This window comes from Chlorocebus sabaeus, chromosome 11 (genome assembly GCF_047675955.1).
Source record: "Chlorocebus sabaeus isolate Y175 chromosome 11, mChlSab1.0.hap1, whole genome shotgun sequence".
NCBI lineage: Eukaryota > Metazoa > Chordata > Mammalia > Primates > Cercopithecidae > Chlorocebus > Chlorocebus sabaeus.
Window position 1 is genome coordinate 50,126,494 of NC_132914.1, and position 70,386 is coordinate 50,196,879.

General features: G+C 45.3%; 3 protein-coding genes across 3 annotated transcripts; all 3 read right to left on the reverse strand.

Annotated features, from left to right (window-relative positions):
• Positions 1–3,196: 3,196 nt before the first annotated feature.
• LOC103239492 (keratin, type II cytoskeletal 6A-like) lies at positions 3,197–8,999 on the reverse strand. The gene is made up of 9 exons (XM_073021337.1): positions 8,177–8,999; positions 7,035–7,249; positions 6,625–6,685; positions 6,370–6,465; positions 6,081–6,245; positions 5,454–5,579; positions 4,616–4,836; positions 4,357–4,391; positions 3,197–4,243 (listed from the first exon to the last, which is right to left on the reverse strand). Exons 1-9 carry the CDS (start codon positions 8,714–8,716, stop codon positions 4,008–4,010), a joined length of 1,695 nt encoding a protein of 564 aa, XP_072877438.1. The 5' UTR covers positions 8,717–8,999; the 3' UTR covers positions 3,197–4,007.
• A 14,337-nt stretch (positions 9,000–23,336) lies between these two features.
• Positions 23,337–29,669, reverse strand: LOC119619792 (keratin, type II cytoskeletal 6A). Its single transcript, XM_073021338.1, has 9 exons — positions 28,814–29,669; positions 27,704–27,918; positions 27,295–27,355; positions 27,041–27,136; positions 26,752–26,916; positions 26,125–26,250; positions 24,494–24,714; positions 24,235–24,269; positions 23,337–24,121 (listed from the first exon to the last, which is right to left on the reverse strand). Exons 1-9 carry the CDS (start codon positions 29,351–29,353, stop codon positions 23,886–23,888), a joined length of 1,695 nt encoding a protein of 564 aa, XP_072877439.1. The 5' UTR covers positions 29,354–29,669; the 3' UTR covers positions 23,337–23,885.
• An 18,623-nt stretch (positions 29,670–48,292) lies between these two features.
• Positions 48,293–54,351, reverse strand: KRT5 (keratin 5). The gene is made up of 9 exons (XM_008003337.3): positions 53,566–54,351; positions 52,770–52,984; positions 51,936–51,996; positions 51,736–51,831; positions 51,430–51,594; positions 50,949–51,074; positions 50,463–50,683; positions 49,681–49,715; positions 48,293–48,970 (listed from the first exon to the last, which is right to left on the reverse strand). The coding sequence occupies exons 1-9, from the start codon at positions 54,115–54,117 to the stop codon at positions 48,660–48,662; spliced, it is 1,782 nt and encodes a 593-aa protein (XP_008001528.2). The 5' UTR covers positions 54,118–54,351; the 3' UTR covers positions 48,293–48,659.
• Positions 54,352–70,386: the final 16,035 nt, after the last annotated feature.

Below are 70,386 nucleotides of genomic sequence, written 5' to 3' on the forward strand. Positions count from 1 at the left end.
ATATATATTACTTTTATTGCTTTTTCTCATCTGACTGCTGCAGTTAAACTTCCAGTACAATGCAAGTAACAGTGGAGAGAGGGGACATGTCTGCCTTGCTCTCGAACTATGCGAAAACGGCCTAGTCTCTCACTATTAAGTATGATGTTAACTATGGGATTTTTTATTTTTCTTATGTTCTTCACTAAGTTGAGGAAGTTGCCCTCCATTTCTTGTTTGCTGACAGGCTTGTTTTCTTTGAAACATGAATTGGTGTTGGGTTATATAATCAACTTTTTCTGCATCAATTGATATAGTTATATTATTTTTCTTTTTTAGTCCTCTGATATGGTAGATTTTATTGATGGCTTTTGAATGTTACACTAGCCTCACATATATATGATAAATCCTGGTTAGTTATGGTGTATAACTTTTAAGTACTTGGTAGGATTAAATTTGGTAATATTTTGTTGAGCAATTTTGCATCTATGTTTATAAAAGGTATTGGTCTATAGTTTTCTTTTCTCAAAATGTCTTTATCTAGTTTTGGTGTTAGAGTAATACCGACCTCTGTAGAATGAGTTATAAAGTGTTCTCTCTGCATCTGTTTCCCAGAAGATATTGTAGATAATCGGTATCACTTCATTTTTAAATGTTAATAGAATTAACCAATAAAAATATCTGGGCCCGGTACTTTCTTTTAGAGAGGCTATGAATTATTGATTCAACTTATTTAATAGGTATGTGAGTATTCCAATCTATTTCTCCCTGTGTGAATTTTGGTAACCTGTGTCTTTCAAGGATTTGGTGCATTTCATCGTAGTTTCAAGTTTTTTCATTTGTAGTTTTCCTTTATTATGCTTTGAATGTCCATATACTGTAAGATTTTATTTTTTATATGGATACACATATATACACATTGTTTTAAACCTCCTTTTGGTATACTTCTACATCCTAGATAATTTACCTTGTCAGTTATTTTCCTTTTCATTATACCTCATGAGTATATAACTGTATGTGTGGTCAGTGGGCTTGGGTCAGTTATGACATGCGTGCTGTTGGGGAGATCTGGAGGGCAATGAGGAGACATCAATGTCGGAAGCTGCCCATGTTGCTGAGGAAAAGCCTAAGGGTGAACACAGTGGGAATCTGACACAGCAGGATCCTGAAACACCTTCTGTGAATTTGCCAACCAAATAAAATGTCTCTAGTGATGTGGGAGCCAGAATGTTAGGGTGATAATTGTCACTCCTGAGGAAAACAGGAACTGAGGTGGCCCAAAGGCAACGCTAGCTGACCATCCGCTCATATCCTGAGACTTTCCTTAGCCATTCAGAGATGCCAGTCCAGTTCACAGACAGGCCAGTTCACTCCTGAGGGAGGAATATAACTGTCTCTTCTGATAAACAGACTTGGTTTCATGGAATCTCTGTGAGAGGCTTAGAGTACAAAAGGGAGGGAATTATACAGAAAATGTGGTATATATACAGATGAAATACTACTCAGCCATTGAAAGGAATGAAATAATATCTTTTACAGCAACTCGAATGAAACTGGAGGCCATTATTCTAAGTGAAGTAACACAGGAATGGAAAACTAAAAACCATATGTTATTACTTCTATGTATGAGCTAATCTATGAGTATGCAAAGGCACACAGAGTGACATAATAGACTTGAGAGACTCAGAAGGGGGAAAGTGGGAAGGTATCTCAGATTTAAAAAACTACATGTTAGGTACAAATGTACTCGAATGGGTGATGAATGCACTAAAATCTCAGAATTCACCACTACATAATTTATCCATGTAATAGAAAACCACTTGTACCACAAAAGCTATTGAAATAAAAATAAAAAGAAAAGAAAAGACTATGTCTAACTTTTCATTAGAAACAGTGGAATGAAGAATATGCTGGTATGGGATAGTCAAAGAACTAAAGAGGAAAAAGATGTAAACCAAAAATCCTACATCTAGCAAAGCAATCTTTCAAAAATGAAAGTGAAATAAATACATTCCCAGATTTAAACAAAACAAAAAGAAAGCAAAACAAACAAGCTCAAAGGAATGCATTGCTAGCCAACCCGACTTACAAAAAAAAAAAAATCTAAAAGAAGTGTTTTGTACTTAATGCAAGTAAATCCTGACGGAAATATAAATCTGCACCAAAAAAAAAAAAAAAAAAAAAAACGAAGAGCAAGAGTAAAGATGATTATAGACAATTATATAATTATTAAAAAGTATGAATTTATATTTTATTATGTCTTAGCTTAAATGGTTTAAAAAGCAATTTTATGAGCAATATATATAAAATCATATAGTTATTGTTGGTGCTATGACATATAGAAATGTAATGCATTTGACAACAATAGCACAAAGAATGTGAGAGGAAGCAGAGTTATACCGGAGTAAGAAAATGACACAGAGGGCAACCTAAACTCAAAGGCACAAACGAATAGACTAAATAAATGATAAATATGAATACAAAAAAAAAAAAAAAAGGGAGGGAATTTCCATTCTTGTTTTGCTTTCCCATTTCAAGGAATAAGCATGTGAGTTTTGTGCCTGGCTGTTTGTTTTTTTATTTTTTATTTTTCAATTTATTTTTTGAGACAGAGTCTTGCTCTGTTGCCTAGGCTGGAGTATAGCAGCGTGATCTCAGCTCATTGCAACCTCCCTCCTGCTCCCGGGTTCAACTGATTTTCCTGCCTCAGCCTTCCGAGTAGCTGGGATTGGCACCCACCACCATGCTCAACTAATTTTTATATTTTTAGTAGAGATGGGATTTCACCATGTTGGCTAGGCTGGTCTCAAACTCCTGACCTCAGGTGATCCACCCACCTCAGCTTCCCAAAGTGTGGGGATTACGGGTGTGAGCCACCGCCCCCAGCTGTTTGAATTTTAATTGTATCAGCTTTAATGTCCCATTTCCCTGTTGTGAAGATTACTGTGGTGCATATCCATGTGCGTATAGCTTTCTGCATTGGCACGTTCTCCTCAGGATACATTTCCAGAGGTGTAATTTCAGTTCTAAGTAGGCACATATTGATTGCTGTTGATACACCTTGTCAAATAATTTTCTTAGTCATGGGGCAATTCTAAGTATAAATAAAGTATCTTATTTTCTTCTCTAATGACTTTTATTCTATTTGGCCAAAAATGTTTCTCCACCTGGGCATTTAGGCCAAGCGCCGGTGTATAAGGAGGAGTAGTCTTAGAGACCAAGTCAGAGGCACTGGGCTGCAGTTCCTACGTACAGTAAAACGAGAGTGGACAATCATGGTGGACCAAATGCCTCCCACTCCACTTGCCAAACATTTAGGAGGAATTTGATCTGAGAAGAGACCTGAATATCAGGATACCATAGTGCTGTTAATTGAACCTCTCTAAAGGAGAAGGTTTAAGCACATGGGGATATGGATTATCAGTTAAAAATAAAAAGGCATTTGTCAACTGAAAAAGCTGAAGAAATATTGGTACCATGCATTACTTTAAAACCTGCTTTATTTAGAAATTACAAAGAGCAAAGAGCAGAGAATTCATCACAGGGAGACAGACTGTATACATCATACGACTAGTCACTTGGGCTTCCATGGATACTGCGGGGGGGGTTCACAATACTTTTAAGGTAGGGAGTTTGGGGGCCAATGGAAAATAAGTGGAAGTTGTTCTGATATAAGCCCCAGGCAGTTTTCAGTAATGAAAAGGAGCAGAGATCGTTTTCTTATCATGCTCAGCCTCAGAGATAGAACACTGGAGGCAAGAAATTAATAATTTAGTAACAAAGTGAAGCTCCAGTGGTGATTACATCATGATGTAAAATCAGAGGTTGATCTGATGGTGAGCAATGGGTGCTCAGGTGGGGCTGGTATAGACAGAGAAAAGAAGTGGGGGCACTAAGCATCCATCCCCAGCTCTACCTGGGAGAGCAGGGGAGACTGGAGGCCAGGAGAGGACAGGCAGCCTGAGGAGAGGGCTCTGCAGCCAGAGAGGGGCCTGAGAACTGTGGGACCGAGAGCTGGTGGCAGCAATTCAGTGCTTGTAGCTCTTCCTGCTGGAGGAGGAGGTGGTGGTGTACTTGATGGTGGAACTGCCGCCTCCAACAGAGCTGAGGCCACCCCCAATGGCTCTGCCGCTGCTGGAACTGAAGCCACCTCCAACGCCAAGACCACTGCCATAGGAGTAGCTGCTTCCTCCACCCAGGCCTAAGCCACTGCCGACACCGCTGGCACCGCCATAGCCACTGGAGACGGTGGATTGTACCACAGCTGTGGTGGGGAGGGGACAAGGACACAAGAAGCCACGGTGAGCTCATCCTGTCGGCCTGAGCCCAGTCAGAAGAGTGCAAGGGCAGGGGAGGAAGGCAAGCAAAGGTACTTACAGATGTTGACTTGTCCAACGCCTTCGCCATTCAGCCTGTGGAGAGGAACACAGGAAGGGTGAGACCTCAGAGAGCCCTTCTTTCCCTGGACCAGCGTGGGCAGCCTCGGTGTGTGAAAAAGTCCATGGGAAACAGCTCTTTTAGTTTTCTCTCAAGAAAAGCAATTATGGCCATGGGCAGTGCACCCTAGAGTTGTGCTCAGTGCAAGGCACCTTGAAGATGGACTCAACTGTTGGAGGAAGCCGCGTCAGTTACCCACCTGCACTCCTCGCCCTCCAACAGCTTGCGGTAGGTGGCGATCTCCACGTCCAGGGCCAGTTTCACGTTCATCAACTCCTGGTACTCCTTCAGCAGCCGGGCCAGGTCCTGCTTGGCCTTCTGCAGGGCATCCTCCAGCCCTTCCAGCTTGTTCTTGGCATCCTTGAGTGCCATCTCCCCACGCTGCTCAGCATCAGCAATGGCGGCCTGCAGGCTGGCACACTAGGAGGGGAAAGGAAGAGAAGGAACTTATTGCCTGCTCCTCCAGAGGAGGCTCGCTCTTGTTTAGTGAACAAGGGTCCTGTAACCCAAAATTGACAGAGAATGAGCTCTGACTCTTCCTGTCCAGTGTTTTTCCATTTGGCAATATTTTTCTAGTCTGGGAGTCAAGTGACAAAGTCCTATGCCCCTTGTATTAAGACCTGCATGAGAATGTGCTCTGTATCTGATGGGAGACAATACAATGGACCCAAAAACAAGGCATATGGAAGATGAAGGCCCAGATTTGTATTGAGTGCTGTTTTCAAAACTACAACAAGAAAAATTTTGAGGAATACATCTGGATGCCACATTAAAATATACAAAATTATGACTATCTGTAGGTGAGGTGATGACTTTTTACTTGACTGTTGAGACCTGGCCTTGCTCATGCCTCAGAGGCTCATCCTCTTGGGTGGGATTCACTTCTCTATTGAGTTCTCAATGAGGGCAAGAACTATATATGTTCCTCACCCTAGTGTTGGTTTACTTTTCAAGAATTATCTCAAATAATAGCTAATGACTGCCTAATGGGTCTAGCAAAAAATGATCCTTCTCTACTTCATTGCCCCTCACCATACCTGCTTCTTGACGTGGTCGATCTCAGATCTTAGCCTCTGGATCATGCGGTTGATCTCAGCAATCTCCTGCTTGGTGTTGCGCAGGTCGTCCCCATGTCTGCCCGCTGTGACCTGCAGCTCCTCGTACTGCAGTCCAGAGGTGGAGAGAGAGACAGTGTCTATAGGTTCTTACCTGGCTAACGATGACTTTCACTTGTGTATCATGCATGTCATGAAGTGAACCTAATGGCTTCTCCCCAAGGAACTTGAGGAAAAGCTGATGTTATGTGGTGGGTGGATACTAAACACTAGAGTCACAGACCATCCTCATTGTGGCACCACTATCTGCCTAATTTCCTTAGGGAGTACAAATGTTCTGTACCATTTTCTAAAAGTCAGCAATCAGGATGAAGCTAAGTGCAGAGATGACTATGTCATTGTCTATGGTAGTTTTCCTCCTGCGTTGGGTTCTTTTTCCTTCTTGACTTGGGCGTAAGTTCCGCAAATGTCTACTCTAATAGTGCAGGTGCACATCCTGTGAGAGGACCCTGGCTTCCTGTAAGGGGATGTCCCCAATGAAGTCTGCAGTTCTCTGGCATTCAGAGCTGGACACAGGGATTCCTCAGCGGCTACCCACACCCTGCTCACCTTGCTCTGGTACCAGGACTCGGCCTCAGCCCGGCTCCTCTGAGCAATCTCCTCGTATTGGGCCTTGACCTCAGCGATGATGCTGTCCAGGTCCAGGTTGCGGTTGTTGTCCATGGACAGCACCACGGATGTGTCTGAGATGTGGGTCTGCATCTGGGACAGCTCCTGCAGAACAGAAGGTCATAAGATCAACTTCACTTCTGACATTTACAGAGATACCCAGCCCTATACATCTTCTCCCCTTTGCAGACCCCATCAGAGTAAACAGAAGGATGGTGGAGACGCTTACTGCTTCATACAAGGCTCTCAGGAAGTTGATCTCGTCTGTGAGAGTGTCTGCCTTGGCTTGCAGTTCAACCTTGTTCATGTAGGCAGCATCCACGTCCTGGGGAAAGAGCCAACAACCTGGAGTTACCTGAGCGCAGCCTCCCAATCTACCCACCTTCTAGTCCCCCTACCGATTCCCCTCTCCCAGGTGAGTGACGACACAGAGCCACTTCTGTCCTTCTAAGTGAATTTGAACCTCACGGCTTCATCTGCTCACCTTCTTCAGAGTCACAAATTCATTCTCTGCTGCTGTGCGCTTGTTGATTTCATCCTCATATCTGCAGGAAGGAAGGCATGGGATATATTAGAGCCAGTGGGTAGGATGAAACAGAAAAGCAGCCTGGGATCCAACATTTTCCCAAATGGAATATATTCTAATTGAGCTTTCCTGCCACAGAGCGCCTAAGGGATGATTTTTGCTTCTCCTAAATTTGTCACTTCTTTAATCTCGCCATCCTCTCATAACCATTTGTGGTTCTTGCAGGTTTGCTCCTAGGGACTAATTTGTGCTTTCCGTTTCCATGGACATGGGTTGTTAGGAATCTTACCCCCATCTGGCCCTGGTCACCCAATAGTCTTGAAGCGTGTGCTGCAGGAAATTGAGTCCATTTCTCCTATTTAACTCACTTGTTCTTGAAGTCCTCCACCAGGTCCTGCATGCCTCTGAGCTCCGAGTCCAGGCGGCCCCGTTCCCCGACGATGCTGTCCAGCTGCCTCCTGAGGTTGTTGATGTACTGCTCGAACAACGGCTCCAGGTTCTGCCTCACGGTCTTGGTGCCCTGCTCCTGCAGCAGGGTCCACTTGGTGTCCAGAACCTTGTTCTGCTGCTCCAGGAACCGCACCTGGAGGGGAAGCAAGATGGTCATTTTCCAGGCCAAGGAAGGAAGAAAAAGTGTCTGATATCTGGTTTCCTGGCAGGTTCAGGAGGTCCCCATGGTGCTGGGCTACTACAGTGCAAGTAGAGAGGCTCAGGCTGGGCTCGCCTCCCCCAATCCCTTCTCCTTTGCACCCCACCAATCTCACTAGAGAAATTGTCCCACGGACCATTGAGATGTGTGTTCTCACGCTGTAAGCTATTGTTGGTATCAGTGAGTTTCAACATTTCTTCGTTTTCTTTTTCCAAGCACAGTCACAAATCTAGTTTAAAAATATTATTTACCTGATGTGTTGTACAGTTTTTATTACTGATAGGACCTCAGTTAAGAGGGATATTAGATGTTGCCTTATGATTAGATTCCAGTCTACTTTCCCATTTAGTGTGGTTTCTCCCCTCAAATATTCTGATGTTATGATCATTCTCTGTTTTTAAAATTAATTAGCATTTCTCTGTGTTTTATAGTTGTTTCTATGCCCATTTTTTCTTAATCCAGCCAGATTATCTTTTTCTTTTCTTTCTAAATTTTTTTCCTCTTACTCAGAACGCATAGTGTAATTTACCAGCCCATATACTCCTGGCATTTGCTTTGTAATCTCTTAGACACTTTAGAGGGAAGAGTTAACCTACTCCACTCTCTGATGGCCTCATCTGTGCTTCAGGGTTGTGAAAAGTTGTGGCTTTCCCTAGGCAGGAGTGAGAACCAATCCGGAGATCCCGTGTGGGAGTGATGCCCGTCCCTGCTGCCCGCTGTGCGCCGGAAGCCACGTGCACTCTCTGCAGAGCTGGGCTGAATCCCCTTCTCCCTCCCTCCGAGGTCTCCCTGGCAGGAATGTGTTGTTCCTCTGGTCTGGGGACCCTGAAGTGCCCCATGGAGGGCATGACCCTGGCTCACCTTGTCGATGAAGGAGGCGAACTTGTTGTTGAGGGTCTTGATCTGCTCGCGCTCCTCGGCCCGCACCCGCTGGATGGCGGGGTCGATTTGCAGGTTGAGGGGAGTCAGGAGACTCTGGTTGACGGTGACCTCTTGGATGCCTCCAGGGGGGCACACAGGGAAGCCAGGGCCCCCAAAGCCACCAGCAAGGCCGGCTCCACCACCCAGGCCAAAGCCAATGCCGGCTCCACCACCGAAACCAAATCCACTCCCGGCGCCACCAAAGCCATAGCTGCCTCCGGCTCTGCTGCCATAGCCGCCACTGATGGCACAGCTGCCCCCTCCAATGGAGATCCTCTTGGAGCCCCCCAGGCCATACAGGCTGCGGCTGCCAAAGCCAGCTCCTCCACATGCGCCACCCAGGCCACCACTGCCCCTGGAGCGGGACACGGAGACGCTGCTGAAGCCAGAGCGGCTGACCCCAGGGAGCCTGGCTGAGCCGGCACTGAAGCCCCTGCGGCTGCTGCTGTGGCTCCTGATGGTGGTGGATGTGCTGGCCATGGTTCCAGGAGATGAGAGGGCTGTGGAGAGCGTGAGAGGCTGGAGGTGAGAGGGAAGAGAAGCAGGACTAAGAATCAGGCTCCGGGCAGCAGCTTATATATGGAGAGCATGGGCTGGGCCCAGTCCTGGAAGGTGAGCTTGCAGGTTGGGAAGGGCTGGGCTTTACAAATAGTGAGATCACACCTGGATTAGAAAAGTTATGAAATGCCGAGATTGCATTTTTCACCTCCTTTAGTCAGGGAAAATGTTCCTGCCTCCAGCTTTGACTCGAGATCTCAGCACAATAAGAACATTCTCAGTTCATGAAGTTGGAGTTAGTCACTGTCTCTAGCAAAGGTTCTGCATGCTAGGCTCTTTATCAACATGCTCCGAGAGCTTTCCTCTTCCCAGTCTGACTTTCTTCCAGCAGAGATATTGGAGATCACACGCACTGTATTGCAAATTCCTTAACAGAAATATTACCGTTTTCCTTGTAATTATTTTTCCTTCTATGTGGAATTTCAAACATGTAGAGTAGCAGAACAACACAATGGGCCTGTATATACCTATTACCTGTTTCCATGATGATTACCTTATGGCGAGTCTTATTTCTTGTATATTTCCACCCAATTCCCTTATCAATGTTAAATTTTTTTAAATCCCCAAAATATTTGGGATTTAATTCAATATTAATGCAATATTAATCTCTAAATGATAGGTCTTTTAAAAATATAACTGAAATATTATTTTGTATTTTAAAAGTTTATGTATTTATTAAGTCTTCGCCCTCAAGGAGTTGACTCTAATAAAGATGACAAATAACACAAAAGGAGATAGAAGACATCGCCTCTAGTGGCATCACTGAGCTAGAAAGAAAGTAATGCTTGACTAGGAAGAAAAGAGCACAGAGAGGGGATGTAGAGGGGACAGTGGGGAAGGGTTTTGTTTTTTTTTTTTTTTTTTTTTGAGACAGAGTCTTGCTGTGTCACCCAGGCTGGAGTGCAGTGGTGCGATTCGGGCTCACTGCAACCTTCACCTCCCAGGTTCAAGAGATTCTCTCACCTCAGCCTCCTGGGTAGCTGAGATTACAGGCGCTCGCCACCAAGCACAGCTAATTTTTTGTATTTTTAGTAGAGATGGGGTTTTGCCATGTTGGCCAGGCTGGTCTCGAACTCCTGATCTCAAGTGATCCACCCGCCTCAGCCTCCAAAAGTGCTGGGATTACAGGCACGAGCCACCACACCCAGCCAATTTATGTATCTATTAACATCAATATGTCTATTCAATTCTCCAATGTCCTTGTTTATTTATTGCCTTATGGTTTACAATTCATTTGTTGATGAGACCAGATTAATTGTCCTGAGTAGTATTTCAGTCTTTGGGGTTTCTTCATTGCTTACTCACAGTGTTTCATTTAAGATGCTACTGTGTCCTCTATATTTCCTGCAAACTGATCATTAAAACTTGAAGCTTAATAAGACTCTCATATATTTAGACTTTCCAGATGTGGATGTAATAGAATGCCTATTTAAATATTGAAAATTGGCCGGGTGCCGTGGCTCACATCTGTAATCCCAGCACTTTCAGAGGCTGAGGCGGGTGAATCACCTGAAGTCAGGAGTTTGAGACCAGCCTGGCCAACATGGTGAAACCCATCTCCACTAAAAATACAAAAAATTAGCCAGTGTGGTGGTGTAAGTCTGTAATCCCAGCTACCACTCTGGAGGCTGAGGTGGGAGGATCCCTTGAACCTGGGAGGCAGAGGTTGCAGTGAGCTGAGATTGCACCGCTGCACTCTAGCCTGGGTGACAGAGCGAGATTCTGTCTCAAAAAAATAAATAAATTAACATGAAAAAAAAATACCGAAAATTATTTACACACTTATTTCTCTGTTTATAAATTGAATATGTAATAAATGTTTAAGGAGAAAATACATACTAAAGCCATTCCTCAGGCACACAAACATTTTATGTGGAAGTAAGCACTGTTACCAAGCCCCTGTGTATCCTTCTGGTAACTTTGCTTGGATACGTTTCTGAGCTTTTTCTGGGGAATATGTGAGATGTGTGTATTTGTGTGTGTGTGTGTGTGTGTGTGTATGAGAGAGAAGACAGAGGGTGAGAGAGGAGGGGGAGTTTTATATGTAAAGAGTAAGCCCCCTTGAAAGGTACATATAGGTGAATTATAGCTAAAGAGAGAGAGAGGTTTGTCTGTGTGTTTTATATATTAAATTTGCATACATATATAAAATATTTTAAAATTATATACATATTAAACAATACACATGTATTATCTTCCAATTAAGTTTGTGTTGTCTCTACTTTGCCTTCCAAATCTATTTTCTTCTCTTTATTCTTTTACCACTCTGTGATCCCTTTTTTTCTGTTTGCTTTTCTCCATCTTTTCCTATGTGTCAATTACTGTGCCTTCAGCAATATCTTTCTTTCCTCTTTGCGCTGCTTTCAGTTGGTCTTCGTTTCTATTGTTCTTTATTGTTTCAACATATTGTCCCTCAGTTCTCTTATTTTATGGAGGTGATCATTTCATTGAAATTTTTTTGCTAATATTTTATCGTGCCTTTTTTCTGTTGAACATTCTTTAAGTGCCTTTTTTTGTCTCACTCCTTTCAGTTTTAAATGCATAGATCTTTTGTGGATCCTGGAATGGTTCCTTTCCAACTGGTGCTCATTTTTAATGAGATGAGCATCCTCTGGGGCTGCCATTTGCAGGACATATTGTGGGAGAAGGGACCAGGGGCCTATTCAGGTGGGTTGGAGTTCTCATTATGACACAAGGCTGTGTGAATAATTCTTTTAAACATCAATTCAACCAAGCCAACAAAGATCACTGTAGAGTGGCTCACAAATCACAGGCTCTCTGCTTTTTTTTGCCTTACCAACAAAATGATGCCAATGGGCAACAAAATACTGTCAACATGACTGGGCCACAGGGTGCCCAGATATTTGCTCAAACACTATTCTGGATATGTCCCTTTGGATGCTTCTGTATGAGATTAAAATCTGAATCTGAATTGTTAGACTGGGTAAAGCAGGTTACCCTTCCTAACGTGGGCAGGCCTGTTTAGTCAGTTGAAGGCATAAATATAATACAAAGACTGAGTAAGTGGATAATCTTCTTGCGTGACTATCTTCGAACTGGAACATTGGATTTTTGTTTTTATACTGCCCTCAGACTTTATCTAAAATATCTCCTCGTTCTGGGTCTCAAGCCTGTAGTGTTTTGGATTGAAGCTACACCATCAAATCTTTGGAATCCTTGAGATTGAGTCTGGAACTGGAACATCGGCTCTCCAACTTGCCATCCTGGGACTTGTTAACCTCCAAGACAACAACAGCCGATTGTTAATAACAATAATTCTTTCTCTCTTATCTATTAATCAATCATCTATCTATCTATATATATGTGTGTGTGTGTATAACCAAAAGGATATCTCTTTATATATATATATATATAGTGTGTGTGTATAAGCTGAACTTCATTGAAATTTCAATACATGAGACTTTGCACAAAACACTGCCAAGAGAATGAGAAGTCAAGCCACAGAGTAAGAATATGTTGGCAAAAGACATATCTGATAAAGTACTGTTACCGAAACTATACAAAGAACTCTTAAAATTAACAATGAGAAAAAACCTGGTTGTAAAATGGGCCAGAGTGTTTAACAGATACATAACCAAAGCAGATATACAAATGACAAATAAGCATATGAAAGATGTTCAACATTATATGTCATCAGGTAAGTTAAAATTTAAAAAAACAATGAGATAACACTACACGCCTATTCGAATGTTTAAAATCCAGAACACTGAGAATACCACATACTGGTGAAGATGTGGAACAACAGGAACTCTCATTCATTGCTTGTGGAAATACAAAATGGCATGGCCACTTTGGGAGAGAGTTTGGCAGTTTCTCCCAAAACTAAACCTACTTTTACCATACAATTCATCTACTGAACTCATTAGTATTTACCCAAATGAATTGAAAGTATATGCCCATTTAGAAACCTGCACACAGATTGATGTGGTTTGGATTTGTGTCCCCACCCAAGTCTTATGTTGAATGGTAATCCCCAATGTTGGAGGAGGAACCTGGTGGTGATTAGATGATGGTAGCAAACTTCCCCCTTTCTGTTCTCATGATAGAGAGTGAGTTCTCATGAGGTCTGGTTGTATAAAAGTGTGTAACAGCTTCCCCTTCTCTCTCTCTTCCTTCTGCTGCAGTCACGTAAGACATGCCAGCTCCTCCTTCACCTTCTACCATGATTGTAAGTTTCCTGAGGCCTTCCCAGAAGCAGAGGCCTATAGAGCCTGCATAATTGTGAGCCAATTAAACCTTTTTTCTTTATAAATTATCCAGTTTCAGGTATTTCTTTATAGCAGTGAGAGAAAGGACTAACACACAGATATTTATAGTAGCTTTATTACCAATTGTCCAAACTAGTGTGAAAGGAAAATAAATCTTGGGATCCCCAAATCACTAAGCTAAAGGGAAAAGTCAAACTGGGAACTGCTTAGGGAACCTGCCTCCCATTCTATTCAGAGTCAACCATCTGTATTCACTGAGATAGACGCATATCTGATTGCTTCCTTTGGAAAGACCAATGAGAAACTCAAAAGAATGCAACTGTTTGTCTCTTAGCTACCTATAACCTGGAAGCCTCCCTCCCAGCTTAAAGTTGTCCCATATTTCAGACTGAACCAATGTACCGTCTTATATTGATTGATGTCTCGTGTCTCCCTAAAATGTATAAAACCAAGCTGTTCCCCAACCATCTTGGGCACATGTTGTCAGGACCTCCTGAGGCTCTGTCATGGTGCACATCCTTAACTTTGGCAAAAAAAAACTTCCTAGGTTGACTGAGACCCGTCTCAGATATTTGGGGTTCACACTAGGAAGCAATTAATATGTCTTTTAGTAGGCGGATAGTAAACAAACTGTGGCCTATCAAGACAATGGAATATTCAATGCTAAAAAGAAATGAGTTGTCAAGCCATGAAAAGACATGTAGGAAATTTAGATGCATGTTACCGAGTGAAAAAAGCCTATCTGAAAAGGCTACGTATTGTATGATTCCTGCTAGATGGCATACTTTAGGCACAACTATGAGGACAGTAAAAAGATTATTGGCTGTTAGTGGGGAAGGAAGAATGAATACGCTTAGAATAGAGGATTTTCAGGGTAGTGAAACTAACCTGTATGATACAATAATGGTAGCTAAATGTCATAATACATTGTTCAAAATCCATAAAATGTAAAACACTAAGATCAAAACTAATCTGTATGATATAATAATGGTAGATAAATGTCATAATACGTTGTTCAAAATCCATAAAATGTACAACACTAAGAATGAACCCTAATGTAAACTATGAACTTTGGATAATAATGGCATGCCAATGTAGATTCATTGGTTGCAAAAAATATACTTCTCTGTTTGGTGTTGTGAATGGGTGAAGCTCTGAATTTGTATGGGCAGGGGATATATGCTAAATCTTTGTATCTTCTGGACTATTTGATTGTGAACCTAAAACTGCTCTAAGAAATAAAGATAATATGGTGTGGCTGAGTCCCCAACCAACTCACATCTTGAATTGTAGTTTTCATAATCCCCATTTGTCATGGAAGGGAATCAGTGGGAAGTGATTGGATCATGGGAGTTGATGCTTCCCGGATGCTCTTCTCAAGATAGTGAGTGAGTCTCATGAGATCTGATGGTTTTATAAGCATCTAACATTTCCCCTGCTTGCACTCATTCACTCTCTCTGCCCTGTGAAGAGGTGTCTCTGATTGCAAGTTTCCTGAGAACCCCCAGCCATGCAGAGCTGTGAGTCAATTAAACCCCTTTTTTTTTTTTTTTATGAATTACCCAGTCTCAGATATTTCTTCATAGCAGCAAAAGAAAGGACTAATACAGTAAATTGTTACCACAGAAAGTGGGTTGCTGCTATAAAGATACCTGAAAATGTGGAAGTGATTTTGGAACTGGGTAACAGGCAGAGGTTGGAACAGTTTGGAGGGCTGAGAAGACACAAAAACGTGGGAAAGTTTGGAACTTTCTAGGGACTTGTTGAATGGCTTTAATCAAACTACTGACAGTGATATGAACGATTAAGTCCAGGCTGAGGTGGTCTCAGATAAAGATGAGGACCTTGTTGGGAACTAGAGTAAAGGTCCCTCTTGCTATGTTTCACAAAGAGACTGGAGGCATTTTGACCCTGCCCTAGAGATTTGTGGAGTGTTAAACTTGAGAGAGTTGATTTAGGGTATCTGGTGGAAGAAATTTTTAAGCAGCAAAGCATTCAAGAGGTGACAGAGAATAAAAGTTTGGAAATTTTGCAGCCTGATGATGCAGCAGAAAAGAAAAACCCATTTTATGGGGAGAAATTCAAGACCTCTACAGAAATTTGCACAAGTGACAAGAAGGTGAAAGTTAATCATCAAGACAATCGGGGAAATGTCTCCAGGGCATGACAGAGACCTTCACAGCAGCCCCTTACATTACAGGCCCAGAGGCCTAGGAGGGAAAAATGGTTTCCTGGACTGGTCCCAGGGCCCCCCTGGTCTATGCAGCCTTGGAACATGGTGCCCTGCATCCCAACTGCTTCAGCTCCAGCTGTGGTTAAAAAAGGTCAAGGTACAACTCAGGCCATTGCCTCAGAGGATGCAAGCACCAAGCCTTGGTGGCTTCCATGTGGTGTTGAGCCTGTGAGTTCACAGAAGTCAAAAATTAAGGTTTGGGAACCTCTGCCTAGATTTCAGAGGGTGTATGGAAACGCCTGGATGTCCAGGCAGAAATTAGCTGTAGGGGTGAAGCCCTCATGGAGAATCTCTGCCTGGGCAGTGTGGAAGGGAAATATGGGGTTGGAGCCCCAATACAGAGTCCCCACTGGGGCACTGCCTAGTGGGGCTGTCAGAAGCAGGCCACTGTCCTCCAGACCTGAGAATGATAGATCCACTGACAGCTTGTACTGTGTGCTTGGAAAAGCCACCGGCACTCAATGCTAGCCTGTGAAAGCAGCCAGGAGGAGGGGCTGTACCCTGCAAAGCCACAGGGGCAGAGCTTCCCAAGGCCATGGTAGCCCTCTTCTTGCATCAATGTGACGTGGATGTGAGACATGGAGTCAAAGGAGAACATCTTGGAACTTAAAAGTTTAATGACTGCCCTATTGGATTCTGGGCTTGCATGGGGCCTGTAGCCCCTTTGTTTTGGCCATTTTTTCCCACTTAGAATAGGTGTATTTACCCAATGCCTATACTCCCATTGTATCTTGGAAGGAACTAACTTGTGTTTGATTTTTACCAGCTCACAGGTGGAAGGGACTTGTCTTGTCTCAGATGAGACTTTGGACTTGTACTTTTGCATTAATGCTGGAATGAGTTTAGAATTTGGGGGATTTTTGGGAAGACATGATCGTGTTTTGAAATATGAGGACCTGAGATTTGGAAGGAACCAGGGGTGGAATTATATGGTTTGGTTGTGTCCCTACCCAAATCTCATCTTGAATTGTAGTTCCCATAATCCCCACGTATTGTGGGAGGTACTCAGTGGGAAGTGATTGGATCGTGGGGGCAGTTTCTCCCATACTGTTCTCATAACAGTGAGTGAGTTCTCATGAGATCTGATGGTTTTATAAGCATCTGGCATTTCCTCTGCTTGCACTCATTCTCTCTCCTGCTACTCTGTGAAAAGTTGCGTTACACCATGATTGTAAGTTTCCTGAGGCCTCCCCAGCCATGCAGAACTGTGAGTCAATTAAACCCCTTTTCTTTATGAATTTCTCAGTCTTGGATATTTCTCCAAAGCAGGATAAGAATGGACTAATACAAAAGACATGATGGAGGACATCATGGTAAATGAAAAAAGGCAGGTATAGGAATACCACATGACCACACTTACATGTGAAATCTTAAAAAGTCAAATTTCATGGAAATAGAGAACAGAATGATAATTACTAGAGACTGGGTCAAAGGTATAGAGAATAGGATGATGGTTACTGGAGACTGGGTCAAAGGGTACAAATGGTACAAGCTTTGTCAAAGGGTCAATTAGACAGGAGGAATAAGTCTTGAGATCTGTTTCACAGCAGGGTGACCATAGTAATAACATACTGCACATCTCAAAATAGCTAGAGGGGTAAATTTCAAATATTTCATCCTACAAAAAATGACATGAGATGTTAATTTGCCTGTTTTAATCACTCCACATTGTATGTGTGTGTGTGTGTATACACATATGTAAACATCATATTGAACTTCATAAATGTATATTATTACTTTTTCAATTAAAATAATATTAATTTTAAAACAAAAAATTTGTGGGTTTTGGCAAATGTATGTCATTATTTCATCACTACAGTTGTTTCACTTATTCACATTGCAAAGATCTATTTTCTTCACATACAATCTTTATTCAGTTTGTTGAAACTAGCCTGCTAGGATTTTTACTGAAATTATGTTGAATCTATACATCAAGTTAGAAAGCATTGACAGCTTAATAATATTGAGTCAATTCAATTAATAATATTGAATATGTAATACTCCTTCATTTATTTACCTCTTAGATTTCTTTAATCATTATTTAGTAGTTTCTACCTATAGCTTCTTTTCTATATATTTTGTCAGATTTATGCCTAAGTACTTAATCTAATTGTGCTATTGTGTGATTTTTAATTTCAAATTTCAGTTCTTTATTGCTGGTATATAAGAATGTACTTACTTTTTGGCCAGGTGTAGTGGCTCACACCTGTAATCCCAACACTTTCGGAGACTGAGGCAGGTATATTACTTGAGCCCCATAGTTCAAAACCAGCCTGGGCAATATGGTGAAATCCCATCTATACAATAAATACAAAAAATTAGCCATGCATGTTGGCATGCACCTGTAGTCCCAGCTACTTGTGTGGCTAAGGTGGGAGGCTCACTTGAACCAGGGAGGTCAAAGCTACAGTGAGCTGTGATCATGCCACTGCACTCTAGCTTGGATAATAGAACAAAACTCTGTCTCAAAACAAAAACAAAATTGAAACAAAACCAAAAAAGCAAAGAATGTACTTACTTTTTATAGTAACCTTTTTAAATGCAGTTTTGCCATCTTTGCTTATTATTTCCTGGAAGTTTTTGGCAGATTCTTTAGAATTTTCTACGTAGATTATAACGTCATATGAGAATAAAGACAGTTTTATTTCTTCGTTTCTGTCTAACTTTTATTTCTTTTTCACATCTTCTTGCTCTAGTCAGACTTCCAGTACACTACAAGTAACAGTGGGAGAGGACATGCTTGCCTTGTTCTTAGTCTAGGGGAAAAGGGTCCAGTCTCTCACCATTAAGTGTGATGTTATTAGCTGTGGAATTTCTCTAGACATTCTTTCCCAAGTTTAGGAAGTTGTCCCTATTCTTTACTTTCTGAGAGTTAATTTTTTTTAACTTGAATGAGTGTTAGGTTGTGTTTTATACCTTTTTTGCATCAATTGTTATAATCACTTGATTCTCCTTCTTTATTCCTCTGATGTAGTGAATTGCATTGATTGATTTTCAATGTTAAACTAGGCTTGCATACCTGAAATAAATCCCATTTGTTCGTATTATATAATTCTTTATATACTTGGTTGGATTCATTTTGGTAATATTTTCTTGAACATTTTTGTGTCCATGTTTATAATAGGTATTGATCTATAGGTTTTCTTTCTTGAAATGTCTTTATCTAGTTTTAATGTAAGTGTTATACCGGCCTCCATATAATGAATTAGAAAGTGCTGTCTTGCTTCTATTTTCTGAAAGAGATTGTAGAGTATTGTTGTCATCTCATTTTTTAAATGCTCCTAGAGTGAACCAATGAAAATATCCCAATCCTTTCTTTATTGAAAGGTTATATATTATTGTTTCAATTTATCTAGTAGGTATATGGATATTCTGATTGTCAGTTTATACTTGTGAGATATTTGGTATTTTGTGTCTTCAAGGTTTAGCCCATTTAATTTAAGTTTACAAGTTGTTTATAACATGAAAGTCCTTTAAAATTTTAATTTTAATAGATGAATAATAATTGTACATCTTCATGAGGTACATAGTGATGTTTCTATGCATATAATATATAGTGATCAGATCAGGTAATTAGCATATCTATTGTTTCAAACATTTAGCATTTCTTTGTGTTGAGAACTTTCAATATCCTCCTTCCAGCTGTTTGAAACTAGATACATTGTCAACTATAGTCATCCTACAGTGATATAGAACACTAGAACTTATTCCTCCAAAATAGCTGTAATTTTACCTCTTTTAACAAATCTGTCTCTATCCCACCCTTCCTCCTACCCTTCCTATCCTCTAGTATCCTCTGTCCTACTTTTCACTTCTCTAAGATCAAGTTTTTTAAGCTTCCACATATAAGCAAGAATGTGTGGTGTTTAACTTTCTGTCCCTGGCTTATTTCACTAACATAGTATCTTCCAGTTCCATTCATGTTGCCATGAATGACAAGATTTCACTCTTTATTATGGCTGGATAGTATTCCATAGTGTGTATACACCACATTTTCTTTATCCATTCATCTGTTGTTGGACACCTAGTTTGATTCTGTATCTTGACTATTGTGAATAGTGCTGCAATAAACATGAGGTTCAGATATCTCTTTGATATCATGATTTCCTTTCCTTTGGATAAATTCTCAGTAGTGAGATTCCTGGATCATATAGTAGTTCTATTCATAGTTGTTTTGGGAGCCTCCATACTGTTCTCCATAGTTGCTGTGGTAGTTTACATTCTCACCAGCAATGTATAAGAGTTTTCTTTTCTCTGCATCCTTCTCAGCTTTTGTTATTTTTTGTCTTTTTGATAATAACCATCCTAACTGGGGTGAGATGATAGCTCATTGTAGTTTTGATTTGCGTTTCCCTGATGATTAGTGATGTCGAGCATTTTTTCATATGTTTGTTCACCATTCGTATGTCTTCTTTAGATAAATGTCTGTTCAGATCACTTGCCAATTTTTAAATTGAATTGTTTGCTGTTTTGCTGTTGAGATGTTTGAGTTCCTTATATATTCTGGATACTGTTGGATGAAGACTCAACAAATATTTTAGTCTCATTCTGTAGGTTGTCTTTTCACTCTTTTGATGCAGTACAGAAGCTTTTCAGTTTTATACAATCCCATTTGTTTATTTTTGCTTTCATTGCCTGTGCCTTTGAGGTCTTATGTATAAAATATTTCCCAGACCAATGTTCTGAAGTGATTCCCTTATGTTTTCTTCTGTAGTTTTATCGTTTTCTGTCTTACATTTAGCTCTTTCATTCATTTTGAGATGATTTTTATATAAAATGAGAGGTAGGACTCTAGTTTCATTCTTTTGCATATGGATATTCAGTTTTCCCAGCACCATTTATTGAAAAGGTTGTTTTTATCCCTAACAAGTGTTGTTGAAAACTTAGTCGAAAATCCGTTGGCTATAGATATGTAGATTATTTCCTGGGTTCTCTATTCTGTTCCATTGGTCTCTGTTTTTATGCCAGTATCATGCTATTTTTTCTTACTACAGCTTTGTGATGTATTTTGACATCTTGTAGTGTAATAACTTCAGCTTTGCTCTTTTTAATCAGGATTGCTTTGGTTATTGGGCATGGGGTGGTGGTCTTTTGTGGTTCCATACAAATTTTAGAATTTCTTTTCTATTTCTGTAAAGAACTTCATTGATATTTTGACAGGGATTGCATTAATCTGTAGATTGCTTTGGGTAATATTGTCATTTTAACAATATTAATTTTTCCAATCCATGAGCATGGGATATCTTTCCATTTGTATGTATGTTCTTCAATTTATTTCATCAGAGTTTTGTGGTTTTCTTTGCAGAAGTTTCTCACCTTCCTGGTTAAATTTATTCCTGGAAATTTTATTTCATTTTTATAGTTATTGTAAATGGGATTGCCTTCTTGATTTTTTTAGCTAGTTTTGTTTTTGGGTTTAGAAATGCTACTGGTATTTGCTTATTAATTTTGTATCCTGCAACTTTACTGAATTTGTTTATCAATTCTAAGCATTTTTGTAGTCTTTACGTTTCTCTATATAATATATTATGTCATCTGCAAACAGGGAAAATTTGACTTCCTCCTTTCCAGTTTGGATGCCCTTTATTTCTTTTTGTTGCCTAATTGCTCTAGTTAGGACTTCCAATACTATGTTGCATGAAAGTGGTGAGAAGACATCCTTGTTTTGTTCCAGTTCTTAGAGGAAAAACGTTCAGCTTTTCCTTGTTTAGTAAAATGTTAGCTATGGGTTTGTCCTATATGGACTTTATTATATTGGGATACTTTCCTTCTATACCTAATTTATTAAGAGCTTTTATTGTGAAGGGATGTTGAATTTTATCAAAAGTTTCTCTGCATCTGTTGAGGTGATCATACGGCTTCTGTCCGTTCTATTAATGTGATGTATGACATTTAATCATATGTTGAACCATCTTTGCATTTCTGGGATAAATGCCACTTGATTATGGTGTATTCTCTTTTTGATGTGTTGTTGGATTTGGTATGCTAGTATTTTGTTGAGAACTTTTGCCTCTGTGCTCATCAGGGATATTGGCCTTTAATTTTCTTTTCCATGTTGTGTCCTTATCTGGTTTTGATATCAGGATTATACTGGCCTTGTAGAATGAGTTAGGAAGAATTTCCTCTGCTTCAATTTTTTTGGAATAGGTTGAGAAGAGTTAATATAGAGACAAGTTTATAACAATAAGTGCCTACATCAAAAAACTAGAAAGGTTTCCAATAAACAACATAATGTTGTACCTCGAGGAACCAGAAAAACAAGAATGAACCGAACCAAAAATTAGTAGAAGGAAATAAATAATAAAGATCAGAGCAGAAATAAACAAAAATGAGATTAAAAAATACCAAAGATCAAGGAAACAAAAAGCTGATAAACAAAACTGACAAACTATTAACTAGACTAAGAAAAAAGAGACGACGCAAATAAAATCGGAAATGAAAAAGGAGACGTCACAATGGATAACACAGAAATACAAAGGATCACTAGTGACTACTTACGAATGACTATATGCCAATAAATTTAAAAACCTAGAGGAAATGGGTAAATTCCTGGACACAAACATCTACCAAGATTGAACCAAGAAGAATTAGAAAACCTGAACGGATCAATAATAAGTAATGAGGTTGAATCAGTAATAAAAAGTGTTCTAACAAAGAAAAACCCAGGAGCAGATGGCCTTACTACTGAATTATACTGAACATTTAAAGAAGAATTAGTAACAATTCTTCTCAAACTAAACTATCAAATTTCCGATAGAGTTGTTTGTAGTATTTCTTTATTGCATTTTTAATGTCCATGCACCATAAGATTTTAATTTTATTTAAACCTATATGGATAGTTTGTAACTTCCTTTTGCTGTATTGCTATATTCTAGATAATTTTTCTTGTCAATTATTTTCTTTTTCATTATTTCTCAAGGATACATATATATGTGGTAAGAGTGCTTAGATTTTGGAAGTCAGTCTTCACCTTTCTGCTGTCAGGAAAGATCTGGAGAGAATGTGAGGAAGTGCCAGTGTGAGAAGCTTCCCATATTGCTGGGGGAACTTTTGGAGATGAACACAGTTGGATACCAATACAGCAGGATCCAGAAACACCAGTACAATCCAAGTAAATTTCTTCAGTGATATGAGAATCTTAGAGTTAGGAAGATAATTGTCACTCATGGAGGCAACAAGGACTGAAGTGGCCCTGAGACAGGACAAGTCAATAGACCAACCTTGAACCTCATTCTGAGTTTTCCCTTCCCCATTCATAGAAGTTAAACCAGGAGAGTTCACACCAAAGAGAGGAATAGGACCATCTCTTCTGAGCAACATGGACTTAGTTTCTTACGATCTCTATCAGAGCCTTAGGCCCAATATCTGTGGATCTCTATCAGAGCCTTTTCCTATGAGAAGAAGAAAATTTTCCTCTTCTACTGTCTTCACTCTTCAGGGAATAAGCAGCTGGGAGTTTTGGCCTGAGTCTTTGAGCTTGAATGTCTCCAACTTTTCCCTGTTGTGAAGATTCTTGTGATGCACATCCATGTGGGTACACCTTTCTGAATTTGTTCTATTTCCTCAGGATACATTTCTAGAAGTACAATTACAGTTCAGTGTGTGCACATTTTAATTATGCTTGATACATGTTGTCAGGCAAGTTTCTTGCTCATGAGGGCAATTATAATGATTAATCACATATCTGATTCTTTTGTCAAATGACTTGCTCTAGTTGGCCAAGAATATGTTTCTTAACTGGACAATTAGGCTGAGCCCTGGCATAAGGGGAAAAGTGATCCTGGAAACCAAGGCAGAGGGAATGGGATGCTAGTACCTGGTATGGACAGTTAAAACAGAGTGGATAATACTGGTGGACCAGATGCCTCCCACTCCATTTGCCAAAAGTCTAGATGGAATTTAATCTAGAAACACACTCCAAATGTCACGATACTAAGCTGAAGTTTGATGACCCTCTCTAAAGGAGGTGAGTTATGTATATAAAGAATGGATTATCTTTTACAAATAAATATTCATTTATATGATAAAAAAGTTTAAGCCCAAACTTGGGTCCCAAAGCAAGGCAAAGTAAAAGAATACATTGTATTCTAAATCTGCTTTATTTAGCGATTGCAAAGAGCGAAGAGCACAGAAATTATCACAGAGATACAGGCTTTGTACATCATAGGACTAGTCACTTGTGCTTTCATGGATACTGCAGGGGTGTGGGTTCACAAACTTGCAAGGAAGAAAGTTTGGGAGCCAGTGAAAAGTAAGTGGAAGTTGTTCTGAAATAAGCCCCAGGCAATTTTTTGCAATGAAAAGGATCAGATATCATTTTCTTATCATGCTCAGCCTCAGAGATAGAACACTGGAGGCAAGAAATTAATAATTTAGTAACAAAGTGAACCTCCAGTGGTGATTACATCATGATGTAAAATCAGAGGTTGATCTGATGGTGAGCAATGGGTGCTCAGATGGGGCTGGTATAGACAAAGAGAAGAAGTGAGGGCACTAAGCATCCATCCCCAGCTCTACCTGGGAGAGCAGGGGAGACTGGAGGCCAGGAGAGGACAGGCAGCCTGAGGAGAGGGCTCTGCAGCCAGAGAGGGGCCTGAGGACTGTGGGACCGAGAGCTGGTGGCAGCAATTCAGTGCTTGTAGCTCTTCCTGCTGGAGGAGGAGGTGGTGGTGTACTTGATGGTGGAACTGCCGCCTCCAACAGAGCTGAGGCCACCCCCAATGGCTCTGCCGCTGCTGGAACTGAAGCCACCTCCAACGCCAAGACCACTGCCATAGGAGTAGCTGCTTCCTCCACCCAGGCCTAAGCCACTGCCGACACCGCTGGCACCGCCATAGCCACTGGAGACGGTGGATTGTACCACAGCTGTGGTGGGGAGGGGACAAGGACACAAGAAGCCACGGTGAGCTCATCTTGTCAGCCTGAGCCCAGTCAGAAGAGTGCAAGGGCAGGGGAGGAAGGCAAGCAAAGGTACTTACAGATGTTGACTTGTCCAACGCCTTCGCCATTCAGCCTGTGGAGAGGAACACAGGGAGGGTGAGACCTCAGAGAGCCCTTCCTTCCCTGGACCAGTGTGGGCAGCCTCGGTGTGTGGAAGAGTCCATGGGAAACAGCTCTTTTAGTTTTCTCTCAAGAAAAGCAATTATGGCCATGGGCAGTGTACCCTAGAGTTGTGCTCAGTGCCAGGCACCTTGAAGATGGACTCAACTGTTGGAGGAAGCCGCGTCAGTTACCCACCTGCACTCCTCGCCCTCCAGCAGCTTGCGGTAGGTGGCGATCTCCACGTCCAGGGCCAGCTTGACATTCATCAGCTCCTGGTACTCCTTCAGCAGCCGGGCCAGGTCCTGCTTGGCCTTCTGCAGGGCATCCTCCAGCCCTTCCAGCTTGTTCTTGGCATCCTTGAGTGCCATCTCCCCACGCTGCTCAGCATCAGCAATGGCGGCCTGCAGGTTGGCACACTGTAAGAGGAAAGAAATAGAAGGAACTTATCATCCAGTCTTCCAGAGGAGACTAAACCTGGCTGGTTTTTTTCTAGTGAAGAAGGGGTCAGGGGCCCAGAATTGATGGTGAATGAGCTCTGACTCTTCCTGTCTATTGTTTTTTTATTTTATAGTTTTTGTCCAGTCTGGTTCATTTGAAAAAAAAAACAACTCATAACCCTTTTTGTGAACCACTCTGTGGGAGAATGTGGATATTTACTACTGGGAGACACTGCAGTGGACATAGACACTGGAAGAAATGGACCTGCTGGTTTGTTTGGATTGTTGTCTCCACAGTCAAATCAAGACCACTTATGATTACCTCATATAGATGCCACACTAACATACACGAAATTAACACCATCCTGAAGTGAGGTGATGAGTCTTCACATAAGACTGCTGAGACCTTGCCTTCCTCCCGCTCAGAATCTGTCATCTACTTGGGTAACACTTTTCTTTGTCCTTCGCCCTTCCTCTACTCTCTCTTTTATCTTGAGTCTCGAGCAGATTTGAAACAACATTCCTTGTGCTTTCTTACCTGCCCTATTCTTTTTCAATTTGTTCCTTTGCAGTTTCCAAGTCAGTCTTCCTATGGAAATACATCCAATTCCTTCCAAGCTTGTCCAACCTATAGCCCATGGGCCACATGCAGCCCAGGATGGTTTTAAATACAGCCCAACACAAATACTTAAACTTTCTTAATACATTATGAGAGTTTTTTTCTTTTTCTTTTTCTGTTTGAGACAGAGTTTTGCTCCGTCACCAAGGCTGGAGTGTAGTGGCGTGATACCGGCTCACTGCAACCTCCGCCTCTGCGGCTCAAGCGATTCTCCTGCCTCAGCCTCCTGAGTAGCTGGGACTACAGGCACGTTCCACCATGCCTGGCTAATTTTTTTGTATTTTGAATAGAGGCAGTGTTTCACCATGTTGGTCAGGCTTGTCTCTCACTCCTGACCTCATGATCCACTAGCCTCAGCCTCCCAAAGTGCTGGGATTACAGGCATGAGCCAACAGACAAGACTGTACATTTTTTGTTTTGTTTTGTTTTAGTTTATCAGCTATTGTTTGTATTAGTGTATTTTATGTGTGGCCCAAGATAGTTCTTCTTATTCCACTGTGACCCAGGGAAGCCAAAAGATTGGACGCTCCTGATCTAAACCATGTTTTTGCAGCTCTGAGCACCCTGACTGGTTCTCTCACCTGTTTGTGTCATGCCCTAGGTAGGATCCGTGTCTCCTAATCAGTGGGTACCCACTAAGGGTAGGAACTGATAGTCTCCTCTCCCTGGTTTTCATTAGTTCCAGGGGAATTTTCCCTAATATAATGGCTGATGACTGCCTGAGGAAATGACAAGAAAATGCTTCGGTCCTCCATTGCCCTTCACCTTACCTGCTTCTTGACGTGGTCGATCTCAGATCTCAGCCTCTGGATCATGCGGTTGATCTCAGCAATCTCCTGCTTGGTGTTGCGCAGGTCGTCCCCATGTCTGCCCGCTGTGACCTGCAGCTCCTCGTACTGCAGTCCAGAGGTGGAGAGAGAGACAGTGTCTACGGGTTCTTACCTGGCTAACGATGACTTTCACTTGTGTATCATGCATGTCATGAAGTGAACCTAATGGCTTCTCCCCAAGGAACTTGAGGAAAAGCTGATGTTATGTGGTGGGTGGATACTAAACACTAGAGTCACAGACCATCCTCATTATGGCACCGCTGCCTGCCTAGTTTCGTTAGGGAGTAGAAATGTTCTGTACCATTTTCTAAAAGTCAGCAATCAGGATGAAGCTAAATGCAGAGATGACTAGGTCCTTGCCTATGGTAGTTTTTCTCCTGCATCGGGCTCTTTTTCTTCCTTGACTTGGGCATAAGTTCCGCAAATGTCTACTCTAATAGTGCAGGTGCATGTCCTGTGAGAGGACCTTGGCTTCCTGTAAGGGGATGTCCCCAATGAAGTCTGCAGTTCTCTGGCATTCAGGGCTGGACACAGGGATTCCTCAGCGGCTGCCCACTCTCTGCTCACCTTGGTCTGGTACCAGGACTCGGCCTCAGCCCGGCTCCTCTGAGCAATCTCCTCGTATTGGGCCTTGACCTCAGCGATGATGCTGTCCAGGTCCAGGTTGCGGTTGTTGTCCATGGACAGCACCACGGATGTGTCTGAGATGTGGGTCTGCATCTGGGACAGCTCCTGCAGAACAGAAGGTCATAAGATTAACTTCACTTCTGACATTTACAGAGATACCCAGCCCTATACATCTTCTCCCCTTTGCAGACCCCATCAGAGTAAACAGAAGGATGGTGGAGACGCTTACTGCTTCATACAAGGCTCTCAGGAAGTTGATCTCGTCTGTGAGAGTGTCTGCCTTGGCTTGCAGTTCAACCTTGTTCATGTAGGCAGCATCCACATCCTGGGGAAAGAGCCAATAGCCTGGAGTTACCTGAGCGCAGCTTCCCAATCTACCCATCTTCTAGTCCCCCTACCGATTCTCCTCTCCCAGGTGAGTGACGACACAGAACCACTTCTGTCCTTCTAAGTGAATTTGAACCCCCGACTTCATCTGCTCACCTTCTTCAGAGTCACAAATTCATTCTCTGCTGCTGTGCGCTTGTTGATTTCATCCTCATATCTGCAGGAAGGAAGGCATGGGATATATTAGAGCCAGTGGGTAGGATGAAACAGAAAAGCAGCCTGGGATCCAACATTTTCCCAAATTGAATATATTCTAATTGAGCTTTCCTGCCACAGAGCACCTAAGGGACGATTTTTGCTTCTCCTAAATTTGTCACTTCTTTAATCTCGCCATCCTCTCATAACCATTTGTGGTTCTTGCAGGTTTGCTCCTAGGGACTAATTTGTGCTTTCCGTTTCCATGGACATGGGTTGTTAGGAATCCCACCCCCATCTGCCCTGGTCACCCAATAGTCTTGAAGTGTGTGCTGCAGGAAATTGAGTCCATTTCTCCTATTTAACTCACTTGTTCTTGAAGTCCTCCACCAGGTCCTGCATGCCTCTGAGCTCCGAGTCCAGGCGGCCCCGTTCCCCGACGATGCTGTCCAGCTGCCTCCTGAGGTTGTTGATGTACTGCTCGAACAACGGTTCCAGGTTCTGCCTCACGGTCTTGGTGCCCTGCTCCTGCAGCAGGGTCCACTTGGTTTCCAGAACCTTGTTCTGCTGCTCCAGGAACCGCACCTGGAGGGGAAGCAAGATGGTCATTTTCCAGGCCAAGGAAGGAAGAAAAAGTGTCTGATATCTGGTTTCCTGGCAGGTCCAGGAGGTCCCCATGGTGCTGGGCTACTACAGTGCATGTAGAGAGGCTCAGGCTGGGCTCTGCTCCCCCAACCCCTTCTCCTTTGCACCCCACCAATCTCACTAGAGAAATTGTCCCACGGACCATTGAGATGTTCTCACTCTCTAAGTTATTGAACATATTAGTGAGTTTCAACATGTCTTTTCCTTCCTTTCCCAGCCACAATCACAAACATAGTTATAAAATATTATTCATCTGATAAATTTTACACAGTTTTTATTATGGATAGGACCTCAGTTAGAAGAAGTGTTAAATGTTGCCCAGTGATTCGATTCCAGTCTCATTACCCATTTGTGCAAGTGTCTCCTCTAAAACATCCTGATGTTATGGTCATTCTTTGTTTTGAGGATTAATTAACATTTCCACATAACGTGTAAGTGTCTGAAGTCTCTTTTTTCTTAATCTAGCCAAAATATCCTTTCTTTTGTTTCCAATTTTTTTTCATCTTACCCAGACCACAGAGTGTAATTTACTAGCCTGTGTACTCCTGGTATTTTCTTAGATACTTCAGAGGGAAGAGTTACCCTACTCCACTCTCTGATGGCATCATCTGTGCTTCAGGGTTATGAAAAGCTATGGCTCTCCCTAGGCAGGAGTGAGAACCAATCTGGAGATCCCATGTGGGAGTGATGCCCGTCCCTGCTGCCGGCTGTGCATGGGCAGCCACTTGCACTGAGTCCCCTTCTTCCTCCCTCCTAGGTCTCCTTGGCAAGAATGTGTTGGTCCTCTGGTCTAGGGACCCTGAAGTGCCCCATGGAGGGCATGCCCCTGGCTCACCTTGTCGATGAAGGAGGCGAACTTGTTGTTGAGGGTCTTGATCTGTTCACGCTCCTCGGCCCGCACTCGCTGGATGGCGGGGTCGATTTGCAGGTTGAGGGGAGTCAGGAGACTCTGGTTGACGGTGACTTCTTGGATGCCTCCAGGAGGGCACACAGGGAAGCCAGGGCCCCCAAAGCCACCAGCAAGGCCGGCTCCACCACCCAGACCAAAGCCAATGCCGGCTCCACCACCGAAACCAAATCCACTCCCGGCGCCACCAAAGCCATAGCTGCCTCCGGCTCTGCTGCCATAGCCGCCACTGATGGCACAGCTGCCCCCTCCAATGGAGATCCTCTTGGAGCCCCCCAGGCCATACAGGCTGCGGCTGCCAAAGCCAGCTCCTCCACATGCGCCACCCAGGCCACCACTGCCCCTGGAGCGGGACACGGAGACGCTGCTGAAGCCAGAGCGGCTGACCCCAGGGAGCCTGGCTGAGCCGGCACTGAAGCCCCTGCGGCTGCTGCTGTGGCTCCTGATGGTGGTGGATGTGCTGGCCATGGTTCCAGGAGATGAGAGGGCTGTGGAGAGCGTGAGAGGCTGGAGGTGAGAGGGAAGAGAAGCAGGACTAAGAATCAGGCTCCGGGCAGCAGCTTATATATGGAGAGCATGGGCTGGGCCCAGTCCTGGAAGGTGAGCTTGCAGGTTGGGAAGGGCTGGGCTTTACCAACAGTGAGATCACACCCAGTTTCTAGAAAGGTATGAAATATGAAGATTGCTTTTTGGCTTCCTTTAGTCATAGAGAAATTCTCCTGCCTTCCAGCCTTGACTTGATCCTAACGCAATAAGCCTGGGTATACATTCACTGAAGTCATGAGTTAGTCATGTCCTCAAACAAAGGAGACAAGGAGCTGATCTGTGATAATTGTCCCCTCCTTCTTCTTCATCAGACACTCCCTGTGTGCCCCCTTCCCACACAGGTTTTCTCCTCCACTGGCACCAGCCTCACCCACTGAGTGGGATCCTTCCTGAGGGTGTAATGGGCATTTGCCCGATGGCCTGAGCAAGAAGTGGCCTGTTGTGTTTTTTCCATTGCATTTGGACCAGTTCTTCTGGAGCTCCCGGCTGTCCTCCCTGGCATCCTGGACATAGGAATGGGGTCTACTTTGGAGCTCTAACCCTCCTTTGTCAGGCAAGAGGGACAGAGACGTTGAGTCTTTACACTGTAGGAGCAACATTTGCTCTGTGTGCTGTGTGATCACCTGCCCATGTGGCGTTTACCTAAGACGATGGGAGAAGACATTGCCCACGGTGCCCAGAGACCTCACATCTGCAAGGAGTTTCTTTCCATGTCTGCACCTCCCTCTCCAGTGCTTGCTTTCCCATTGAGCTTAGTCTCATGTAAATCTGCCTTTCCAGTTGAAATTCATAGACACCTTCTCCCTGCTGTTTTGGAATATTTACATAGAGCGTAATTTAAACAACTGAAAATGAGTGGAACAAAAATCATTAAGGAATTCACTGGATTTTTATTCCCACAGATTTTGACATTTCTTAAGAATCAAGAGTCAGACAGTTGAATGGGGTGTGTAGGGAAAGTCGAGGGGCATATGGAAGCAGTGAATCATAAAAATGTGCCCTTACAAGTGTGATGATGTAACATGTCAATTCCACATTTTAATTTCTGATCTCAGTGCTTGAAATCTCAAATCCATATACACCTTCTGAGAGGGTGGGCAGACTGTCAAAGGTCAGTGTGCTTGGTTTAGAGAGGAATGAGCTTCACTTTGTCCAGTCCATGCATTAAGCACTGTGTATGAGGAGAATGGCGAGCAATCCTGGGCAATCTTGTTCTGTGAGAACCTATGGATAAATGAGCAACCGTAGGAGGAAGGACAAACTCCCACGCTAAGAAGAGCCTCAGGAAAGCTCTTGTTACTATTTTAAAAGCAGTCCCATTTCTCCAACATTTGGAGGGGGGGACACAGCATCCAGGAGAACAGGGTGTTCCCTGTCTAAAGGAGGTGCTAACTCAGCGTCTGGCAAGAACGAGATACCTTCTCAAGACAACGGAAGCAGCTCCCCTCCCTCCACCCTGGTTGCACAATGGTTGACCAAGAATGTGCTTCCACCCAGTTCTGGGAAAGAAGTGTTCCTTCTGGTATGTGCTCTGACCCACTCCACTCTCTTGGGATAGAGGCTTTAGGGTTGGCATGAATGATGCTAGGATGGGTAAGAAGGGTTGGCAAGTCAGGTGGGAGTTATATGCATTTACCCAGTGTCCTATGTCTGTGTCAATGTCCAGTGTCCACGGCTGCTTTCAAGCTACAATGACAGAATTAAGTAGTTGCAACAGAGATTGTATGCCCTGAAAAGCCTAAAATAGTCAGTTTGTCCCTTTAAAGAAAACATTTGCCAACCCCCGGTTAAGAGCATGGACTCTGGAGTCAGAGTGCTCAGGCTGATGACAAAGCGCCTGGGTGTCCCTATGCACTTTCTTAACCCCTTTGTGCCTTGTTTTTACACCTGTAAACTGGGAGTGAACATAGCACTGGCCTCAGAGTGCTATTGTGAGGCTTAAGTGAGATAATTAATTGAAGGTCTTAGCATGGTGTCTGGCATATAATTTCTCACCGAAGGTGAGCTAATATTATCATAGGGAAGTACGAAGACATTTTGCCCACAAGAAGCATCAAGAACGGGGACACAAGTGCAGGGTACGTGTGTGGGGGAAGGAGGTGGTTCAGAGAACGGTAAGATAAATAAAACCAACATTGCAGGCTTGTGCCACGTTAGTAAGGACTTAGGAAGCCATGTATAGAGGTTTGCCCTGCTCCCAGAGGCCACACAGAGCCGCAGAAGGCAGAAGAGCAACAGGCAGAAGAGCAACAGGATCAGAAAAGCAATTTGCAAGCTTGCAGCCACTCTGCTGAGCAGCAGCGTGGGACAGACAGAGCTCCACCCGATGGGGGAGGCAGCATGTTGTCTGAGTGACTGGAAGGAAACGTGGTTGGAGAGAGGATCCAACCTCTGAGTCCTTGACAGGAGCCCAGAAGGCTGCTCTCCCTCTTCTGGAGTCAGGTTCCCCCTCCCATCCTCTGCTGGGTCTCAGGCTGTTCTCTGGGGTATGCACACAGGGGCAGCTGCCATTGACCAGCACACCCAACTGCATCAGTTCCTTTTTCACTAATGTGTTTCTGTCTTTTTAAGTGTGGGGGTGAACTCATCCCTGAATAAAACATGTAGTGTAATTCATTCAGTCTATTGGAGGACGATTTAACTTCAACATCTTATTCAATCACAGGCTTGTCATGTGCATCAGACAGCACCAGCGATACAAAGTGCCGTGTTTAATTTCCTGACACAAATGTATCTCCTTTTGCTAGATTTATATGACATTCTCTAATGTATCTACTAAGAGCTTTTTTTTAAAAAAAAAATCCCCATTCCCACCTGCCAGGCATGCTCTGGGAACCAAGTCCAGTGATCCCAGAGAGTGAGGTCAGCTGGGAGGACTCATGAGAGGTGATGAGGGGCTTCTAAGACAGCGGAGGGGGAGTTAGAGAGGAGGGAATCCTGCTGCCCCTGGAAGATCTATTTCTGATTCCACTTCTTCCCAGCCCCCACCACCCCTAAAGGGTAGTTTGCACCTGGCTCATTTGCCATTGACTGTCTCTGTCTTTTCTTTGTCCGGGTGTGGGAGGTGCCTATTGTTCCTGGCCTGCTTTCAGACAGCTGCCCTAGGCTGGGCCCTGTTTCTTTTCTCCCCTGTGAGTCCCGCCCTCTCTACTCTTTCTCTGCCTTAGCACCCAGGAAAGGGTCATGTTCATAGGCAGGCCACCCCATCTACCCTGGATGGTTATTCTCAGATGAAACCTCTCTGGTGACCATGGCTTATGTCCCATGGTGGTGCCCAGAGGTGTTCTGTTTCCCTAGAGGAGCCGAGTGGGGAAGGCACACCCTTCATAATAAGATTACAACAAAGGGTGATCATTCAGGCAACTATGTGAGAGAAACCAAAGCTCGCAGTATGAGTAAGCAGGATGACAGCCAGCCTCCTCCCCAGGGGACAGCTGAACCCAGCCTCTTCCCTCTGCCGGGAGAGCCTCCCTTCAGGTGGGAGCTGCCTCTGATTGCCTTGGAATGCAGAATGCATTTGTTCCAGGCCCAGGGATTAATCTGCACTCTTGAGTTGTTCCCAGTCTGCAGGGAGGGCAGGAGGGAGCTCCTGAAGTCTGAGCTCCTGGAAAGTCTGCCTCAAAGAGGATTTGCCTAGGCCTTCTGCCTCTCAGGGTGGAGTCGGCAGATGAGAATGAGGGAGAGGCTATTGTCATCATCATCAAAAGCTTTAAGACTCAGTGCTTAATCCTGCAAGCCACATTGCAGGATGATGCTTCTCAGAGGGAATCCCAGGGAGCTAGGCCTGTCCCTAGGGAGCACCCACTGAAAGAGAAACACCAGCAGCCACACGTGTAAGCAACATAGACAGTAGCACGAAGGCTGGTGTGAGACGTGCAGCCTTCTATGGTAGACCTAGTGGTTCAGAAAGTCTTGAAAGCCTCAAAATTGTATTACTTAGTAATCATGTTGTTTATGAATATGCAATATGCACCTAGCTCTGGAGCTTCCCTTCTGTTTCTCAATTTTCACACACATGGTCTGTGTATTTTTTTTTTTTTTTTTTTTTTTTGCAGAGAACACTGACAGCATTGCATATCTGAACATGATCCATGAGTGGCTTTCTCTACAGCCACAGGAAGTCTCACAACTCCATTTTCCAGCGGGACAGGGCTCTACCTCAGGTCAATTGTGGAGTCCAGAGGTCACTTGAATAACATTTTGCACAAGACAACCTGCCCCTAAAAGTGTGGTCCCAAATCCTCAGATGTGACGCCATGTGACTTTCCCGTTGAGGATACATCAAGAACCTCTTTCTCACAGACTTGAGGGATGGAGGGAAGCATTATAGCTGCCACTTCAACCATCAAAAATAGATTATATGCCAGAAATGGTGGCTCACGCCTGTAATCCCAACACTTTGGAAGGTTGAGGCAGGTGGATCACTTGAGTCTAGGAGTTTGAGAGCAGCCTGGGCAACACAGTGAGACTTCATCTCTACTCTTGACAAAAAGTACAAAAATTAGTGGGGGATTATGGTGCATGCCTGTAATCCCAGCAGCTTGGGAGGCTGATGTGGGAGGACTGCTTGAGCCTGGGAACCAGAGGTTGCAGTGAACTATGACCATGCCACTGCACTCCAGCCTGGGCAACAGAGCAAAACCCTGTGTCAAAAAAAAAAAAAAAAAAGAGGAGATTTTGGCAAGGAGTCTGGAGTGAACTGGAAACAATCATTAGCCTATAGGATTGATGCATGTTCTGTGCTTCGAGGGGCAAATATTGAGTGTTTGCACAATTACAGAAATGACTCTGATGACTCCCTACACATTGAGTTTGACGCATGCTCATAGAAAATGTAGTTACCGAGTTATGTATTTTGCATGTGCCCAATCCGTCTTGATTTATCCTGTGCATGCTGGTATTGGGTAAGTAGGTGCACTTGGACGTTTACATCATTGGAAAGCGCACAACTGGGCTGGGCACTGGCAGGCATATTTGGAAGAAGGGGACAACCTTTGGCTTTCCTGATCCATGTGGGGATGCTAGTTAGAGGAGGAAGAGCAGTGTGTATCTTATGAATGAGACATTTTGATGATGGGAGGCAAGAAGGGAGGTTGGAGGTGCAGATAAGTGCTTTAGGGAAGATGAGAAGGTGGGAAAGGGACAGGTTGCACAACTGCATGAGGCAGGGGCCCTCCTCGATGAGCAGGGGATTGTGTGCAGGTGAAGGACCAGGCTCTCCTTCTGTCACGTGGCTGAGGTCCTTGATAAGAACAAAGTTGAAGGGAACCCTGCCAGCATTCCAGAGAGACCAGTAAGATCTCCAAGAAGAGTTTCCAATGGACTGGTTTCCTTTTCTCTCTACTGCCTTCCCCAGTTCCCATCTCCCTTCTTATCCATCTCCACTTTGAACTCTGGTTTCTACTTCCTCACCCTTCATGGCTCCCCTCACTATACTGTGTAATTTTTAAAAGTATAATTGGGAAAAAATATTTCGACTATCCCCCTGTGACATACCCAGGGCCTGGCTTAAATAATGTAAGAGATAGGATGAAGTGCAATCTTATAGAGGGTTGTCTCACTCCATTGGCCTTCTGGTCAAACAACCCTTATTTCTGGAAAATATCTGGTGAATTCAGGAAAATATTTCAAGAAAAATATCTGATTAATTATGAGGTAATAGGCAATTCCTCCACATTTGGAGTGATTTGGAGTAATTCACACCCATAAAATTTACTTTCAAATCATTTTACTCTTAGAGTACAAATACCCTAGAAAGCAAACCAGTCTCCTCTGAGATTTCCTGGAATTTCATGGCTGCTTCCATCTGTTAATCTTGTATAATTTCACTTTAAGCCTAGGGGCAGGATTAGCGACAGATCATTGATATTCTGGCAGAAGTCTGTGGAACTCATGTTGCAAGTGAGGCCTCAGGGGGATCTGATAAATTTAACTTCCTTCTCCTTTTCCTCTTCCCTTCCTTCAGCTGTTTCAGGGAAATAGCCTGGATTTTTCCAGATAGGCGCAGAAGAACACACAACATGGCTAGGAAAGTTTGGACCTTGTGGCAGAAACTGTAGATTGGCTAATCCATCCAACGGAAGTTCCATTCCTAACACACGTCTTTCTTTGCTATCTCCACTATCGCAAGAGGAAAAGCGAAATCTTCTTTCTCTCTTTATTTTTATTTTATTTAATATCATTTTATTTCATTTTTTAGAGATGGAGGTCTTGCCCTGTTGCGTGGCTTGGCTTGAAGTGCAGTGGCATGGTCATAGCTCACTGCAGCCTCCAACTCCTGGGCTCAAGTGATCCTGGCCTTAGCCTCCCAAAGTGCTAGGATTAAAGGGAAGTTCCACCTTGCCCAACCACTTTCTCTTTTTAAGAAAACAGTTTCATTTATTGAGGTAGAATTTACATACAGAGAAATGTACAGCTCTTAAGTATAGAGTTCAATCTATTTTGAAAAATTCATGCATCTCTATAAATCACACGCTATCAAGGTATAGAATATTCCGATTACTCCAGAAAATTCTTTTGTGCACCTTCCCTATGAATCCCACTGCACCAAGCAAACACTGTTTTGATTTTGCCAGCAAAGAATCATACAGTGTATACATAATGCACATGTGCCATGTATATACATATTGTGTGTGTCTGGCTTTTTTCACTCAACAAAATGTTTTTGAAATTTACCCAGGTTGTTGTTCGCATCAGTAGTTTATGCTTTTTTACAGCTAAGTGGTGTGCTGCTGTATGAATATACCACAGTTTGCTTATTCATTCCTACAGATGAGTTCCTGGGATATTTCCAGTTTGGGGTTATTGTGAATAAAGCAGTTATGAACATATTTGTGAATATTTCTGTGGGCAGATGTTTTCATTTTGCTTAAACAAGTACTTAGAAATTGAATTGTGACCTCAAGGGCCAGTGTGTTTTAGCTTTCCAAATTAATTGTACAATTTTTAAAAATAGACTTTACGAACAACTTCAGGTTCACAGTAAAATTTAGCAGACAGTACAAAGAGTTCTCATATAACCCCCGCACCCACACACACATGCATAGCGTTCTCATTATCCACATCCTCCACCAGAGTGGCACATTGGTTACAACTGGTGAATCTACATTGATGTGTCATTGTTATTCAAAGGTCATAGCTTACATTAGAGTTCACTTTTGGTTTTGTACATTCTATGGGTCTTTAAAAAATGTATAATATGTATCCACTGCGGTGGTTTACCACGGTTACTATGGGACTGAACGAAGGGGGACAAACGTATAAATGAAAACTTAAGACAAAAGAAACTGTTTTAAAGAAGGAGTCCAGGGAAGAAGAAGAGAGCTCCCTACTTCTAGTGAGCAAAGGCAGCCCACTGAGCTTCCACAGTCCTTCGTATTTTTTGGGTAGAAAGAGCAGGGAGGAGGAGGTAATGATTGATCAGCTGCTTAATTTATCACAGGTTCACATTACTATTAACAGGCGTCAATTATGCCTAATCGCAAGAAACACTGCGCTTGGGGTTTGACTGCCCTCAGCATTCCTTCTGGGTGGCAGATGCTGTTTGTCAGTTTGCCAACAACCTGCATTCATGAGAACAGTTTGCTGTTTACTCATATAGCCTCCAGTGGTATACTGAGTTGATCACGACCCTCACTCTTTCTGCCTGCAACAATCCACCATTAAAGTATCATACACAATAGTTTCATTGCTCTAAAAATCCTCCTGTTCCACTTACTCATCCCTTCTTCCCCCCTAACCATTGGCAGCCACTGGGCTTTTGATGGTCTCCATAGTTTTGCCTTTTTCAAAATGTCATATAGTTGGAATCATGCAGTATGTAGCCTTTTCAGATTGGCTGCTTTTGCTTAGCAATATGCATTTAAGGCTCCTCTAGGTCTGTTCACGGCTTGATAGCTCATTTTTTTTTAGTACTGAATAATGAAATTCTATTGTATGGATGTACCATAAATTGTCTATTTATTCGCCCAATTATCTATTTAAGCACCCATCTTGGTTACTTCTAGGTTTTGAAAATTAGGAATAAAGTTGCTATTTATGTGTGCAAATTTTTATGTGGGCATTAGTTTTCCATTTCTTTGAGTAAACATGAAGGAGTGAAACTGCTGGATTATATGGCAAAAGTATGTTTACTTTTTTGGGTTTTTTTTTTTGTTTTTTTTTGTTTTTTTGTCTTTTGAGACAGTCTCACTCTGTCACCTGGGCTAGAGTGCAGTGGTGCGATCTCGTCTCACTGCAACCTCCGCCTTCTGGGTTCAAACAATTCTCCTGCCTCAGCCTCCTGAGTAGCTTGGATTACAGGCAAGCGCCACCACGCACAGCTAATTTTTATATTTTCAGTAGAGATGGGGTTTCACCATGTTGGTCAGGCTGGTCTCTCACTCCTGATTTTGTGATCCGCCCGTCTCAGCCTCCCAAAGTGCTGGGATTACAGGCATGATCCACCATGCCTGGCCTTATTTGGGGATTTTTAAACTATCTTTCTGTTGGTGATTTCTAACTTACTTGTATTGTGGTCTGAGAGCATGCATTGTATGATTTATATTTTTTAAAAAAAATTTTGAAGTATGTTTTATGGCCAGAATCTTGGTGAATGTTCTATGTGAGCTTGAGAAGAATGTGTAGTCTGCTCTTGTTTGATGAAGTATTCTAAAGAAGTCAATTATATCGAGGTGATTGATGGTGTTTTTGAGTTCAACTATGTCCTTACTGATTTTCTAATAAAAAATCAATATAAATATGTTCTAATATAAAATAGTGTTGAAGTCTCTGACTAGAATAGTGTTTCTCTACCCCATCTGTTTCTCCAACCCATTCTATTGGTTTTTGCATCACATATTTTGATGCTCTGTTGTTAAGCACATACACATTAAGGATATTTATATCTTGGAATTAAGGATTGTTATTGACACCTTTATCATTAGGTAATGCCTCTCTTTCGTACTGATAACTTTCCTTGCTATGAAGTCTGTCCTGTCCAAAATTAGTACAGCTACTTCAGCTTTCTTTTAATTAGCATTAGCATGGTATGTTCTTTCTCCATCCTTTTACTTTTAATCATATATGTCTTTATATTTAAAATGGGTTTCTTTTAGACAGCATACAGTTGGGTTTTGTTTTTTGATCCATTCTGACAACGTCTATATTTAAATTGGTGCATTTAGACCATCACCATTTAAAGTTATTATTGATGTAGTTGGATTAATATCTACCATATTTCTTACTGTTTTCTAGTTGTTACCCTTGTTCTTTGGTCCTTTTTTGTCTCCCACTCTTTTTTCACCTTTCGTGGTTTTAACTGAGCATTTTCTATGATTCCATTTTCTCTCCTTTTTAGTATATCTTTAGTTATACTTCTTTTTTTCTTTTTTTAACCTCTTTCAGTGGTTGCCCTAGAGTTTGCAATATACATTTACAACAAATCCAAGTCTACTTTCAAATAACACTATACTGCTTCATGGGTATTGCAAGTTCTTTGTAATAACCAAGTACAGTTTACCCTTGAACAACATGGTTTGAACTTCATGGATCCACATATATGTAGAATTCACGAGATGCAATATCCAAGTATCATGAAGGGGCAACTTTTCATTTCATGTAGAGGATTCTACAGGGCTGACTGTGGGACTTGACTATGCCAGGATTTTGGTATATGTGCAGGATCCTGGAATCAATCCCTGGCATATACCAAGGGGTGACCATATTGCTAATTCCTTCCTCACATCCTTTGTATCATTGCTGTCATTCATTTCACTTACCCATAAAGTACAAACATTGAAGACATTGTTGCCATTATTATTTTGAACAAACATTTATCTGTTAGATCTTATTTCTTCTCTAATGTTTTTCCCTTCTTTATGTAGATCCAAGTTTCTGACCTATATAATTTTCCTTCTCTGTGAAGAGCTTCTTTTAACATTTCTTACAAGGCAGGACTACTGGCAACAAATTCTCTTAATTTTTGTTTGTCTTGAGAAAGTCTTTATTTTTTCTTCACTTTTGAAGGATAATTTAGCAAGATATAGAATTCTGTGTTGGTGTTGTCTCACCCAACAGTAAATATTTCACTCCAGTCTTTTCTTGCTTGCAAGGTTTCTGTGAGGAAGTGAGATTTAATTCTTATCTTTGTTCCACTATAGATAAGCTGTTTCCCCCCACCCATGGGGAAAATCTTCTTTCAAGATTTTATGTTGTCTTTCATTTTCTACAGTTTGAACATAATATACGCAGGGTTCTTTTTATGTCTGACACTAAGTTTTGGAAATTCTCAGTCATTACTGTCTCCAATATTTATTCTGTTCCTTTCTCTATTTCTTCTTCTAGTATTCCTTTTATGCAAGTTACATCTTTTATAGTTTCCCCCACAGTTCTCACATATTCTGTTCTTTTTTCTCAGTCTTTTTTTATTTTTGCTTTTCAGTTTCGAAAAAACAGTTCTATTGACATACCCTTAAGCTCAGATTCTAATATCAGCTGTGTCTAGTCTACTAATGGGCCCATCAAAGGCGTTTGTCATTTCTGTTATAATGTTTTTTTATCTCTAGCATTTATTTTTTTATTATTAGAATTTCTGTCTCTCTGCTTTCATTACCCATCTGCTCTTGCATGTTGTCTACTTTGTTCATTTGTGCTCTTAGCTTGTTAATCATGGCTGTTTAAATTCCCGATCTAATAATTCCAACCTCCCTGCCATATCTGAGTGTGGTTCTGGCATTTGCTCTGTCTTTTCAAACTGTGTTTTAAAAAAATTATTATTATACTTTAAGTTCTAGGGTACGTGTGCACAATGTGCAGATTTGTTACGTATGTATACATGTGCCCTGTTGGTGTGCTGCACCCATTAACTCATCATTTACATTAGGTATATCTCCTAATGCTATCCCTCCCCCCACCCCCACCTCACGACAGGCCCCGGTGTGTGATGTTCCCCTTCCTGTGTTCGAGTGTTCTCATTGTTCAATTCCCACCTATGAGTGAGAACATGGCGGTGTTTGGTTTTTTTGTCCTTGCGATAGTTTGCTGAGAATGATGGTTTCCAGCTTCATCCATGTCCCTACAAAGGACATGAACTCATCTTTTTTATGGCTGCATAGTATTCCATGGTGTATATGTGCCACATTTTCTTAATCCAGTCTATCATTGATGGACATTTGGGTTGGTTCCAAGTCTTTGCTATTGTGAATAGTGTCGCAAAAAAAATACGTGTTTTCTACCTTTAAATATGTTTTGTAATTTTTTTTGTTGAAAATGGGTGGAAGAAACTGGTAAATAAGGCTTTACTAATGTAGTGATGAGGTATGAGGTGAGGGGAGGTATTCTATGATTAGGATTAGGTCTCAGTCTTTTAGTGAGCCTGTGCCCCTTGGCTGTGAACTTCACAAGTGCTTCTGAGGTTTTTTTCACCTCTTTAAATAGGGCCAGCATAGCTGGAGGGAGCTGGGGTTGGGTATGTCCCTTTCTCCAGTTAGACCAGGCTCTGATAAAACCTCAGCAGGGCTGGCTGTGGTTAAGTAGTTTTTCCCGACCACAGACTGCCTTAAGAAAAGAATGCTCTGGCTATTTCAAAATGATTCTTTGTCTGCTCCCTCTACTGGAAGCATGAGATTTTTCTCAAGTTTTCTCTGTGAGGACCTGGTGGAGCCCCTGGAGGTAAAACTAATGAGAAAGTATGCCCCTCTAAGACTGGGCTCCCCTGGAATTTTCAGCACTCAGACTTATCCACCCGGTGCCTCTGGCAATTTACCAATTACAGCTCAGAGTTTTCTACCCAACTACTGGTTCCTGTGGGGATTTCTCCTCATGGGTTACTACTCTAGTAAGTTAGGATTCTCTGTAATTGCCTCTCTAACTCTCCAGTTGGAAGGCAGTGAGTGGTTTGCCCTGTAATCTCAGTTCTCGGACAGATGAAGAAGAGTTGTTGCTTTTCATTTGTTCAGTTTTTTACTTTCTGTTAGAATGCAGTGATGGCTTTCAACCTCCTGACGTGCCACACCCCAAACTAAAAGTCCCTCTGGTATCTCTTGCTCTTTAAGTCGGAGCTGAGGTTTTCTACCTTTTGTTTCCCCTCCTTGCCAATACCTGCTCCACGGGGCTCCCCTTGATCACCATCAAAAGATCAACAGTTATTGTCACACAGACATGCAAATGTCCTTCTCATGCTTCCATCTTATTACAGATACATGAGTCTGCCATAATTCTGGGACGAAAATGACATATGCCCCCCACTAAAAACTGAAGCTCTATCTGGATCCACCTGCAGAGGAGGAATCCTCTCTTCAATTCCCAGTAGTCCTGCCCATCATAACTACACTCAGGAGTTCCCATCTGACAAATAAGTTATCCTTATCTTCCCTTGCAGTGTCCCTGAATGGTGTGTGACGTACCTTCTGATGCATTCTGCATTTCTGCACTGCTTTTCTTTGCTCTCTTTGCCTTCTTTTGTTCTGTTGAATAAAGCAGATTGAGAATATGAACTTTTCTGTTAGATTGCCTTGCTGACCATGTGCTGGTTTAGAAACATTCTCATCCTACAAACATTCCTCATCTTCGAGGAGCTACCCCTCTCCACACCAACAACTCACCATGCTCCACACTCTCCTCTGTCAGTCAGATATTCTATAGGACACTCTGGGTGGACGATCACCAATGTTGTATAAGCCCCAAAAGCTGTTAGGACAAGTTTCCGGTGTGCCAGGCAAAGTCTGTTCTCCTTCCCCAACTGAAAAGCTCCAGGACAGCAGGCTACTGGCAAGGTACCTCACCAGCCTCGAGTGAAGGTCAGCTCTGAGAGGCCAACTAGATGCCAGCTGGCTTGAGACTTGGAGAAGGCATTGCCATCCCAGTCACTTGTGAATAGGGTTGTTCAGACAAAATAGAGAATGCCCAGTTAAATTTAAATTTCAGAAAAACAACAAGAAATATAGAGTAAGTATGTTCCACATGTTGCATGGAACATACTTATACTAAAAAAGTATTTGTTTTTTTATCTGAAATTCAATCTGAACTGCACATCCTATATTTTTGTTTGCTAAATCTGGCAACCCTGACTGTGAAGTCATCCCGCCTTTATGTGGAATCAGAGGCAAGGGCACAGGTTGTTGGGCTACTACTTTGGATTTCTCCTGTAAGGGGCAGACAATAGACAAGGACCAAACTTAGGACACTTCCTCCAAATCATCCCCATTAACTAACCCATAGGTTACTTAAAAGTTTTGCTCAGTTTCTAAATATTTTTGAATTGTTGAGCTATATTTCATTACTGATTTCTAATTTAATATGCCATAATCATGGAACATAGTCAATATGTTTTCAATATTTTGAAGTGTATTGAGACTGTTTTATGGCTTAGCATATTACTTACCTTTGTGTATGTCCTAAGTACACTTGAGAATAACGTTGTTGTGGGTAGTGTTTTGTAGTTCTTTGTATATTCTGAATACAATTTCATATATATATAAATTATGTCTATATATAATATATTATTTATATATATTCAAAATTTTCCAGGGCTGTGGCTTACTGTTTTGCTCTCTTCATGTTGTTTTATGAACAAAGTTTATCAATTTTTTAAGGTAAGCTTTTTTTCTATCTCATTTAAGAAATGTTTGCCTATCCTCAGGACATAAAGATATCTTCTGTTTTCTTCTGAATGAATTATTGTTTTACCTTTCACATATAGGACTATAATACAACTGAAATTGATTTTTTTCTATGGGATGAAGTAGAAATCATAATACATTTTTCCCATATAGACAGCCAACTAACCTTGTACCATTTATCAAAAAGACTATCCTTTCTCTATTGCACTGTAATAGTACCTTTGTTTTAAATCAATTGAGTCAATATGTAGTTTGCTTCTAGATACTATATACTATCTCATAGGTCCATTTGTCAATCATTTCCCAAGTACCATACTTTCTTAATTACTACAACTTTTTAATAAGTTTCAGTATCTGGAACTATAAGTCTTTCAACTTTATTCGTCATTTTTTCTAATTTAATTTAAAGTTCTGGGATACATGTGCAGGATCTGCAAGTTTGTTACATAGGTAAACATGTGCCACAGTGGTTTGCTGCATCTATCAACCCATCACCTAGGTTTTAAGCCCCACATGCATAAGCTGTTTATCCTGATGCTCTCCCTTCCTCCAACCCCTTTGAGAGGCCCCAGCATGTGTTGTTCTCCTCCCTGTCTCCATGTGTCCTCACTTCAGCTCCCACTTATAAGTGGGAACATGTGGTGTTTGGTTTTCTGTTTCTGTGTTAGTTTGCTGAGGATACTGGCTTCCAGCTCCATCCATGTCCCTGCAAAGGACATGATTTCATTTCTTTTTATGGCTGCATAGTATTCTGTGGTGTATATGTATCACAGTTTCTTTTTCCTATCTATCATTGTTGGGTGTTTGTGTTGGTTTCATGTCTTTGCTATTGTGAATAATGCTGTAGTAAACGTGCATGTGCATGTGTCTTTATAATAGAATAATTTCTATTCCTTTGGGTATATACCCAGTAATGGGATTCCTAGGACAAATGGTATTTTTGGTTCTAGGTCTTTGAAGACTCATCACACTGTCTTCCACAATGGCTGAACTAATTTACATTCCCAACAACAGTGTAAAAACTGTTCTTCTTTTTTAAGGTTGTTTTGACTATTTTAGCTCCTTTTCATTTCCTGTCTTAATTCATTTTGTGCTGCTATAATGGAATAGCTGAGACTGGGTAGTTTAAAAAACCAAAAATTTATTTCTCACAGTTCTGGAGGCTGGGAAGTACAGGATCAAGACACCGACAGGTTTGATTGTCTAATGAGCGCTACATTCTCTGGAGGGGAGGAATGCTATCTCCTCATATGGCGGAAGAGCAGAAGAGCAACTAACTGAACCCTGTGTGAAGCCTGTGAACTCTGAAAAGCCCCATTTCTTAGTATCATCATATTGTGATATCCAAATTTTGGAGGCAATACATTCAAATCATAGCATTTCAATACAAATTTTAGAATAGACTTATCAATTTCCACAAAACATCTGCTAAAATTTGATTGAAATTGCATTAAACCCAGAGTTCAATTGGGAGAAACTGATATATTTACATTATTAAGTTTTCCAATCCATGAAGATATTATGTACCTTTGTTTATTAGGTCTTCTTTAATATTGTCAATGGATCATTTTAGTTTTATCTTTGGTTAGGTTTATTTCTAGGTATTAGATTTTTCATGCTGCTAAAAATATCTTTCAAATTTCATTTTCTAATTGTTGTTTTCTAGTGTACAAAAACATAATTGATATTGGTATATTGATTTTCTGGTGACCCTGATACATTCACTTATTAATTCTAGTAGTTTGTAGATTATTTTGATTTTCTATATATACAATTATGTCATATGTGAGCACCTGCAGTTTGCTTTTCTTCTGATCCTGAAGATGTTTATTTCTTTGTCTTGCCTTATTGCAATGGCTAAGATCTCCAGTATAAAGTTGAACAATTGTGGTGATAATAGTTATCCTTACCCCCTTTTTGCTCAATGGAAAAGTTTCATTTACTATTAAGTACAATATTTTTTTGTTTTTTGGGGTGGTCATTTGATTTCTCTCCCTTTATTCTATTAGTTTTGTGTATTACATGGTTTTTAAAATATTAAACCATCTTGACTGCACTGATGTTTGATTGCTGACAACTTCTAAGCAAGTCCCTTGCCTCTCTTTCCTATTATGCTCATACCTGGGAAAAGCTGATATGAAAACCCAGGTGTTCCATCCTTTGGCACTGATAGCAACTTCCACCTTCAAACCACATGCAGGCCCCACCCCTAATTACCATTAAAAAAACCTGATGCCATAAAAAACCCTGCTCACTCAAGCCACTTTTGGACCAGCTTGGAAGTCCTGTCTTGCTTTCCTCAGAAAGCTTTATTATTTGAGTTAAATATCCATTCATCCCCTCTTGGAGTGTGTGTGTGTGTGTGTGTGTGTGTGTGTGTGTGTGTGTGATGCCATTAGTCTCAATAGCTAAATGAAATTTTGGGTGGCTGTCCATCTTGCCTCTAGAAGGTGGTCATGACATGACAATCGGTACTATGAGCCTGCTAGATGTCTAGACGATGACTGCTACCACCAGAGTCTTTTCTTTCTTGCTTTGGCTTCCAGTCTAGCTCTGCTGTCTTGCTCTGGGCTGCTGTGTGCTGACTAGGGGGCCCTTTGAGTTGTGTTGCTGCGTGCTGGCAAACTTGCACTTTGAGCTGTGTTGCTTTGCACTGCATTTGCTGAGTTCTGCTGAGCCTCTGTTATAGATTTAACTGACCCAAATCAGAAGTTTCAAAAATTGGCATTTAAGGACAGGAGTATGGGATTGGGGGCCCTCTTAAGGAGGCCCTGGATCATGTTCATCAGCCCAGACCTATCTGTATGTCCCATATTGAATTGTATTTCTTCCTTCCAGCACAAACTGGGACTGATGCTAAGCTCAGGGGAGTGGCTCTTGCCCCGTGACTATTGATTGTGTGTCTCCAGCAGGTGCTGGCCCTCATTCTATGGAGTTCTCAGGGAAAAGACTGATATGTGGTCCCTTCCGGTGGTCACTCATGTGGAAGAAGAACAGTTACTATGTGGCATGCTGAAGCCACTCTCCTAAAAACAGATGACGGCCAGGTGCGGTGGCTCACGCCTGTAATCCCAGCACTTTGAGAGCCCGAGGCAGGAGGATCACCTGAGGTCAGGAGTTTGAGACCAGCCTGACCAACATGGAGAAATCCCGTCTCTACTAAATATACAAAATTAGCCGGGCATGGTGGTGCATGCCTGTAATCCCAGCTCCTTGGGAGGCTGAGACAGGAGAATCGCTTGAACCTGGAAGGTGGAGGTTGTGGTGAGTTGAGTTTGCGCCATTGCCCTCCAGCCTGGGCAATAAAAGCAAAACTCTGTAGGAAAACAAAAAACCAAAAACCAGAGGGCTTACTACCTAGCGTCCTGTAAAATGTCTTGGCTGCCGTTGCTGCTGTTGCTCCTGTTGCCACCGCTGCCACCGCCTATACCTCTGTTACCAGAAGAGATCCTCATCCTCTGGGCTCTATGGAAAAACATGCATGGCACAGCCAAAGGGTTAATTTAACTATTTCCATGGGGGAGGCCTTGAACCCTGACAATACAGATTTGAGGCTCTTTGGAGGAATAAATATATAAATATGAGCCGAGTAGAGAGAATTCCTTGCCTGCCAAATTATCTTCAGAAACCACAAGAAAGAGAGAGAGAGAGAGAGACAGAGAAACCTGAAAACAGGGAGAAGAAACAAAAAATTAAAACAAAGATCCATACTTTGATACAATTGGAAATCCGAAATTGGCTAAAATAATTTATACATCTAAAAGATAAAAAGGTGTGCAGCTTGTCTTGGTGTCTTCACCACATAAATTCTTTCTTTCACATCTGCTGACATACAATAATTGACAATTCTTCATGGCCTTAATCCATACTGAAGCTCAAATTATACTTATACTTGGGGATTCTATCAAATTTAAACAAGGTACCCCTGTAATCTTGGGGAAGTTACTGAACACAAAATAGAGAACAAACAGGCATGCCTCACTTTAATAGCAAAACTACTGACTTGCTTAAATTTCCCACGATCATAGCATCCTCTAAAGTATCCCACATAGCATCCTCTAAAGTAAAGGGCATGGACAGTCTGACCCAATAAGTCATAAATTAAAATTAAATCAAATCCTTGGCATTTATAAGTTGGTTTGACAAAATGGAATACCATGGGCCTCCCCAACCCCTAGTTAAAATAGTTAATATGCCCCAGTGTGAATTAAAACAGGACCTTTAAGGAGTGAAGCCCATTAAATAGGATCTATTTAGAGAAGGGTTGTTTATGTCCATTGTTTTTTCCATCAACAAGCTAATTTGGCCTATTTTTAAACTTGGAAAAAATGAATGGTGCCTCACAGTGGATTACCACAACCATAATGTCATGGTCATGCCTACTAAGGCTCCATACCCAACATTATTGGAATTATTGATGTATCCAATCAGCAACTGGTAGATATTTCCTTCTTATGGATTCGGCTGTCGAATATTCTGTTGAGTGCCTGTTGCAACAGCCTCTCAGTCACAACTCGCTTCACCACCAAGGGGGCATGATGCAGCTTTCCTAGATACTCAGGAAGTGCCTCAATGAGCCTGCCATGACATGCGATTTTTGCAGTCAAGCTCTTAAATGCATCTGACTTTCTCCAGGAGCACAGATAAGATTTATATTGCTGAATCCTCCTCCAAAGAGATGCATTTGATACACTCATTCAGGACATAGATACCAAAGAGCTCAGAAAAAAAGGGTGTGCCATTGTCCCACAGGTCATGCAAAGTCCTGCCACCTCCATTAAATTTCAGAAATTATTTGGTAAACCAAGAGCTACTCTATCCCTGACACTGTCAAAAAACAGCTATCGAGTATCTTAGTACCCACAATTTTTAGAAAAGGCCCAACATCTTTTAGGTCTTTTGAGGTCCTGAAGGCAACATATTCTTCATTTACAAACTTTACTTAAGCCCAAATATGCTGCTACTTGCAAATCATCTCACCTTGCATAGGCCCCTCTTTAACAAAAGGCTCTAAAATCTGTCTAAATTGCAGTACAATACACACGCCCATTAATGCCCTCCAGAGACTCCTTCATTGTAGAGACTTTACAATCTCTGTGCTTCTTGGAGTCTCTGGGCCACCCCCGATAGCCACTTTCCCTTAAATGTTATTCCATTCTCCCTGTGAATTGTCAAAAGAACCAATCGCATCTGGGTAGACTGACCCTCATAGTATCTCTAGGCTGATTGTAAACCTAGAAGAAAAACAATTCTGCACACCAGCTTATATTATAAAAGCATTTTATTGAACACACTCTGGAGGTAGTTAGAACTAGAACAAAATTTAGGATTGGAGTGGCGATTCTGTTTTGACAATTTAGATTTGGGAATACTTTGGGTTCTTGTGTCAGCAGGGACCATGCTGTGGGAAACCTAAAGGCTGATTTGAAGCAGAATATAGAACTGTGGCAAGGGAGACCAGGGGCTGGGAATTGGGTTCTCCTGGGAACCAAAGAATGTGGTTCTGCAATGGGCTTGGTCTAGACTACTCTCCAGAAAAGGATAAAACATGGCTTGAGCAACTGCCTAGAAGAGGCAGTCTCCCTGGGCTGGGTTGCTGCACTTGGAAGGCAGTGACTTGCAGCAGACTCTTAGCTCTTGAAGCTCTTCCGGGAGGAGGAGGTGGTGGAGACAAATTTGACGCTGGAGCTGCTACCCCCACCACTGCCAAAGCCCACCCCCAGGCCTCGGCCACTGCTTGCACTGAAGCCAGAGCCCCCGACACTGAGCCCACTGCCTAGGCCGACACCCCCACTGCTGCTGGAGTAGTAGCTTCCGCTGCTACCTCCGCCAAGACCACCGCCAAGACCTCCACCGAGGCCGCCGCCAAGACCTCCACCGAGACCACCGCCGTAGCCACTGCCGCCGCCATATCCAGAGGAGACACTGCTTGTGACAACAGCTACAGGGAAAGGAGGGAGGACTCAGTGGCACCGTCTGCCAGGCTGATCCTGCATGGCCCACTTATTTGATCTGCTGGTGTTGGAGCACTCTACAGGGCCCCCTTTACAGAGTAATAAACAAGGCCCAGAAGAACTGTCATTTAGTTAAGGTCCCTAAAAAAGTGGGTGAGCATAAGAGGCAAGGTGCTAGGTACTGAGGGGAGCTAGGTACTGAGGGGAGCTAGGTACTGAGGGGAGCTAGGTACTACAGGGAGCTAGGTACTGAGGGGAGCTAGGTACTGAGGGGAGCTAGGTACTGAGGGGAGTGAGGTACTACAGGGAGCTAGGTACTGAGGGGATCTAGGTACTGAGGGGAGCTAGGTACTGAGGGGAGTGAGGTACTACAGGGAGCTAGGTACTGAGGGGAGGAGCTAGGTACTGGGGGGAGCTATGTACTGGGAGGAGCTAGGTACTAGGGGCAGGTCAGGGGACAGTGTCCAAGAAGCATAGGATGCATGTCTTACCCTTTAAGAGATAAGACATGAACCACATTGTTTCCTGTCCCAATCTGTCCTTCCCTTCCACCACCCGTACCTTACTAAGTGTATTATTATAAATTACCATATGCTGGGATGGGAAAGATTTGGACCTAGAAATAGCAGAATTCTGAGTTGGCACTAAATATATCCCATATTATTGTCGTTGTTAACGTCTGTTCAAAGCTACTTACAGATGTTGACTGGTCCAACTCCTTCTCCACTGAGTCTGAAAGGAGAAAAATTGAATTAAGGGTTAACAGCTCCCAAAAAGACAGCATTAGTCTATGTGGCTAACTCCCATCCTCATGATTCGAGTTTATTCCATAAGCCAGGAGTCTGTATGCCCAAAAGCTGCTTAAGTTAAAGGAAGGGAGAACTCTCCCGAGGGACTTTCCAATGAAGAGGGATTGACCTAGAAACAAGTTGTTAGGAAAGAATTATAATTCACATTCTCCTACACCCACCATAGGGAAAGCACAAGAGATATGGGAAATATGATTATGTCAAAAGCAGTTTTTGCCTTGTAGGAGTTACATTCTGTGAGAGAATTTGGCACGGACAAAAATTCCTCAAACAGAAAGTAGTCGATGGGCAGTGTCAGAAGTTGAAGCCAACAGTACTTTGGCAATCCAAAGGTAGGTGAGTTTAACTCGGCTGGAGTAAACATGAAAGGCTTCCTGAAGGAAGGGGTACTGGAGGACAAGTGGGGATGGAGGTGGGCATGATGGATATTGAGGCTGAGCAAAGAACGTGGGCAAAAGCAGAAAAGACACAAGTGTCAAGACAGGTTTGCTGAGTTGCTCAGGTGCCTGGAGGACAGGCAGCACCCAGGAACACTATATTCAGCTATATGGCTATGAGTCAGACTGAAATAGTATTGATGATGTGTCATTACCATGCACAAGTCACTGGTCGCATGTGTGTGTGTTGTACACCCCACAGTGGAGCAGCTTGTATCATGCTGTCTGCTCACCTGCACTCCTCGCCCTCCAGCAGCTTGCGGTAAGTGGCGATCTCCACGTCCAGGGCCAGCTTGGTGTTCATGAGCTCCTGGTACTCACGCAGCAGCCGGGCCATGTCCTGCTTGGCCTTCTGCAGGGCCTCCTCCAGCTCGGCCAGCTTGTTTCTGGCGTCCTTGAGCGCCAGCTCCCCACGCTGCTCGGCATCCGCAATGGCGTTCTGCAGGTTGGCGCACTACAGACAGAAAGGAGGAGAGTGGGGTTGCTTGGGTAGCTGAGCTGGGCCTGAGGTGTCTCCTTCTGAGATTCTGGGTCAGGCAAACCAAACTATCATGAATCCCAGACAGAAACCAGTACATCATGGGTGGCAGGACATTGAAACACTGGTACTGGATCTGGCTCCGTGTGTTTAGCAAAAGTAAAACAAAATAAACAAAACAAAGTAGATGTCCCTTTTAGAGCTCAGGCCCCTTCCTTGCCCTCTTTCAATCACACCCTACCTGTTTCTTGACATTGTCGATCTCGGCTCTCAGCCTCTGGATCATCCGGTTCATCTCAGAGATCTCATGCTTGGTGTTGCGGAGGTCATCGCCATGCCGGCCAGCTGTCTGCTGAAGCTCCTCATACTGATGCGGCCAGGAAAGAGAAAACATTCTGCTTATATAAGTGGAAAGAACTTTCCCAAAGTTCACAGGCAGTGAGTTCTAAGCAGTGGCAAGTATTCTGGGGCTGGTTCAGGCTCTTCCAAGATCGAGCCAGTCTGGTGCCTTTGCTCTCCTGGAGACACTGGTGTGAGATTCAGAGTGAGATTCTTTCTCAGATCCTTGGGTTTAGATGGAAATTGTCTATAGGGCCATTCCTATAAAGCATCCCAATGGGTCTCAGCAGGTTCCAGGAGCCCCATCCTTGGTGTCATCATGGCCTAGAATCCTAGACATGGGTGTGTCCCCTCACTCATGAGACAGTCATCAAAGCACCCACCTTGGTCTGGTACCAAGACTCAGCTTCGGTCCGGCTGCGGTTGGCGATCTCCTCATACTGGGCCTTGACCTCGGCGATGATGCTGTCCAGGTCCAGGTTGCGGTTGTTGTCCATGGAGAGGACCACGGAGGTGTCAGAGACGTGCGTCTGCATCTGGGACAGCTCCTGCAGGGAGTTTTGGAGTCAGTCATCTGGCTCTGTGTTATGTTACTTAAGGTCAGTTCCATTCAAATCTTCCACTCATTGTAATTTGACAACTTGAGGGAAAAAACCTACCCATGTGAAAAATTTAGATAAGTTTCTTACCGCATCAAAGAACATCTTCATGAAGTTAATCTCATCCATCAGTGCATCGACCCTGGCCTCTAGCTCCACCTTGTTCATGTAGGCAGCATCTACATCCTGGGGAAACAGGGATGGTTGGCACCGCACACACCCTACTTAAGTGAGCTCCACGCTTAGCGAGCATAGCTGCAGGCTGCCGGTTCTCTCCCACCCACACGCACCTTCTTCAGCATCACAAACTCATTCTCGGCAGTGGTACGCTTGTTGATTTCATCCTCATACCTGGTGGTGAAAGGGATGGGAAGTGTTCGTCAGAGAATGAGCAACAGGTAAGGGGTCTTTATTTCGCAGTCAACTGTAAGCCTACTTTTGCAGTGGGAAGGGGCTTCTCCTCATAGGCGGAGAGGGAGGGGACACTGGTAGCGTGGGCCTCTGGCCAAGGTCCTTCCCCATTTAAATACTGCTTTCTCTGTAACTGCCTACCATATAATTCCATTATTGCTCTAATTCAGTTGTTTCAAGCAGATTCCTGCAGAAAAGCTGCGCTGTTTCTCCCCAGCTGCATTACCTAGTCAATTTCTCTAGTGTTCTTTTTTGAGCTTTCAGAGGCTTAAAAAAACGAATAAACAAAACTAAATCTAGCAGCCTAGTTGCTGGTTCATAAGACTAAAGAAATTATTTGAGCCGCCAAGCTGGGTTGTGTCACCAGCTCCTGCTTTGAGACAAATCTATCCAAAGGCCCATGTACCAGAGAGGAAAGCCCCAGAGAGCAAGCCTTGCATCAGGGCAGATTTCACCAGGTAGTGCCAAGGGCACAGAGCATGTTGCTCTGGCTGTTGGCTAAGTTCCTTGCAAAGGGCCTGAGCCTGGGGCTGGAACTTTCTAAACATGAGCCTGGCTTGTGTTTTTGTTTGTTTGTTTTAGTACTGGAGGTGTCCATGGAAGGTATATCCTCCCAGTGCCCAAGGAAGGCATGGTAGTAGACTAGTAATGAAGCCCATCTGGTGCCAAAAAGACACCACCCTCCCCTGTGTCCACCCCCCACCCCAACTCACTTGTTCTTGAAGTCTTCCACCAGGTCCTGCATGTTTCTCAGCTCTGAGTCCAGGCGGCCCCGTTCCCCAACGATACTGTCCAGCTGCCTCCTGAGGTTGTTGATGTACTGCTCAAACAACGGCTCCAGGTTCTGCCTCACAGTCTTGGTGCCCTGCTCCTGCAGCAGGGTCCACTTGGTGTCCAGAACCTTGTTCTGCTGCTCCAGGAACCGCACCTGGAGGGGAGCAGCGTTAGAAGATAGAGAAACTTGGATTTCATGTTCTGTGATCAATTCACTAAGGTGCCTCCCACCTCTTTCTGTCCCTCTGAAGCTTTCCTGTGCACCATGCCTGGCCCTGGGCCCCAGGAGGGGAGGAGCAGACTGAAACACCCAAAGTCACTTTTCCAAAGGGAGATAGGACACCTATCCAGGGCGCAGAAAGCACTAGGAGTGCTGCTTGGAGTGGGTCCCGGCTCAGCGGTGGCTGCAAAGGCACTCAGGCTGCTGCCCATGCACTTGTCTAACTTCCTGTCCAGTCAGCCCCGTTATATGTGGCATGGAATTCATCTCTCTGTCCAACAGTTGTCAAGAGGCCCTTGTGAGCTAACCTCTGAATGGGAAGAAATAACTCTTCCTTCCCAGCTGCCAGTCTAATTCATAATGTGTCCACAAATCCAGGGCACAGAAACAAATGGAAACACAGAACTGTACAACTATAAAGGTATTTACACAAAGCCAAGACATCTTCCCTCTTCCTCTCCCTTTGGCATTTACTTCAGACCCACAGTGATTTTTTACAAAAGATCGTAGCTCACCTTATCGATGAAGGAGGCGAACTTGTTGTTGAGGGTCTTGATCTGCTCGCGCTCCTCGGTCCTCACCCTCTGGATGCTGGGATCGATTTGCAGGTTGAGGGGAGTCAGGAGACTCTGGTTGACGGTGACCTCTTGGATGCCTCCAGGGGGGCAGACAGGAAAGCCAGGGCCACCGAAGCCACCTCCAAAGCCAGCTCCGCCACCGAGCCCAAAGCCACCACCAGCTCCACCGCCGAAACCAAATCCACTACCGGCACCACCTCCAAAGCCATAGCCGCCTCCAGCACCAGCACCAAATCGGTTCCTGAAGCTGCCACCACTAGTGCTGATCGATATCCTTTTGGAGCCCCCCAGATTGTAGAGACTCCGGCTACCATAGCCACCCACTCCACAAGCACCCCCAAGGCTGACCCTGCCGAAGCCACCACCGCCACCCCCGGACCGGGACACAGAGGTGAAGCTGGTGCGGGAGACAGACGGGGTGATGGCAGAGGCGGTGCTGAAGCTACGACTGCCCCCACTCCGGAAGGACACACTTGACTGGCGAGACATGGTGGCTTGTTCCTGGTGGAGCCAAAGAACCGGGCACTAGTGGGTTGGGAGGTGCTGGAGAGAACAGAGCTCAGCAGGACGCAGAAGGTGGCTCTGTTACCCAGGAACGGCAATGCCCCCTTTTTATCCCCTCCAGAACTGGGCTGGGCGAGAGGGCTGTCGAGCTGTGAATGATTAAGTGGGCTGGGCATGCCTGGGGGGCAGCTGTGAGCTCACCCGTCACACCTGCACAGTGGTGTGGGGTGCAAACGCTTTCTTCCTGGCAGGCTCTGCTCAGTTAGAAATAACCTTGCCTTGCAGCACTGATCTCTTGGCAGCAAGTTGGTGATGCTGCCAGCAAGTATATCTTCACTATAGAGGCTGGGGGCTGTGAGCACCCCAAGAAGGATGCCCGGAAGTGAGGGGGCATTGGCATGGCCAGTGTCCTGAGGATTCTTACAGGACCAGAGGTATTGACAACCATCCCAGTACGGTACATACTGAGCATCTGCCCTTCCAGTTTGGGGAAGCTGTCCATCAGTGGGGGGCAAACGATTCCCCCCAGTGATCTGCTCTTACACTTTTCCAAGCGGCAGGTTGCTGCAGGGTTTTCCCCTCTGGGAAAGGCAATTTGTAGCCTTATATCTTGGTTGTGTGCTAGAGGGAAAATAGAGTTTCATCCTTTTCTGCACAATTTCTTTCTTAGGGAAGGCACAGCTATACCAGAGCCCACTGGGCAGATCTGCCTGCAAGGTTCAGGCCAGAGAATGTGGGAAGCTCTCAGCGTCCCCTATAAACCACTTTGACCTCTTTAGAGCCAGGTTTATCCTTCCATAGCTCCTCCTAACTCAGCATTTGTTCTGCCCTTTGACCTTTTCCTTGCTCTTTGGCCTGGGCAGGACTCTGTGGGGGGCTTAGGAAACCCAGGGATCCCATGCAATCCCTTAAAAAAAACCCTGAGACTCATGGGCTATAGCGTCTCTTTTCGGGGGTAGCTACTCTGCCGGCTCCCCAGCCCCCGAGGTGTGTTCCAGCAAGCTCTATTCTACTAGGGAAGAAATGAGTCATCGTATGTGTTGATACAGGCTGAAGGCTGCCACAAACACATACCTGCAGGAGCTTCTAATCTCATCAGGAACATGTTGAGAGTCTGACGGCCTGTTATAACGGCGAACCACCCTGTTCTAAGCAGCGGGACTTGCTCTGCTTTCTCTATGCTGCAGCCCAAAGTCTCCTTCAGGGCCAAGGCAATGGAAAACGGGATTCTAAGTCTATGGATTGTCCTGCCAGAAAGGCTAGCCAGAGCAGGCCTGTGGGCCGAGGCAGCTGGCATGACAATCTGCCAGTTGCTTTAGGGAAGGCCCTGTGAGATCCCCTCTGCAAAACTTGTCTGGGGGGTTGTGGCACCAGGTGGAGGTAAGGGGATTTCTGATGAAGTTTTAACACACGTCTGTTCTAAACCACACCCACTGTTTTTGGCAGCAGATCTGAGTGGGGTCACCTCTCTGCCGTCCCCCAAATAGAAGCAGGGCTCTCAGGCAGGACAGTGCTTGGGCCTTTCAGAGCTGCGGGGGGTGGGGGGGGCCCTGTGGCCTGAGGCTGGAGGTAGGAATGCAATGGGGATGGGTTCAAAGCCTCAGGGAGGAGGGGCTATATTCTCAAGAGTAGAAGAACAGGACCCGACCCAGGCTCAGGAATCTCTCACCAGGGACTGCGGTTGGCCACAAGGAAGCCAAGGCTGTGGGAAAATGATTCCCTGGTGCTGAAGATCAGCTGAAACAGTGACTTCTCACCAGAGAGCTGCGATGAGCAAGCAGCTGACAGGTCAATCCCGGCAGACAGGCCAATGGCTGGAGCCGGTCTTATAGGTCTTGAGCAAAGTGGTTTGGGTGGCCTCCCTGGCTGGAGTGTTTCTGAGACCCTCAGAGATGAATTGTGCTGAGTTCACCATTTTCACATTTTGTTACTTTTTGGAGAACAGATGTGAGTGTCCTGGAGGTCTGAGACATACCAGGGGACCCTTGGCTCCTGATAGAACAGAACAGGTCCAAGCTTGAAGCAAGTGTCTGAGGTCTCATAGTGGGATGCTCCCTCTCCACTCGAAGATCGCTATCGGGGTATGTCCCCACCATCACATACACTCACAGGTCTCCGGTACGGGCCTCACTGCCCTCAGGAAATCCCCACCCCTCCTGAGACACTGGGACATTCTCTTCTCCCCATTCATTCTCCTCCCAGCTGTGTTGTGAAGAAAGAGGACTTGGCAGAGCAGGAATGCGTTCTGGCTAGTCTGAGGATTGCTAGAGTGTGTCAAGCTCAGATCCATGTGCCAGGGACCAACGGTGAGTGTGTGGCAAGTAACTGTGGCAGGGACTGTGTGGGTGCCCCACAGGAGAAGCAGCAGCACTCTTCTGTCCGAGTTTCATGGGAATCCTCCCGTGAGCAGGCAGAGCAACCCCTCCCTCAATGCCAGACCTGGACAGGTATAAATAATGGAGCCGCTCCCGGTGGGGAGCCAGGCACCAGCACCACTGTGGCTTGGGAGAGTCCCACCCCAGCCTGGAATTTCACTGTGGCAGGAAGGGAGGGATTGTGTTAAGCTCACCAGGGAGCTTTTCTGCTGGGCACCCCACAGAGGCAGTTCCCAGGCTGGGTGGGACATGTTGCTCAGCTTCTCCTCTGGGTGCTGCTTTCCTCGTCAGCAGAAGACAGTGCAGGGCCCGCCCTGCTGCTCTCCCCATCAGAGAAGGGACAGTAAGCCGGCTGCCCTGGCCTGTCTCACAGAGCTGTGTGGGGAATGCAGGACCTGGTCAGCATTTCATACACGGAGAAGCCCTTCACAGACACCAGGGAGAGGGTGGTATCCATTCACGGAACAAGGGTTAGGCAAATCCTGCCATCCTGGCCCGGGATTCCTTCTCCTCAGAGCCTCCACTGCAATCTGTAGGGCTTTAGTAGAAGATACATTGAATACAGCATGATAAATAGAACATGTTCAATAGAACAGCTTTTGTACGTAACCTCTAAGTCTCCCCCAACAGGGCAGTCTCCAAGGTTAGGGAACACCTCTGCATGGCCCACACTCTCAACCCAGCCTTGGGCACTGGAGGTGTTCCGCAGATATTTTTTGGGTTGAATCGACAGACAGAAAATCCTCTTCCTCCACTCCTTCCCCAGATTGTTATGTGAAGCCCACAATGGCAAGAACCTCAACTGCTTTTGTTCCAACCTACATCTACATATTATACATAACAGAATGTATATACATTATATATGTTCACATATATTTCTGTGAACCCCCCAGCCCTATGCTGAATCCCAGAGTCCTGTCCATCTGCCTTTGTCTCTGGGTGCATATCTACAGGATGAGTCTCTTGTCCCATTCACACTGGGTATGCTCTATGTTTAGGATTTAGGATTTAATCCAGCATTTAGGATTCTTTATTCCTTAGGCTTCCCTCCATCCTTCTTCTCCCCTTGCCCTCATCCTGAGGGCGTTCTGCATCTGAGCCCACTAACAAGTAGCCTGCACATGCCACCCCAGCCCCCAGGCCCCTCCAGGAGAGAAAGAAAGCTTTAGTGGCCTCAACTTTGCAGCCCTTCCACCTCATGCTTGTTCAGCACAAACAGTGGGGAGCAATAGTTGAGGTGTGAGTCACCCTATTCACTGGGCTATGGTTGGCAGCCCCATCGGGGAGCCTGCAGCCAGATTCGCGGGTTGGGGAAGGGCAGGTGGAACAGCGGGCCAGCTCCAGATAACTCTTCACAAAGCCCTAGCCTCGGGGGGAATTGAGGGAAGAATTTTCCTGCCTCCACCCAAAGTCAGTGGAATCTTGCCCCCATCCCAACCCTGGGTCCAAGCTCTGGTCCTAGCCAGATTCTCAGGATCACAGGGCCCCCGAGGGGAGTGGCCACTCTGTGGATCTGTGGAGCTGGACACACCACCCCCTCCCTCATACAGACCAGTGTCTCTAGGACTTTCAGACCCCAGTCTGAAAACCAGCCTAGGTAGAAAGGTAAATGTCCAGAAGTAAAGCAACTGCTCAGCGTTGGCTCAGAGTGCCTTTGGAGGTGACTCCCTGCTGACATTATTGAGGTCATAGTGACAAGTGACCCCCTGGAGTTGAGTTTTTCTTGTGTGCGGGCTTTACACACATTGTGGGTCACAGCATAGGTACAAAAGCTTGTGGCACCACTCCGGACCATGTCTTGGTCCTTACCCAGTCCTTGGATGGGTCTGGAACCCTGAACAAGTTGCCCAACCTCTCACTACATAGTTTTGCTCTGTGGAGCTGGGAGAGAAGGGAGGGGCCTGGGCTCATTGGAGGGGCCATGCAAGCTGGAATTTTAATTTTAAGCTGGCAGGAGCTGAGCCGGAAGTGAGGAGCAGCCCTGCAGGGAGCTGTGGGGAGCTACCTTGGCCCCCATCCCTTAGATTCAGCAGCCGATTGGCCCTGGCAGGAGAGTGTGCAGAGCAGAGCCCTCCGCTTCCCTCCAGCAGGCCCCTGCAAGTCTGAGGAATGTTCTTCCCTTGTTTGAAGGGTGTTTTGCTCACAGCATACCAAACTCTTTGAAAATCCCCCTTGGTTGATTGAAACTATGGGCTGGAAATCAACAAATACTTTAATTAGTCAGAGGGACTAAAAAAGGATATACAGCAAAATCCTCTGCGCTTTGCTTTCTCATAGAGGGTGGTTTTATTTTTTAAATAAACACATACATAGGAGTGACCATGTGCCAGGCACTGCCCTTCACACTTTACATATATGAATCTGAAACCAGAGCATGCAGAGAAGGGCTCTTAGCACTTCCTCAGCTTGGCCGTCCAAGGTCGGTGCGAGTGTGTCCCATACTCTGGGGATGCGCAGCCTCCCTCTTCAGCGGAGAGGCAGAGACACGACTCATTTACACCAGGTTGTATCCCTGCAGGATCAGAGGCGCAGAAGGAAGCTTGCTGACATCCCTAATGCACCCCCTGTTTCATTTCTTCCTGCTACTTTCTGTTCTCTCACCAGTAGCCACAACTGGGAACAGGGAGGCAAAGGAGACGCTGCAGCTGCCCGCTGTCTGAGTTTGTGTTTGGCTCAGGGCTTCCTGGTCCTGGCAGGGACGGCAAGTGACAGAGACAGAGGCTTATTCCCTCTGACTTTCCTGCTTTGGGTGAGCTCTGATCATGGGTGAGGGGCAGGTGGGGTGAATCACTACAGAGGTTGGTAATACGGTGGGGGAGAAAAGAAAGTAAACAACAGCATTGAGGTTGGAGCTGTTGCCTCTCCCAGGGCCACCCTCAGGAAATGCGCTCGGCATCTGCACAGTCCTCAAGGCCAGGGGACACCTTGCTGGCCCCAGTCCCACCATCTATGTGAGACTGTGACCCTGTGTCCTTCCCCACCTCCTCCTTCAGACTCCGGGACACACTCACAGCTCCCGTCTCCACGTTCCGTGGGCACCTGTGAACACTGACCTGCTCACTGTCCACTTGGACCAACGATCGCTGTTGAGGGTATGTGAAAACAGGTTAAGGCTTCTTCCAAGGGAGGCGCAGTGTGAAAAACAACTGAGAAAAGACATCGTGCAGGAGCGTTTCCATTCATACCAGTCATCGAATCAAGTCCTGTTCCACATGTGTGACTTGGCCAAGGCAGGTTCTGTGCACTGGACTTCTGGACTCTGGTTGTGTTACCCTGTGTCCTTCCCCATTTCCTCCCTCAGACTCCGGGACTGCAGACAGGGCTGGGTCTCCTCTAGGATCTCCTTGCCAGACCCGGGATCCATTCCACTTGACAGTGACGGGTCACTGTGCAAGGCTGGGTTAGGGAAGCTGGCCTGACTTGGTTTCAGAGAAAAAAATCAGTCTAGTGATCCATCCATAGAGGAACAGACTGAGTTCAGGGAGGTGGAGCCTAACGCCAAGCCCTCAGCAAGGTGAGGTGAGAGCCAAGCCTGGGTCCTGGTCCTGTCCCACTCGCTGTTGTTGCCCTGCACTGCCCATCTGGGCCTCAGCAAGAGGCTGCTTGTCTCCCAATCCAAGGCTGCATGTCTCAGTCCCCTTCAGAGAGCCATTTCCTGAGGACTGTGTGCATGACAGGGCTGACAGGTGACTGTGATGGGTAAGGGTAGTTTTACTGCTCCCCATCCCTCCCCTGTCCAGAGCCCTCATATCCAGGTGCTGGTCTGGGTCTTTCCAGGGAGCAGACTGGCCTTCAAGCCTAAGTCAGCACCGAAGCCCGTTCCTCTGAGGCATTTGCCTGCTCTAGGCCATGAGGTACCACCAGTCTGCAGACGTTGATTGCCCCTACTCCACTGGCTGATGTAAGGAGTGAGAATTCACACGTGACTCCCTCTGCCTGTGCCCAGACCCCCACAGTGCTTGGCTGGGCCACTAGTCAAACCCACATCCTCTGAAACAGTTGTCAAGGACTCCCATTATTTCTTGTTCATTCACAAGTCCCTGGTCCCCAGGGCCTTTCAGCCTCACCTCCACTCTCCAACCAGGTAGATCCCTTCACAGCCCCAATCCCATGCCTGCTGGTTCCCGATTTAATGTTAGAGGGTCAGGGCTCAGTGCTGGTTCTGCCTGCTCCCTCCCTCCCTACACTGTGCCTCCCCACTCCCATCTTCTCTGGCGCAAAACATGAAACAAGGACTCAGATGCCTTCTCTGGCAGTCTCTTGCAAATGGGGGAGATGTGGAGATGTATCTGATGATTTCTAGATAACTTGTCTCTCTGAAGTTCTGGACTTTGATGACCCCCAAAAAGCTCACAGCGTGGGATGAGCCTGTGCCCCCGATATGCTCAGTGGCTTGGTGAAAGATGACAGCAATCGCCACACTTGGGTGGCACTGACTGTGAGCCAGGCATGGTTCTGGATGTATCAACTCATTTACTCCTCACAGACTCATGGGGTGGGCCTATTATGATCCCTGTTTTGCAGATGAGAAAACTGATGCCCAGAGAGGGTAAGCAACAGGCAAGTGACAGAGCCTAGGTATGAGCCCAGGCAACAGTGTCTCCAAAAGCCCTTGTTGTCACCATTGTGGGCACTCGGATTCTCAGTGCAGGACTTGTGATGTGACTCTGAAGAGGACGACTTCAGCAAAGGCCTCAGTCTCCAGACAGCCTGTGAAGGCAGCAAAGAGAGAGGGCCCCAGGTACCACTCAGCAGTCAGTGTACCTCAACATCTTCCAGCAACCCCAAGAGAGAGGAACCCTATCCTGGAGTATAGACAGGAGAGGAGCCCTTGGAGAGTCCCTCCCTTCTCTGGACTGCCAGAAGCCATGGCAGGGCCACTAAGACTCTGGGGCAACACTCAGGGGATTAGGGTTCCCTATAAAATCCTATACAGTGTCCTCAGGGGTGAAGCTTGGGGATCGTCTGCCACCCATCTCCCTCCTACCCTGGCACCAGGCCCAAGGTAAAGCCCAGATGCCTCCTGGGGCAGTCCTTCCAGATGCCTGAGATGTGGCTAACAACTGCTGATACCTCCTAATACCTCAGGAGTAGCCCGGTGTCTTGGCCCAATCTTCAGCAATTCCCTCTATTCCTCACCTCTCCAAACCCCACAACCACTTATGGCCAAGACATTTAAACAGGGCCCTGCAACACTTTGTTCAGGATGAGCAGAGGCCATGATCTGGAGGGCATAAAATGAAACGACCCAGCCTGAGAGTTATTTGGCATTTTGGATCCTTTGGGATGGGCCAAACCATCCTGTGGCCTCATGGAGACTGACCAGCTCCTTGCATGAGGCTGCCCCACTTAGAAAAGAAATTAGCACCATTCACTGAGATATGTAGCCTCATTGCTTTTGGTGACACTGGACCTGATTTCCTCTAGCCCTTCTTTGAAGTGAATGGACACTGAGTGCTTAATGTGTGCCTGACATTGTGCCAAAATGTAGCATGCATTGTCTTACTATTCAGGTTATCCACAGGTGATCAGCACTAGTTATTATTCCCATTTTCTGAACCTCAAAAAAGGAACATGTCTTACCTAAGTTCATTTGGATAATACTTGTCAAAACTGGAATTTGACCCCAGGTCTGGCTGATCCTAGAGTTTATGCTCTCAGTCAGCACATAAGGGGAAGTGCTGAGGGGACCCTGAAGAGCCAGTATCCCTATAAGCAACATCGGCATCCCATATACTGAAGTCACGCAAATAGACATGCCTCTTAAACAAAATGATATGCTCCTCTGCAAACCAGCTTTGACACAGATCTGCCATGCCACCACCCCTCCTAACCAGATCTCCACCTCTAAGCCCCAAGCCCTACCCAGGAAGAAATTCTGGGGGTGCCCCTAGGGTCATCAATGCCACAATGCGCCCTGCAAGATGGAGCTGCAAGCTCTCTGGATCTGTGAGGCCCAAATGCTCTCCACCTACCCATCAGCCTTCCCAGGCAGGGCTGTGCCAAGGAGTGAACAAAAGCTCCATTCACCATGACCCTCTCTCCGCCCCCACCATGCCCTGCTTCCCTCCTCGCCCTGCTTCCCTCCTCAGCCACCTGCCCTGGGAGTCCCAGCCAGTTTCTCAGTCTGCTCTGAGGGCTTGACCCAGCCATCAGCCTCCTCATCCCCAGGCCATCCTGGAAGGGAGGGCCTCAGTGTCCAGGGCTGGGGAGACACTCAGCAACCACTGATGCCATGCAGCAGATGCCATGACCTGTCTAGGCCTCTCGGGCAGCTGACCCGGGCATGCCCGAGGGCTGGGCCCCCTCACTGTGGCATCAGCCATGGCCTCCTGCAGGTTGGCACACCGCCCTTAGCAAAGAACAATAACACGTTATGGTCTGCAAGTCCTCAGGTACAACATGGCTCCATTGTTCTGAGTCTGGAAAATGATCTCACTCTCACCCTGAGAACCAAGGTTCGCCCCAGTCCTTCAGTGAAGTGGGGCCCTCCTTTGCCCAGGAATGCACAGTAGCTTCCTATTGGCCTTATCCTCAACAATGTGTTCTTCTGGGACCCCCTTCTTCATCATCCCTCCTACTATCTATGATAGGCAGAATTATGGCCCCCCAAAATGTCCCCATCTTAATCCCCAGGAACTGTATATCTGTTATGTTACATGGCAAAGGGAGATTAAGGCTGAAGATAGTATGAAGGTTGCTAACCACCTGACCTTAAAATAGGAAGATTATTCTGAATTATCTGGGTGGGCCTAATATAATCCCAAGGGTCCTTAAATGTGGAAGAGGGAAGCAGGAGATTGGAGTGACACCGTCTGGGGCAAACTTGATTCCCTGTTGCTGGCTGTGATGAAGGCAGGAGGGCCATGAGCCAGGGAATGTAGGCAACTTCTAGAAGCTGGATATGCAGGGAAGCAGACTCTACCCCAGGGTCTCCAGGGGAAGTCAGCGCTGCCAGCACCTTGATTTTTGCCCAGAGAGACTCTGACCTCCAGATCCATCACATCTTAAATATGTGCCGTCTTACCAGAGTTTAGAGTAACTTTATTACAGCAAGAACAAGAAACCATGTCTAGACACATCATCTCTATCTAGATTCCGCTGCGGCCAAGGGAGCCTTCTCTTTCTCCGCAACACTCAAGAGATCCTCTTTCACCTTCCTGGTCTCCTCCCCTGGTCCTGCCTCCCAGCCCTGCCTGCCCTTTCTTCATTGTGAATTCTGCTCCTGGAAGCTCCCTCCAGAAGGTGGCCTCCTGAGGATCGCTTTTCACCTCACTTACTTGCCCACTCCACAGACCTCGCTGAGCACCACTGTGTAGCTGCAGGCATTGGACTAGGTCTATGGAACAAGTGAGCAGGCAGCCTTCACCATCCGCTGGGAAATCCCCCAGGATCCTCTTCGGGACGTGCGCTTTACTGCCCCAGCGCTCTCTATGTATTTGAGAGTTTTGTCCACTGGTCTCAGATCGAGAGCTCACTGTGAATTGGGGCCCTGAGTCCACCTTCCTCAGTACCGACTTTCCCTCCCTATCCCTCCACATTCCCTTGCCCCGAGGCTCAGCAGGAGCTGTGCCCTGTGCTGACTGCCAGGCTCAGGTGCTCACTCTCTGGCTGAGGGAAGGAAGAACTGGGGCTGGAATTACACCCACCCTTTGGCTACTCTTTGATAGCAGTGAGCCCTCAAATCCATGCCTGCTCCACCCTGCAGTCTGGTGAAGCGCACCCCACCTTCCCAGCCTTCTCCTGGTTTCTGGAGGGGATTGGTCTCCCAGCAGCTCAGTGGCCTCATTTCCCAGGCAACTGGCTCTGCCCAATGCTGCTTTTGTCCACTTTTGGTTCTTCCCCCATCAATGGCTGCTAGATACAGGTTCTCACTCTGGAAAGGCCAAGGAAGGCAAGATGGCAGCTTGCAGGGAAAAGTCTGGTTGGTGAGGCATGTGTCTGTCCTAGAATATGACACCATAACTGGGATTTCTCTGAGGTCATTGCCCTGGCAGACAAATGTAGACATTTCCTGAGAGGCCCAGCTCCTGTGGGGAGACAGTGGAAACCAGCCAGATGCACACCTTCCCCCCAGATAGTCCCAGAGGGCTCAGTCTGGAAGAAATGGTCAGAGGCCCCAAGGCCCCATAGCCTTCTTAGTTGACAGAGAACTGTGGCGCCTTTTGTGTAGAATCTTGACAGAGTCTACTCATTGAAGAGAAGAGGGGCATGTCAGATAGGCTTATCTCATTATGACCTCAGCAGGAAGCACAATCTAAAGACAAAGGATTTTCTCTGAAAATAGCTTTGGCCTGCTCAGGAATTCTGTCCTGCACTGCACCCTACACCCTCTCCACTCCCTCCAGGAAATGAGCATGGCGGGCCCCACTGCTGGGGGACAGCTCTAGATGAAAGTGGAAGGGACAGAGTAGACAAGACCTTGAGTTTCCTCCCTGAGGAAGCCAATCCAACCTGAAAGTTCTAACCCCCAATCCTGGGGTTCACTTTAGCAAATTGAGCTCCACCTTGTGAGTCAGTGGGGCAGGTGCCTCCAAAGGCCTCCAGCACCATCGATTACCTGCTGCAGTCAGGTTCCAGAGCCCAGGCTAGCCTTGGGCTGGGCAGCAGGTTGGCCCCAGGCTTCCTTCCTATCCTAGGGGAAGGCCCCAGGTCTTCCCCTTCTTTCCTTCCTTCCTTCCTTCCTTCCTTCCTTCCTTCCTTCCTTCCTTCCTTCCTTCCTTCCTTCCTTCCTTCCTTCCTTCCTTCCTTCTGGCTCAGGTCCAGCCTGCAGTTGTTTTCCATGGACATGAATCCTAAGATGACTGAGGCAGGCTCTGTTTCCAAAACCCTCCTGAGGGCTGAGGGCAGGAGCACATCAATCAGGCTTGAGTCTATACTCCCTGGTCCCATTCATCTTGCTCTGAAGCAGAATTGGCCTTCAACTAGCCTGGGAAACATCTCTCATCAGGCACGTGGCTGGGCCCTAAGTGACACCAGCCGCCTGGTCGCAGACATGCTCCACCTGCCTCTGAAAGCGCAGTGGCTGTGTCTCCCTTCCACCTCCCCTTCCTGTAGCGCCACAGTCGCACTGTGCTTGCTGGGAGGCACCAGCGAAATGGAGCTCACCATGCACGCACCAGACCCACAGTTCTCACGGCCAGCGTGTTGTCCTCACTGTGAGTTGAAATCTGCCTCCCTCTAACATCCACTTCCATGTCGTTGTTCTGCTCTGTGGAGCATCAGAGAAGAGGATCAGACCCTGACAATTATTTACATGTTTGTGGGCATTTCTTGGTCTCCCTCCTCCAACTCCAAGGACACTGACTCCTAGGGAGAAGACATGGTTAAATCCCAGGCTGCCTGCATCGGCAGCTTCCTGACCCAGATCCTCACAGCCCTCAGGAGTATCTGCAGCCCTTGCCACTAACGCAAGCCCAGTCTGGGATTGCTGGCCTCTCCAGCGGTGCCCCTTCAGCCCTCTTTCACATTTATATGACTCAAATATTTCCCAAGCTATGGTCATCCAGGGGCCACCATCAGAAGTTTGCCTGTATGCACAAACCACTTGTCCTGTTATTTTCTTTAATATGTATCTTGTTTAATTGGCTTACATATTTACCTAGTATATTTGTTTGATAAGGAAACGCTGTTAACTACTGACTTACATATCTTCTAATATACATCAAAATTGTGCCATGACCATAACACAGGCTGTGCCATGCAACCTGAAGCGATTTTGTGTGCCCGCAGCAGCGTACCCTTTCTGCCCAGGTAGCTTGGCTTTGCCGCATCTGCCCTCCCCTCTGCCCCTCCTCAAGCCTTGGCCCCAGAGTCTTTCTAACACAGCTCTGGGTTCCTCCTTTAAGTAAGTAGTTTTAGACATAGACCTTTCCTGTTTCCTGGGTCCCTGTTCATTCTCCAGCCTGGAAGGCCAAGCCTTTCCCTTGCTCTCTTATCTCAGGCCTCTTCTCCCGCCGCACAAGGAACCGCCTCTGCAGCACTTAGGAGAGGGCTGGGTTGTGGAGCCAGGGTCCATGCCTGGGCCGCCTTAAACCTCTGAGTGTCCAGCTATGTGCCTGGATGAACACACACCCCTGGCGCAGAGTCAGGGTGGCGTGGGGGAATCTCTGTAATGACACCATTGAGGGTCTGGAAACCACAAATGAGCACTTGGAAAGTTGTACTGCAACCCTTAGAGGGTGAGAGGGTGAATGTGGCAAACTGCAACTTCTGACCAGGCCGTCAAAACAACAGGGGCTGTGGGCGGTTCAGCCTGGGTGTGTTGGGGAAGGGGGAGAGGGCTGTGGTGCCCCACCCTACCCTACCCTACCTGTGATAGGTGCTGCCTACTGAGAGATGCTGGGAACTACTCTCGCCACCCTCTGGCAAGACCTGGGACAAATACCTGACAAGCTTCTCACCCTTCTCACTTCTAGCGCACTTGGTTCCTCCCTGGGTCACGGGGCCCCTTTCTTGGTTTTGACCATCTCTGTAGTTCCTGCACAGTCCCAATGGCTGACTCCAGCTTCACCCTTTTCCCTCCCAGACCCTTATTGTCGGCCCTACACAGAGTCCCCCTCTTCTCTGGAAGCCCTAAGGGCCCTTGCTACTCCAGAACTTGGTTCTGTGTCCTCAGGTGCTGGATCTGGGACATGAGAGGGAGACAGTAAAATTTCTCTCTCCCTAGGTAGGAGAGAATATGGCTGGCCACTTCACCCTGGTGGCTCTAAGCATGTTTCATAGTCCCTCTGGCCCTAAATCTCCTTATTAATATAAATTGGTGTGTGTGGGGGGTGCTGATAGGATTGTTGAGTATTTAATAAGGAAATATCCTTAAAGAACGTAGCTCATGGCCTGACACACAGGAAGCCATCAATGAACCATAGCGATGATCCCTATTCCCAACTTCAAGGTTTATCTCAGTGTTTATTCCCGTTCCCATCTCCTTGACGGGCTCTTCAACTCTCCTTTCCTATCCCATCCTCCTGTCCTTTGACACCGGAAGCTTGGCCTGGGTGCCTGGTTCTACCCCAATTGGTGTCCCGAGTGTGGGCGCTGTCTCCAAAGTCCCCTTAGACTTGGTCAAGAGGGGCCCCTGCCTTTGACCTTCCAGCTTCCCTCGTTCCACAGAGCAAGGAGTCTGCAGGGCCACAGGCGCATGCTTGGGTTAATTCTTGAGTCCCCAGTGAACCCCTAAAAATTACCCACAGTTTCTAGGGTACATATTATTGTATCTAATAATGGTAATAATTTATTGTTATAGCTAACATTTATTGAAGTCTTACTATGGACCTGGGATTTTATGTCTCAAACAAAATGATGCAAAGAAGTAGTTATTATTATTATTATTACTGTTATTGTTATTATTATCCTCACTTCTACAGAAGCGAAAAGATACACAAAAAGATTAAAGAACTTGCTTAATGTGGCAGCCCTGCTGGAGGCTGAGCCCAGAGCCAGACCCCTGACCCATGTGAGGCATCACTTCTGCAGGATTGTCCTCACCGTCATCATCGCCATTCTTGTTCCTGACAGTCAGGAGCTCCTGATATTTTTCCACATGCTTCCCCATCTCTATCCCTTTTGGTGATTTTCTGAACATTGTGCAGTTGACAGTGTGGTCATATTCTCATCAGGTAGATGAGGACCCTGAGGTACAAAGAGGTGGCATGGAAATGCTGAGACAGGGCGCAGATTTGATGCATTTCTCAGTAATCTGAAGCAATTGAGAAAAGTAAGTGCAATGTAGTAAATCTTTCATGGGGCTAGCTTGACTTCATCTAAAGGGCTGAGCTTAGTCTGAGAGAATATCCTTCCTACTGTTAAACTGTCCTTTTCTTTTATGCAATTATGACAGTAGTGGGTGGTGCTTGTTGCACTCTTAATGTCCAATTTTGGCAAAATAAAAGGCTGGCTCTCTGGAGCTCCAAATCAGCCCCAGCAGCTGATGTGAAATGCTGCTTGATGATGGTGGACTCCCAACATCCGACTTTAGTGGTCTGGAGGCTCTGGGGCTGGCTCAGGGCTCCTTCACTGCACATCTCTTCCAGCCAAAGCATTTACCCAGGGACACCTACGCTGCTCACAAACATGAAGGATGCTCAAAGGTAGTGGCCCTGCCGCCTCCCACTGAATTGGGAAAATACCTTCCATTACCCCTGACCGTGGATTAAGGGGTCTCAGATCCAGAGAGCCCTGAGGCTGAGCTGGACTTGCCTGCGAGGATGTGCAGAAGGAATGCCCCAGCCTTTCTGGCTTCAGAGGGTGCAGTGTCCCCACCAACTCTTTTCCAAATCTGCCTCAGCCTGCATGAGGCCCCTTTCCCTGGTAATCACTTTGTTTGCTTGAAGGAGAAAATCGAGAAAGAATCTTCCCTCTACCCTCCCTTGTCCCAGCCATCCCTAAAGCAGTCCAGTGTTATGATTCATCCACCTTTTATTTGCTTCAAGGATTTTCCATGGCAACTCAGAGGCCCCTCTCTTCCCATTTGGCTGGATTCCAAGACCATCAAAGATCTATTCAAAAAAAAAAAAAAAAAAAAAAATCAGTATCGAGTGAGGGCAGCTGGTTCCCATTTGGTTCAGCTGTGATCCTGAAGTTTCTGTGTTATGGTGTAGCCTTCATTTCTGGATCATCAGTGGATTTCTCTACCACTTTCACTAGCACCAGCCATGGGCTGCAATTGTACTCTAGTCAAGGACGGAGGGAACAAGAAATAGTTACGGCAGAAACCTGGGCTTGAAAATGCATCTCTCCTTGAGCTGGCACTGTGAGAAGGCCATGGCTGAATGAGGGGGCATTAGAGAGTGAGCCTTGGGTCAGGCTGCGGGCCTGGGAAGGCCAAGGGTAGGGCCAGCTGGGAAGAGAGTCCTTATTGCTGGCCGTTGAAGGAGTGAGCTGTTGGGAGCAAGGGCCTGTGTGGCTGGAGGGTGGAGGTCAGATGTAAGGTAGAACTTTTCTATAAAGGATGGGAGACGTGAGGATGACCAGGATGGCCGTCTCCAGCCTGCTGGGCCACCACACCAATGTCTGAAGAAAGGCCAGCGTCCGGAAGAGGCCACTTGCACAGCCGGCGCTGTCTCCTCTCTGCCTCTCCAGACCCTTCGTGCTGGTCTCAAGTTTCATTTTGATGCTTCTGCTCCCAGTTTACTCAGCTCAGGATAAGCTGCCCATCCCAGTCTGCTCCAACCTCTCTCCCTCCAAAGTCACGCCCACCCTCCGCATCCCAGCTCCACCTCAGTCCACCACCTCCTGTCTCTCCCACCTCCTCCCTGTCCCCATTGCTTCCTGTGGGGCCCACACCTCCTCCACTGCTCTGGCCACCTCTGAACCAGGGCTTCAAGGAAAGCAAAAGTGGAGCTGGGTCCTAGGCACTGTCCAGACGCCCCCAACACTGAGAGGATCCACGTCCACGGCCTGGAAGTGACAATGGGCCACAGCTTCTGCAGGCAGCCTGCAGTAGGAAAGTCCAAGGAAAAGGGACCCAGCCAGTGCCTGGGACCCAGAGACATCAGGCTTTGGCTGATAGAATATGACAGAAGTGCCAACAGAAAATGGGCAGGGAGCCTGCAGGGCATCATGGGAGGGTGAAAAGGTGCAGCCGCTGGAGAGGCAGGGGCACAGAGTTCCCATCCGGGGAGGCGGGTCAGTGGTGTGGAAAGAGTGTGGGTTATGGAGAGACAGACCTCACTGGATTCTGGCTCTGCAGCCCTGGGGTTAGTATGTCTCTGCCTTGGGGATAAGAACACCCGCCTCAAAGGGATGACCCAGGAGCTGTGCCCAGGCTCCAGAGCCTGGCCCATGGAAGGTGCTCCATAAACATCAGCTTCCATTTCCCTGCCTGGTACTCTGGGTTTGAAGTGCAGGACACGCCATGGGGGCGAGGCTCTGCAGATGG

Bases quoted from the DNA above. Each gene is read 5' to 3' on its own strand.
- LOC119619792 (XM_073021338.1), bottom strand. From the start codon at position 29,353: ATGGCCAGCACATCCACCACCATCAGGAGCCACAGCAGCAGCCGCAGG. The intron at 27,356-27,703 runs GTGAGTTAAATA...TCCTTCCTGCAG, and splicing joins GTGGAGGACTTCAAGAACAA to ATATGAGGATGAAATCAACA. The intron at 27,137-27,294 runs GTGAGCAGATGA...CTCTTTCCCCAG, and splicing joins AATTTGTGACTCTGAAGAAG to GATGTGGATGCTGCCTACAT.
- KRT5 (XM_008003337.3), bottom strand. From the start codon at position 54,117: ATGTCTCGCCAGTCAAGTGTGTCCTTCCGGAGTGGGGGCAGTCGTAGC. The intron at 51,595-51,735 runs GTAAGAAACTTA...AACTCCCTGCAG, and splicing joins TGAAGATGTTCTTTGATGCG to GAGCTGTCCCAGATGCAGAC. The intron at 50,684-50,948 runs GTAGGGTGTGAT...TTCTGTCTGTAG, and splicing joins TCGACAATGTCAAGAAACAG to TGCGCCAACCTGCAGAACGC.
- LOC103239492 (XM_073021337.1), bottom strand. From the start codon at position 8,716: ATGGCCAGCACATCCACCACCATCAGGAGCCACAGCAGCAGCCGCAGG. The intron at 7,250-8,176 runs GTGAGCCAGGGT...CTTCCCCTCCAG, and splicing joins TCGCCTCCTTCATCGACAAG to GTGCGGTTCCTGGAGCAGCA. The intron at 4,244-4,356 runs GTAAGTACCTTT...TCCCCACCACAG, and splicing joins CGTTGGACAAGTCAACATCT to CTGTGGTACAATCCACCGTC.